Source organism: Artemia franciscana, chromosome 7 (assembly GCF_032884065.1).
Source record: "Artemia franciscana chromosome 7, ASM3288406v1, whole genome shotgun sequence".
Classification (NCBI taxonomy): domain Eukaryota; kingdom Metazoa; phylum Arthropoda; class Branchiopoda; order Anostraca; family Artemiidae; genus Artemia; species Artemia franciscana.
In genome coordinates, this window is record NC_088869.1 from 62286906 (window position 1) to 62358989 (window position 72084).

The 72084-nt window shown below is 35.1% G+C and overlaps 1 protein-coding gene across 2 annotated transcripts; it reads right to left on the reverse strand.

The window, feature by feature from the left end:
- Window positions 1–5014: 5014 nt before the first annotated feature.
- Window positions 5015–60617, reverse strand: LOC136028646 (opsin-VA-like). Of its 2 annotated transcripts, none has more exons than XR_010617857.1 (4): window positions 46552–46651; window positions 29083–29215; window positions 7851–8081; window positions 5015–6610 (listed from the first exon to the last, which is right to left on the reverse strand). XR_010617857.1 is itself a non-coding variant. In XM_065706471.1 (4 exons), the coding sequence occupies exons 1-4, from the start codon at window positions 60590–60592 to the stop codon at window positions 6419–6421; spliced, it is 672 nt and encodes a 223-aa protein (XP_065562543.1). In that variant the 5' UTR covers window positions 60593–60617; the 3' UTR covers window positions 5015–6418. The 2 variants fall into 2 exon arrangements, 1 of the variants encoding a protein (XP_065562543.1); XM_065706471.1 differs by lacking the exon at window positions 46552–46651 and adding an exon at window positions 60477–60617.
- Window positions 60618–72084: the final 11467 nt, after the last annotated feature.

Here is a 72084-nt window from a genome sequence, read left to right on the forward strand (position 1 = left end):
AATTTCAAATAGTTCCAACAACTCCTTTGATTCTGCTTTAGGTTGGCATATATTTAATAATCCGTCCCACATGATACATTTTGAAAACTCTTCACTCATTAGTAATGATTTGGGAATAAAACAGGTGGTTCGAGAATCAATCGAAATTAATCTCAAAATAAATAATAATATTTCTTTGAACAGGGACTTGGGGGAATACTCACTAAATTCTTTATACTCAAATTTAATTAAAAATGATCTAACAAAATATTTTACTAAACCGATTTATAATAGTACTGAACCAACTACGAAAAGGCCTTTGAGACAGGCTGCTAAACAAGCAAGATTAGCTTTAAGAAATTGCATCTAATCATTTTATTCTCTTCAGTTTGAATGAGCTTATGTTCTCATTTCATTCTTTTCGCCAGTCCTGGTTGAACTTCGTTGAAGTAAGGATGCTAGGGCTATTTTTAAAAAAAATTTTAAAAAGTGTTTTTAATTATTCAGTTTTTAATCCTCACAATTTGATGTAAGTTCTTTTATATATATGTATAGTTTCTCTCTTATTCTTGTATTGTGCTGAAGACGGCCCTTGGACATAGGGCCGAAATATCTACAGAAATAATTTCCACTGTCTTGAAATTTTCCCTATTGTCTCTACGTTGTATTTGTTTGTTATGGAAAGGCAGTGTGGTCTTCGTCGCTATTTTTTACTCTAGCTTTAATACACCAGGTGATCATCTGGATTGTTTCTATTTGTTGACAACTTTATACCACCTTCCCTTACCCCCCAAAAATTCCAAATTTCAAAAGTCATACTGGGACTAACAGTTGCAGTAGGTTTGTAGTTCTAGACGACCTATTAAAATGTGTAGGCTACGCTGGTTCACTAAGATTCATAGTTTTTCTGTTGTTGTTTTTATCTTTCAAATTTAAGATTTTCCCTCAAACTTGTTCTGGTTCACATGGATTCATAGTTTTGCTGTTTTTTTTTGTTTTTTTTCTTTCAAGTTTAATTTTTTACATCAAATTATGCACCAAAAAATCCTTTAATTGTGTCTAGGTGATCTTTGGATAACTTCAATGGTAAAATTGCTCATAATGCCACTGGTAACTCAAATTAACGCAATACTAGAATGTAAATACAAGATATGCTTTGTTTCCTCAACTTTCATTTTGAGTAGAGTTCGAATTTACTCAGGCTTAGCAAATAATACAAAGAAGGGAAAAAGCTTTCACATTTAACTTTTTAAAATGTGATCTAAACTATTGGCTTAGGAAATTTTGCGTTTTCAAAATAACCACACCTTGTCCATTCCATCCCTTCGCCTTCTCTTCCTAAACTTGGGCTTGGGTATATTTATTTCTGTAGAAGACGGTTGAGGAGAACTCTTAAATACTGGTAGGGGAACCATAAACCCGATAAAGTTGATGATTACAGCGCTATGTTCAAGAGCATTTTGTATGTGAGAGGTTGCAATAGCCACCAAAAAGGATATCTAATCTGGACCAAAGATAAATATTTCATTTTTAGATGAGAGATTAGTTCGGAGATGGGTTAAAATAACTATTCAATAATAAGTTCAAATAATTATTGACAGATATAAAATATTAGCAAGGAGCCATAAGGGCTTAAGGGCCTGGTCTCCTCAGATACATGCAAGTTTAATTTTCTAATGATTGTATGTTTCTCGCTGAAGCTTCTAAAGATCGTACTGTCAGTGTCTGATTGAATGTGAGGATTTCTGAAATTCTCCTACATAGTTAATATAATAATAATCTAAATATCCTTTTAGATATCTATCTAAGAATTATCCCAATGATACATTTTTACCAGTCAAAAATTCAGAAAATTAATTTTTTTTTTCTGTTTACGTCTTTCGCCTTCGGTATACTAACATTTTAAAATCTGGTCAGAAATCCATTTATTCCAAAGCACCCTGAGATCCGGCTGCCAGTGTAAAATTTGACCCCTTCCAGAACCTAGATTTAGCATTTTTGGAAAAAGAAAGATATTATATTTTCATAGTTAGTCCCCTTTAGCTTTTTAGAATTAGATTCCATGAGACAGTTCCTGGTATCGAACTGTAATTAAGGCGTGAGCCGGCTCAATAGTAACAGAAACTCTAAAAAACGGAATTTTGACACAAACAGATACATCAAAAGAATCGGATTGTTATGTCAATTTTAGATATATCAGTTTCATCCAGTTTAGTCATACCCATCAAAAGTTAGGAGCATGAGAAAATATGCCTTATTTTTGAAAAAGGGAAACCCCTCCCCCTAAAAGTCATAGAATCTTTATAAAAATCCCACTATCAGATTTAGCGTGTCAGAGAACCCTACTGTAGAGGTTTCTAGCTCTTATCTGCAAAAATGTGGAATTCTGCATTTTTTACCAGAAGAAAGGTCACGGATGCGTCTTTATTTTTTTCCCCCACCGGTGATCATATCGACCCAGTGGTCATAGGGTGTCACTACAGGGCTCATTGGAATGGAAGTTAAAATTTCTAGGGCCATTTTTAAGCGATTTAAAAATTGGAGGGCAACTACGCTTCCTCCTGAGCTAAGTTTTCTCCCAAAGTCACCGGATAAAAATTTTGAGATAGCCGTTTTGTTCAGCATAGTCGAAAAATATATTAACTATGTCTCTGAGGACGACTCAATCCCCAAGAGTTCCTAGGAAAGGGCTGCGAGTTAGGAAATTTGCCCACTGTTTACATTTAGTATTGGTTATTAGGAAATTTACAGATGTTTTCAGGGGGATTTTTCTAAGGAGGGCAGTCTGGGGGGAGTACGTGGGAAGATCTTTCCATGGAGGAATTTTTATGGGGAAGAAAATTTTTATGTAAAGTAGGTGCCGGTTTTCCCGAATTATTTAAAAAACGATCAGAAATTAAATTAAAACAAGTTTTTTCAACTGAAAATAAGGAGCAACATTAAAACTTAAAACGAACAGAAATCATTGCATAAATGACGGGTTTTCTCCCTCGTCAATACCTCGCTCTTTACGCTAAAGTTAAAATTTTTGTTTCAATTCTTTAAGAATGACCCCTGAATCACAAAAGCCAATTAATTAGAATAAATAGCTCTCTTGAAAATATTAAAATACTTTAGCGCAAAGGGCGAGGTATTGACGAGGGAGGAACTCCCCCATATACGTACTAATTTCTGTTCGTTAAGTTTTAATGTTGCTCCTTACTTTTAGTTGAAAAAAGGGTTTTTTTCTTTTAATTTAACTAGGAAAAGTGATCATGTAGTTGCTTAGAATATGATTGACTAAAAAGAAAACTCCCATAACAAGAGACAAAGTTAAAAGCTAAGTTGTAAATATAATAAAATGCTCTTGGTTCTCTTGATCCTTAAGCCTTCTATGCTATACATGCAATCCACTAAGAGGAATTGCAATCAGTGGGAGGGGATGGACGATTGAAAGGCAAATATTCAATTAATAATGGTCTTTATGGGTCTAAAAGGCTTATAATAGTTTAAAGAATAACATGAGCACACAAATAGTATGCCAATGGTCAGGGCTGTTCAAAGAAGGGGGGGTGACCGGGGAAAACCGCCTTGGGTGTCCCGGTGGGGGGTACAGCTGGGGCTCCTGGATTATTATTTGGGCTTAGGTCAGGAGGGGTGCCTTAACTAATTTTGCTCCGTCTGCTACTAGCCCTAGGAACGGCCCTGCCAATGGTACATTTTTACATATCCAAAAAAACGGAAAAAAACGTTTATTCACTCTATCTAGTTATTTTGCTGCCAAATAGCAAAAATTTTCAAATCTAGCCCGAAAAAGAAGCAAAACAGATGCTAATAGATTAACTCAAATCAAGATATTTCTGTCCGACGCGACCCTGGAATCTGACCGTTGAAGCAAATCTAGACTCCTGTCAGAACCTAGATTTAGGAGCAATCATATAGCTGCTTAGAATATAACAAACTAAACTGAAAAGTCCCACACAAGAGATAACGTAATAAGCCTATAAATTGCTATTCTGCAACAGAGTTAACCTAAAACTTAAAAAAGGAGAAGATGAAACTTTGTTTGTGAACTGTGGAATTAGGAAATCTCAATGGGAAAATTTAAAAATAATTCTTCTAAAAATGTACACTTTGATTCTTATTTTTCTTAATTTGGTTCCATGAAGTTTTTTTTCCATGGCTATCTTGGAGAGAAAACAATTAGATGACGTGTACATTGGTACCCTTCTCTAAGTTGTTTGAGAAATCGAAAAATAGTAGTATGTACGAGATGTTCGATCCGCTAAGCCCCTCGATCTCAACCCTGTTTGATGATTTTTAATCTAACGAATCTAATAAGTGTGTGAACTAAGTCAGATAAAACTATTTGGCTTCAATGATTTAAAATCTGAGTAGAATATAACCACTGATCTTTTATTATTCTTGAATATTTTTGATTCGAGACGTGCACGATATTTTATTGTTGCAAAATGGTACTTAAAATACAAAACGCGAATAGTTAATCTACATGAGGTGTATGTTAATGTGTCCTGATTTTCTAGTAATCTAGAGCACAATCTGTCTGTTAATCCCAAAGGATTTCGATTTGCAATTAGAAAACAAACGCTGCTAATTTCAGATAAACACAGATTGACAGGCAAAGTTCAACTGAGTTATTTGGACATATACAGCATAGTTAAAAAAATAATAATAATTGTTACCCATTAAGCTTAGTGAAGGAGAGTAAGCTTATTATATTTTTTTTTATGGCCTTACTGGGGTATGTCAGGGTGAACCGTTCAAGGGATGTGTACTAGAGTGTTGTAGTGAGACAAAGTACGGTCATTTTTCAGCTGTTTGTCAGCAAAAATTAGATGATGCTCATCAAAATTAATGCCTATAAGAAAATACCTTGATTATAAATAATATATTCATAAAAAAAATAGGGGAAAATCAAATAGCATTTTTCTTCAGATAGAGCTAATGCAAAAATTTTGTCAAGGTATCGGTTATCCAAAACACATTCTGTGAAAATTTTCGATTGAATTGTACCCTTTCACGATGCTTGGTTTAATTGGAATAAAACGAGCAGACAATCTTATTTTTCAGGAATGAATAAATCTCAGATGGAGCCAGAGGTTACAAAAATGTTTTCATTTTGATGTCTCTGTAACTTCAAATATTGTTTGTAGTAATGCAAACGTTTTATGTGACATTTTTGGCAAACTTAGATTCATGGGAAAAAATAAATTAAATTTAACATACTTTATCAATTGGTTTTGTTTGTTATCTACTTCTTACTTGGTTGAGAATATGCATATCAATTTGATTTTTTTTTTTCAAAATGCATTGTATCTAGATTGCTATTTCATGCAATTATTGAGAAGGTTGAGCTTTCGATAGCTGATTTGTTTGTGCTGTATTTTAACTCCTAAAACATCCTTAATTGTTCAAACAAATACTCGCTAAATTAAGTCCGAAAACAGAAAAAAATTCTTGTTAATTTCACTGCAAAATTTATGCTTTGCAAAATAATATTTTTTAATTTACCAAAATTAAAGCTTAAATTCTATCTAAAATAGTCGGTCTTGCTAGTCCTATGCCATCTCTAACGTTAAGCTTAGAACTTGACTTAAAATATGAAAGACTCAATTCAATGCAGCATTGTTATAAAATAATAGTTCTCCGGCGGATAGATGAACCCATGATTGTCAGGTGTAATGAACATAAGAACCAACTCTTCAATACGAACAAAAAAGTAAGTACATAAATTTACTATTTATTACATAGAATTATTTACGAAATAATTTCTCATGAATAAAATTAAAATTTTAACTACAAATCTAAACAAATTTCTATGCTGGCGCTTAAGCAATTGAGTTACCAGATTTTATAATTGAGTTAAAATTGTAGAAACGATTGACTATAATAAGAATGATCATGTTTAGTGAAAATTGAAAGGAATAATAAAAGAAGTATTTTTATTAGGTCTTTTGTTATTATTGCTGCTTCAAGAAACTGCTAAGAAGCTTTTAGGGTCACTTAGATGCTCCTTGCCGAATAATAAAAGTTCCACTGAACAAGGGTTCAGAACAAGGGAACAAGGGTACAGATACGGAGATACCATCCTTTCCGGAAAAGAGGGGCGGGCGCAGAGTCTTAACAGGACTAAAATCAACAAGTTATATGGGAATATGAGGAATTGTAGGTTGAATCATATAAAACTTGAACATTTCAGTCGAGAGGTAGGGGGCACTTTCACAAAGGCCCCCTTACGTAAATACCTATATTCGTATAACGAAAATATAGTACAATGATGTCAATTCACTTGAATACTAAAATTTCTATATTATATATACAACGCAGTAAGAGATAAATTGCAAGTGGTGGGAGGGGGTGAAAATATTCATTTAATAAGAAAAGTCAATCAGATTCTTACTAGCAAATTGCACTAATATTCTATTTTGTACTTCGAAGATTACAAGATGTTAACTTCACGAAATACAATCATATCTAAGTTCACATTCGTGCTTTCATCCAGTTTTCCGTCGACGGAACTGATTTGCTGAGAGTTCGCTTCCCGGCAATTGGGTATACTCATATCTATCTTGCTAGTGACTGCCTGGTGAATTTGCTCGAGTCCTAGTATTTTCCTCCAAGCCATCTGAAACTGCATAAATTCAAATGAATACATCTCTGCATATATGCCAATACATTCCATGCATGGAGGTTGTGATTGACATTATATTATCCTGAGAAAAATAATTTCTGGAACCACAATGACTAAGCATAAGTAAACGAAAAAACGCAACGAAGAAAGGAAGTGACCTTTAGTATTTTTCGCAAAATCACATTTTACTATCAAATTGAATCTCTGAGAGTACCTTGCCTGGAAAGTGATCAGCATTAAAAAAAAATCCTTATACAAAATAAACTCCGAATTAAGAATCTAATTTTTCATTCAATATCGGATTTTTTTTTTATTCAGCCACCTTTTCATCATGGCTTGAGGAGGGGTCTTTTTTATCTCAGTGTTTATTTTTAAGGTTTATCTTTTTATACTGCAGCCTTGATAGGGAAAAACTGTTAGATAAATGTAGTATTTATAAAATTAAATTATAGAATAAAATGAACAATTAAAAACAATGTCAGATAATCTCCGTTCAACGAGCATAGATAAACAAACAAAATGCTTAAATCTTAGCAAGGGACAACATTTTACCAAAACTCACATGCAAAACTCACCCAATGCCTAACTGAATCACAAATACCTAAAACCCATAGGCAAAACAATAAAAACCTAATCTAATCCTCAGTTTTTGGACGTTTAAAATTTTTATAATGTTGGAAAATTAAAAGAAAGAACTATGAATTCATCCAAACGTGAAACTGCCAAATAACACAAAATGGAAGAACAATCCGAAACAGCTTTGAATAGAAATAATAAACATTGTCATACATGGGAACAAAGACTATAAATGATTCGAAGTGTAACAGAAGGCACTTAAGGAAAAATACTTAGTTATGCTTGAAGAAAACAGATGTAACCAGAATATCCAAAATTGACTTGTAATAGACGCAAGTAAAGAAAAAAAAACAATTTTTATTTCCTATTAATCGATTTATATGTGTTTTTTTAAGGATTGGGTATCGAAATGCAAGCAATAAAATACAAAAAAACATTATAATATCAAAAAGGGCATGGTAACAAAGATGAGCACGCAAGGACCATAAAAGATTGCCATGGAATCTGGGACCACATAAAAAGGTACCTTTCACTGGGTCTTTGCAGTAAACCTTCTTCCTTCTTTTTTTACAGATGAAGATTTTAGTGTAAATTTCAATATCTCTCCTCCTATCTATAAAAAAACACAAGACAAAAGAAATTGAAAAATCAAAATTGTCCCTACCTGTGTATTTAAACATCCATAAATGAACGGGTTAAGCAAACCAGAACTCTTAGCAAAAAGTGACGGGACAGTAACTAAAGATGGATAAAGCTGTAGGTGGCTTCCATTACCGAACGTCTCCAATAGAGCTACAATGGCGTAGGGAGACCACGTGAAAAGAAATGAAGCCACCATAAGTCCTATCATCACTGTTATTCTTGTTTGCAATTTTGAGCGGTGAAGATTTGTTTTCTAAAATGATAAACTCATATAATTTAAAGTTTCGCTGCATTATTAGCTACAGTTTAGCTACATTAATTTTCTTACATAAAATGGCTGACGATGACAAATACATTGATGAGAAAAAAGGGTGAAACCACTTTTTTAAGTCAGTCCCTAATAGTTATGGCAATCAAACTAGTAAGTTTTCAAATGAAGCATGTATCTTCCCCTTCTTTTACAAGCTTTTGAGGCTTTTTGGGGATTAGTGCTATTTGATTTTTTCCTGCTTAGTGCCTTATGAATAAATCTTATATTTAATAAGTTAAATTAATTTTTCATTTCCAGACATAATTTTCCTTTGTATCTATGGCAATATCACGAGCAATTGCTTAAATGAGGCACATGTCTTCCCCTTTCTTTACAAGGTTTTGAGACTTTGTGGATTCCTATATCATTTAGTGCCATGTATTTATTTTCTGCGTAGGCATTTATGAATAATTCTTATTTTAACAAATTAAATTATTTCTTCAATTTTATTTTCCTGATCGTAGTTTAAAATATCCTGTATGTGGAATTTTTAAACGGATGTGTATTTAAACTACTCGGATATTAAAATACTCTGTTTCAGCAAGTTAATTTGTGTTTAAATAACATATATTATGTGCAAGTGTTTAATTTAAGTATGTGTCTTCCCCTTTCTTTACTAGCTTTTGAGCCTTTGTGAGAATTAGTGTCATGCGTTTATTTCCTCTTTGTCTTTTATTAATGAATCTGATTTTATTTAAGAGATTAAATTAATGTTTCATTTTTAAAACTTCGTTTTCCTAGTCGGCCTGAAAAAACCTGTTTCGGTATTTTGAATGTTTCGGTAGTATGTTTCGGTATTATGTGCAAGTGTTTAATTTAAGTATGTGTCTTCCTTTTTCTTTACTAGCTTTTGAGCCTTTGTGAGAATTAGTGTCATGTGTTTATTTCCTCTTTGTCTTTTATTAATGAATCTGATTTTATTTAAGAGATTAAATTAATGTTCCTGTTTTTGATTTTTTTTTTCTTCAAAAAGTTTTATTTCGATTATATTCTAGGTTTCTAATGCCATGAAAAATAAGCAAGAAGACATGAATTATTCTATATCCGAAAATGAATAATAAACTGAGAAATACAAGTTTATACAGTGAGCATCTTCGTTGATGCTTTAGCCGCAGTAAATAGTACACAATCTTAAAATACGTATATACAATGCGGATACAGAGTTTGACGATTAAGTTACTTCCTACACACACCACTTATTTCAGAACTCATAAGTTCTCAAATAACAAGTTTACCTTAAGAATAAAAACCTACAAAAATCATAGCACATTTGCAAACGTGATTCGTGAGCGTCACCTACAACTCTACTACCTGTGAAATTTAGTTGCATGTGTTGCTCCGTAACTATAAACCATTTGTCAGAGTTACTACAAAACTCCACAGGTTCTTGAAACCGGAGGTCTAATATTTAAGTAGGGGACGGTAGCCGGGAAACGCGCAAAAGAAACATGCAAGAGAGGCTGCTATGTCCCAAGGGCCGATGGAGAACAGGAATACCTGTATGTTACCTATTGCTTTCATAAGGTAATCTTATATTCTGATACAGTTGGGTACCTACAATTTCTCGGCCGGAATACTAAAAACTTAACGACATAGTGAACCGTCATTTTCTAATGCACGGGATATTTGATCACATTTGCTTGAAAAATTTGTTGTGTGTTCTAAAATACTATTTTAGTGTCTTGGGTTGATTATTTTAAATTAGTACAACTTTTCATCTGTATTAATTTGGCGGAGAGATAAATTCCTCAGAGCAAAATCGGCTAGCTTATCTCTGATGATATTTGCTGGAAACCAACAATTCAATGAAAAATATTGCTAATTAAAATATTAGCTATCATGGAGATTATCTATTATTGTTTCGGGCGTAGAAACAAATTATCCTGCTTGGCCGCATTATCAGCTTTTGAACATTACGTTTGAAATGTTCCTACGACGACTTTTCTAACACGAATTCCAACTTTGTTTTTTTTTTTTTTAGAAAAGAAAAATGCAATTGAGTGCGAAATTGTTGCTTAACAATTTTTATTAGGATTGGGGAAAAAGATAGAACTAGTAGACCATTTATTAGATAGTAAAACCCCGCGTGTCCCCTAGGTGATAAAGTAAAGTAGGCTAGACATAGATTTCCTCCAGGGATGAGAATCTAGACACAATCTCGATATAACGGGCGCTAACTGTTGCTGGAGCAAACAATCTGAGAAGAAGGACAGAAGTCATCCTACATATTTTGGAAAAATGGTGGTAAGTATAGCCAAAATTAGTTGACAAGGTGTCACAGTACTTTATTTAGAAATGTAGCCAAGCTTCAATGGCCTCCAGCACGTGTTCCAAAGAATATCAAATTCAAATCATCCTGATTTCTAAAGTATAAGCTTTATTGTTGTGGATAGGATCATCAATCTTGTAGTAGAGTTAAACAGTTATGCTACAATATTGCTAGTTCAGAAAATGGCATCCCAGGTATCCTTGGACACAAGTTGGGGACAAGTCTGGTCGGAAGACCAGAAACTAATTTGCGCTTTACTGAAAACAATCCTTATGTCTATCTATGTAATTTTATTCTCATGGTATCGAAACAAAGGAAAAAATCCCATCATAACCAAAATTACGGAAAAAAAAACAATTCATTGTAGAAAGTCTTAATAATTTTGGATTTATTAAATTTAAAAAGAACACAAACATTTGAATGTAGTTTTTTTCAATAAAAGTGCAAATTATGTTCTGGACTTTAGAGTGCACGGGAAGTATCAGCCTTATTCCTCTTAGTTTCTTTTCGTTTCAAGTTTTACTCGATTATTTATTCTAATTTTTGTTTGTTTTGGGATTTACTTATTTATTGATGTTGATTTACGGCAGATTTACTCTTGAAAATCATTTGACTTTAGTTCTGTCCATTTTTGGCCTAATATAGCTCTTTAAATTTCTTTGAAGAACATCTATCCTGATTTTTTTTTAAATTAATTATTTTTTTTCAATCGACGTAATCTTTTTCATTAGTTAAAAAAGAATATCTTGGATATTTTCTTTTTTTTCTATAAGAACCCAGATTTCGACTTACTGCCCATATGTTGGATAAATATTCCAGCAATTTTTAATAGTACACCCCTTTCGGGTTATATCAGTATACCCCTTTTGACAATCTAGATTTATATAGAATATTTTGATTTAGTTTAACACCTCCTCAGCCTTTCCTGAAACATAAAACTTAATATACCTTTATGTTCTAACACTTTTCATTTACACTTTCTTTCTATGTATATTTTGACAGCCTGGATGTGGCTGAACTATTTTGAATTAGTTCAATAGTAGCAGTAATAGCACCAGCAGTAGAAGTAGAAGTAGTAGCAATATAGTTAGCTCTGAAAGTTTCGGCCTTAAACCCTAAGGTGTTGCTGTTACATTACTAATACACCCCTTTGACAACCAGCATGTACATAATGTGTTTTGATTCAGTTCTCCGCCGCCCTCACCATTCCATAACTATTTCAATATTACCTTAGTATTGACAATAGTAGTAGTCTTAGCAGCAAAAGTGATAGTAGAAGCAGTGGGAAAATTATTAGTGGTAGCAGTAGTATGATTAGTAGTAGCAGTAACATTATCCACATTGGTCCTTTTCGGTCTTATTCAACATTCCCCTCCTCATACCATGATAGTCTCATCTTAATATTTTAAGTCGTTCCTGATATATTGCTGATATGCCCTTTTGATAGCCTGCATGCATATGGTGTGTTTTGATTCAGTCCAACATCCCCCTCAACAGTCTGGAAAATTCCATACTAAAACCATTAGCTTTAGTAATAAGGCTAATTAAGATAATGCTGATACGCCTATTTGACAGCATGCATACACATAGTGTGTTTCAGTTTAATTCACGATCTCCCTTGTAAGTTCTACACTACATTTCTATATTTGTCTACATTTGCAGTAGTAGATTGTCTAAATATACGTAGTAGTAGTAGAATGTCTTTCTACCTTTTTGATAGTTCAATATCTCCCTCAACACACACTGACAGATTCAATTTAATACTTTAAGCTATTCCTGGGTTATAGTTGTTACACTTTTTTAATAACTTGCATCGACATGGTGTGTGTAAATTTAGTTCAACATCCTCCTCAACATTCCATGGAAACTTTGCCGTAATATCCCTAGATCCAGTTGCTGTAGTAGTAAAAACTAGTAGTAGTAGTAGTAGTAGTGGTAGTAGTAGTAGTAGTAGTAGTAGTAGTAGTAGTAGTAGTAGTAGTAGTAGTAGCAGTAGTAGTAGCAGTGGCAGCTGTACTAGTAGTAGCAGTAGTAGTAGTATGCACATAGAGCCTTTTGTTGCTTCAACATCCCCTTAGAATAGCCTGAAAATTTAAACTTAATACCCTAGTCCATTCCTTGGATATCGCTGATACGCTCCTTTGACCACCTGTATACAAAGAGTATGTTTTGATTTAGTTCAATTTCTCTCCCAACATTCCTTGAGAGTTTCAACTTCATACTCTTAGCTTTAGTACTAGTTGTAGCAGTAGCTGTAGCCTTAGTAACAGTAGTAGTAGTACTAGCAATAAAAAGTAGCATGCGAATGTTGCCTTTGATTAGTTCAGCATCCCCACACAACATACCCTGTAAATTTCAACTTAATAGTCGAATCCATTCCTAAGATATTTCTGATATGCTCTTTTAACAAGCTTCTTGCACATAGCGTGTTTCAATTTCATTTAAATGTCCCCTCAATATCCATTATAATTTTCGCCTCCATACCTTTAACAGCTTTAATGCTCTAAAAGATATTCCTAAGATGTTGCTTGCATGCCCTTTATGACACCCTGCATGCACATAATGTGTTTTAATTTAATTCTAAATCCCGCTTAACATTCCCCAAAAGTTTTACTTTGATACCATTAACCTCAGTAGTAGATTTAGTCATAAGGGCAGTAGAAGTAACTATATCCACAGAGTGTCTTTGGCTATGTTAACATTTGGTCAGTTTCATCTTAATGCTCTAGCCGTTGCTTAGATTTTACTGATACACCCTTTTGACGGCTTGCACATACATAATGCGTTTTATTGTAGTCCAACATCCCCTGAACATTCCCTGAAAGCTCAGCCAGAACCAAAGTAGTTCTACTTAATACCATCAGCCACAGTAGTAGTCATAACAGTAGTAGCATTAGTAGCAGTATGCATATACCGCCTTATGTTTCACCTCTCTCAACATACCCTCCCTCATACGATCCAAAGCAGTTTCTGGGACATTGCTGATACGTCCTTTTGACAACCTGCATCCAAATAGTTTATTTGATTTAGTTCAACACCCTCTCAAAATTCACTAAAATTTTCGTCTTAATACCCATCCTGCAGTAGCAGCAGCAGCAGTGGTAACAGTAATAGTAGTAGCAGTATCAACTCTACTATTAGTAGTAGCAGTAGTAGTAGTTCTAGTAGTGGCAGTTGTAGTAGTAGTGAGCGATGTAGGCACAATGTATCATTTATTCATATACTTTTTTTTAGACCAGGGCATTTCGTATCGAAGGTGTTGTCGTAGAAACTTCGAAAAGGGCTCATTCGATTGGAAATTGAAAGCGCTAGTGACCTTTTTCATAGTCAAAAGTGGTTGGAGGGCAACTAATCCCCCTCCCAAGCTGAGTATTACCCCAAAACAATTCAATCGAAATTTTAAGATAGCCATTTTGTTCAACATAATATAAACATTCGGAAATTATGTCTTAAAGGATGATAACGCCCCACAGCCCTCAGGGCAAGGGTTGTAAGTTATGCCCTAGGGCGTTTATGGTTTATATGGAGAGGGTGACCGGATAAATTTTGGAGAGGACTAATTGGATTGCCAATCAGAAGTTTTAGGGCCATTTTTGGTATTCAGAGTGTTTGAAGGGTAGATACCCCCCACACCTCGTATTTTCCTGAAATGCTTCTGATGGAAATTTTGAGATGGAAATTTGTTGTCGTAGAAATTTCAAAAAGAGCTCATTCGATTGAAAACTGAAAGGGCTAGTGCTCTTTTTAATAGTCAAAAGTGATTGGAGGGCAACTAACCCCCTCCCACGTCCACAATTTCCCCAAACACATCAAATCAAAATTTTGAGATAGCCATTTTGTTCAACAGAATTGAAAGGTCTGGAAAGTTTGTCTTTGAGGACGACCCCTCTCCCCTTTCACAAACCTCAGGGCAAGGGTTATAAATTATGCCTTGGGGGCATGTAAGGTATATATAAAAAGGGTGATCGTAAAAACTCCAGAATGGGCTCATTTGACTGGACATCAGATATTCTACTGCCTTTTAAAATATTCACAATGATCAGAAGGTGGATACCCTCTCCCCCCCCCGCACCTCGTATTTTCCCAAAATGCATCTGATTGAAATTTTGAGATGGCCATTTTTTGTCGTAGAAACTTCAAAAATGGCTCATTCGATTGGAAATTGAAAGGCTACTGCTCTTTTTAATGGATGAAAAGGATTAGAATGCAACTAACCCTCCTCAAACGCCCACCAATTCCTCAAACACATCCAGTCAAAATTTTGAGATAGCCATTTTGTTGAAAGACCCCCAAAATTATTTCTTAGAGGATGAACCAACCCCGTCCCCCCTACAGCCCTCAGGGCCGGGGTTCAAGCTATAGGGGCATATGATATATATATATATATATATATATATATATATATATATATATATATATATATATATATATATATATATATATATATATATATAGAAAGGGTAATCGTATAAATTTTGGAGGTGGCTCGTTTAGGTTGTTAATCATAAGTTCTAGCGCCCTTTTTAAGATTCAGAGTGATTGGAGGGTGGATACCCCCCCAGCCCCATATTTTTCCAAAATTTATCTGATAAAAATTTTGAAATGGCCATTGGTTGTCTTAGAAAGTTTCAAAAGAGCTCATTCAATTTGATATACTAACACTCCTCCCACGCCCACCATTTTCCAAAACACGTCTAATCCAAATTTTTAGATATCCATTTTGTTCAACGTAATTGAAAGGTCTGGAAATTATGTCTTTGAGACGACAACCCTCCGCCCCCCCCCCAAGTCCTCAGGGCAAGGATTGTAAGTTATGCCCTTGGAGGATATAAGGTACATATAGAAAGGGTGATCGTATAAACTTCGGAGGGGGCTCATTGGATTGGTAATCATAATTTTTCGTGCCCTTTTTAGGATTCAAAGTGATCAGAGGGTGGATACCCCCCCACATTTCGTATATTTTTGAAATGTAACTGATAAAAATTTATCTGAAATCTGATTTTAAATGCAATCTGATTCTAATTTTGAGATGTCCATTTTTTGTCGTAAAAACTTCGAAAACAGCTCATTCTATGGAAATTGAAAGGGCCAGTGCCCTTTTTAATAGTCGAAAGAGATTGTAAGGCAACTAAACCCGCTTCTTACCCATCGTTTCCCCAAACACATCCAATCAAAATTTTGGGACAGCCATTTTGTTCAACGTAATTGAACGGCTCGGAAATTAGATCTTTGAGGATGACAACCTCCCTCCCACAGCCCTCAGAGCAAGATAAGTTATGCCCAGGGGCATATAAGGTATATATAGAAAGGGTGATCGTATAAACTTCGGAGGGACCTCCTTGAATTGGTAATCCGAAGTTCTAGTGGCCTTTTTAAGATTTTGAGTGATTGGGGGTGGATATTACCCACCCCTAAACCTCGTATTTTCCTGTAATACATCTGATAGAAATTTTGAGATGGCTATTTGTTGTCGTAAAAACTTCGAAAAAGTGTCATTTGATTTGAAATTGAAAGGGCTAGTGCCCTTTTTATTAGTCAAAAGTAATTGGAGGGCAAAGCCCCATCCCCCCCTACGCCCATCAATTCGCAAAAAAAACTAATCAAAATTTTGAAATAGTCATTTTGTTCAGTATAGTGGAAAGGCGGGGAAATTATATCTTTGACAACCCCCATACCTTCTCAAGACCAGAACATAATTTGCACTCTACTAAAAAAAAAGAAAAGACTGTTGACTATCAGTTTAGTATACATATACTGATATATGTTCCTTTAAGTTTTAATAATTTTTAACTTATTAAAGTTAAAACATTTGAAACGTATTTTGTTTATTTAAGTTTTTTTGTTTCACTTTGTTTTTACTTGTTTAAAATGTTTTACTAGAAATACAAAGAGGGAATTCCTCCCCTTGCACTTCAATTATAGCGCGAGTGTCTAGTGCCCTTTTTCAGAGATTGGAGGGCAAGAAGCCATTCTCTCGAACCCATTCATTTTCCAAACGCATCCAGTCAAAATTTAGAGACGGTCATTTTCTTCAGCATAGTAGAACAGTCCAGCTACTATGTCTTTAGGGACATTTGGCATGTCAATATCCCCATAATTATGCAATTGGCTCATTATGTTTTAAAACTAAATATTGCTTTAAAATAAATAAAAAGGCATTGTGTTAAATGGAGGCCAATAAGACACCTCAGCAATATATCGAAACCGACTGGGGGTATTAAGTTGAAACTTTTGGGGATACTAGTATTACTACTGCTCTTACAATTTAGATAAACAAAAAGAGCGCAAGTGTATCCAGGTTATCAAAGAGCATATATAGAATCTTCTGGGAATGATATTAACTTTTATTTTTCAGGTCAACTTAAAAAGTTATAAAATAAAATTAAAAATATTGTTGATGTCGAGATTAAAAATTGTTGAGAAAACTTCTCCAACATATACCAGCTTTATCAAGTATTTAAGTTTTGGCTGATATTAACCCAACTTCCTGAGGACCGATTGGCTAAACAAGCTTATAATGATTTGCTTTGAATTAATAGGAAGACTACTTGGACTCAACAAATCAAGAAATGACTTGACAAATTAGGCCTTTCTTATTTGTGGATGGAAGAAAACGGACCAGGAAACACACCGTGCCTTCCAGAAATTATGCAGAGATAGAAAGACCAAGAGATACAAGAGTGGGGTTGTTTAGTACGTTCGTCGGAAACACTGAAAGAATATAGTAAAGTAAAAGACATTTTTGGGGAAGAATATTACTTTAAGTTAAATTTACCTTTTAAATATTTAAAATCATGGATCCAGTTGAGGAGAAACTATCTTCCAGTACATAAAGAACAGAGATTAAAAAAAAATAAGGGTACAAATGGTAAGTGTGGGTATTGCGGAATTGAGGATAATAAATTGGCCCATTTCCTCATGGAGTGCCAGGAACTTGAAAGTCTTAGGGATGAAATTTGGGGGGACCATCGGTTGGTGCTACTTTCTGATATCCTGAGGTTTTTGAAGCCTGGAACCGTATGCAAAATGGCACGATATTTGGAAAAGGCGGGAGAGGTTCAGTCGAGCGCGAGTGAATGAAAATAAGTATTGTTTTATATTGAGTGTGTGTTCTATGCAGTATTGTATCATTAAATCATGTTGTGTATGACCGTAGGGCTCAAATAAACTTTTTCTTTCTTCTTCTCATACAAATAGCAACCCATACTATGGATTCTTATAGAAGCGAACTGAAAATATATACAACGTTTTTTTCCATGAAACTATGCCAATAAAAAACGAATAAAAGTTAATTTAAAATTTTTCCACAAGACCAATTTTTCAAAGAAGAGTAAAGAACTCCATTAAGCCAAGAATGACCAAAAATAAAGTCAAATAATCTTCCAAGCGTAAAACTACCACAAATCACTATGAATAAATAAATGAAACTCAAAATGAACAGAAATTACAATAAATAGCCGAGTCGAACTCAAAACGAGCAAGAATTAACATGAGTAGGGCCAATAACCCCTTTGCCTTCTCAAGACCAGAACACAATTTGTGCTTTACTGAAAACAAAATACGTTTGAAATGTTTTCACCTTTCTTACTGAAATAAATGAAAAATTATCAAAACGTTTACCAAGGAATGTCAGTATATGTAAATTTAACTGACAATCCACGATCATTTGTTTGTTTTTTTTTTGTTTTTTTCGCTCTTTACGCTAAAGTTTTATTATTTTAAAAATTAGAGTTGTGACAAAGAGTCAAAATTTATCGTAAACAGTAAAGTGTTGAGGAGGGAACAGCCCCTTTCATATATGGAATAATTTCTGTTCGTTTTCAGTTTTAATGTCACTCCTTACTTTCAGTTAAAAACACTTGTTTTTTTTTAATTTAATAGCTACTAAGGCTTACTAGTTTCGTACATCAGATTATATAGTAATATGTTGGGCGTTCACTTTTCGAAGACATAGCTGAATATACGAGGCATAGAGTATTAGAAGATAGATAGAATATACTAGACGACCACAAGATAAACTATATAAGGAGATATAGAAAATATAGCCTGACCCAAAATATGTATCAATACTAAAAAAATGTGCTATTATGTTTTAATCTCTGAAATTCGAACTCAATAATCGACTTTTAAAGATTTTCAGGTGTAACAAAATATTGAAGGATTTTCATGTTGTAATTTGCAAAGTATCAAACGCTAACGTTAATTTCTAAACTAGTGAAAAATATACAGCACTGTCTGAAATCAAACTTTTGTTGAAACTCTTTTGAAAACTTTTGTTCTGTTATTGTAGTTCAGAGAGAGGATTGAAAAGAGGAAACAATTCTTGAGAAATGGTTTTCTTAAAATAAGTATTTTTTTTTTTAATCAATCAAGTACTAAAAATGAATTATTTTTCCAGTCTTCTTAGAAAGAACAATATATATGGGATAAGAAAATTATTCCGATCAGACCCATCTCAAAAGATCTACAACTTATCCTGCTTCCTTACACATTGAACAAGAGCTAAGGGCTCATATGGCACTTGTGACGAGGCCAGAAGAGCTAAGATCAAAGAGCTCATATGGTATGAGCTCTAACAAAATTCTAAGAAACAATAGATTGATTTAAAAGGAAAATCAGAGGCTTAATGCCGGTCGGGATTTAAAATAAGAGCTTTGAGTCACGATGTCCTTCTAAATATCAAAATTCATTAAGATCCGATCACCCACTCGTAAGTTATAAATACCTCTATATTTTCCCGTCACTAGATGTTTTAGATAATTTGGTGCTGGTTAGTGATATTTCTGATCATTTTCCTGCTATTTCCCGATATAAGAGTGCTGATCAAGCGCAGCGTATAGCATCACCATCTAATCTTCCATTTTTCCGTCATGGTGATACCGAGCTAAGTCTACTTAATTCTCGTCTGGCTGATGTACCATGGGGTAGTTTGGTTTCTGATTTAGATTTTAACGACTCTTTTGATTCCTTTTATGATTTAGTTAAAGAAGGAATCCTGGAAATTTGCAATTGGGGTCCAGCGCCCCATACTTCGAAAAGGATAGCACCACTGAATCCATGGATGACTCTAGGTCTCCATTAAAGCTGGAAAAGGAAAAATTATTTGTGGAAGCTTTACAAGGATTCACCATCTTTAGCTCATCACGAACGGTTCAAGGCCTTTAGGAATATATTTAATTCTCTGTGTCGGAAGGCCAAGTCTCAGTATTATCATAGGAAATTTTCTGAATGTGGGAAGGATGTAAGGAAGACATGGTATTTAATTAATTCAGTTCTTAGACCTACTCCCCCTCTGCCTTCAGTTCCATCAATGCTGAAAATCGATGGTAAAACCGTCCAAGGAGATGTAGATGTTCAGCTAGAGCTTCATTAACTTCTGAGCTCAGCAACTTCTCGTTGCGATTTCAGAGCCTTTCTTGGACCCTCATGTTTGAAGTCGATGGTCTTGAATTCTGTTTCTGAATTTGAGCTAGCTCGTATCGTGAATACTCTTAAAGGATCATCCTCTTCAGGACCAGACAAAATTCCTACAAGGATTATCCGTGCCATTCTGCCTGCTATTCTGTCACCACTGACTAAGCTCGTCAATCTGTCTTTCGAGAAAGGTATTTTCCCTGAATCTCTCAAGCGAGCTAAGGTTATAGTACTCTATAAAGGTGGTTCTCGGAGTGATCATGCTAATTATAGGCCAATTTCTCTCCTATCTATTTTCAGCAAAATTTTTGAGAAGGCTATGCTATCCAGGCTTCTTAGGTTTCTGGATGCAAAGGATTTTTTGCATGATTTCTAGTTTGGATTCCGAGCGAGTCACTCTACGGATCATGCTTGCGCAGCCTTATCGAATTTCATTCATTTGGCAATAGATTCTGGTCATATCCCGGCAGCTTTATTTTTGGATGTTCGTAAAGCTTTTGATTCCTTGACTCATCGGATTCTTCTTTGGAAACTATCACATATTGGTATAAGATCTAACGCTTATTCTTGGTTTTATTCATACCTTTCTGGTAGGCTTATTTCAATTGATCCGCTTTTCCGGAGCCCTTCTGAAGTATATTATGGCGTCCCGCAGGGATCTGTTCTTGGACCCATTTTATTTTTGATTTATGTTAATGATCTGATTTCAGCTGTAAAAAACACTGGGCTTCTGGCATGTTGCAAGCTGTGTCAGCCTAATTCTCGGTCGTGTTCCAATACTTTTTTTAATGAATATTTTCTTGTTGCTTTTGCTGATGATACCACTCTTGGGACCCTTGGGAAGACGGAATGTGATATCAAGTCTAACCTTGTGGCATTATTTGAGAGAGTTATGTCATGGTTTAATACCAATTACTTGGTATTGAATGTTGGTAAATCACATTTTCTTATTTTTTCTCGAATTGGTGTAGCTTTCCCTCAGCTTACACACCTTCAGGTGTCACAAGGCTCCTTGTGTAGACCAGAGAATCGGGTGGTCCGGTTTCTTGGTATCCTGCTTGATGAGAACCTTTCATTCAGAGACCATGTAGCCATGATTAGGGTTAAGGTCTCACGGAGTTTGGGTATCATTAGAAAACTTAGATATACATTTCCTGGATCTATTCTGAAACTTCTTTTTTTCTGTCTTGTCCAGTCATATGTTTCTTATTTCCCCATTGTATGGATGTCTACTTTTCCGTCTACGCTGCGGTCACTTTCCGTCATGTATAATAAAGCACGGCGTCTTCACCAACACAGCTCTTAAGTCTACGGTCTATTTACACTATTTCTTGTGCTTCTTTTGTCTTTGATCAGCTTCACGGCAATCTTCCAAAATCTCTTCGGAAAACTCCTATGTTTATTTCTGATTCAGCTCCATATAGCCTTCGTTCTTCAAATAATATCCACATTCCACCTACCCTTACTGTTCGATCAGATTTCAATCCCCACATTGCTTGTCAACAGGTCTGGAATTCACTACCTTCTTCAGTGCAGAAATGCCACTCGTTTTGGACTTTTAAAGGAATTCTTAAGGATCATTTAATAAAGAATCAAATAGATTAATTTTTTTCTCTCTTCTGAGGAGTTGATGGCCCCTGTGTTTTGTTAGTGGTGTGTTATTTTCCTCTCTGCACTTTGCTCCCAGGCCTCAGGTATGTTCTGTATATTTTTTTTTTTTTTTTTTTTTTTTTTTTTTTTTTTTTTTTTTTTCTTTTTTTTCTCCTTCTAGTTGTTGCTTATATTGTATCCCCCATAAATATGTTGCCTGTAAACTGCTATATGTGATTGCCTACATTGAATTTATTGCTTGTATAATATTTTTTTTTCTTATCCCCCTTGTATCCCTGGCCATGGAGCCTTTCGAGGGGAATTATGTGTATTGTAATTCGATTTTGAATTGTATTTTGTATTGTCTTCTATTTAATATTAATAAACTTCTCTCTCTCTCTCTCATTTTTTTCTAAATTTTCCTATCCCTTTAGCCCCCCACATGGTCGAATCTGGGAAAACGACTTTATCAAGTCACATTGTGCAGCTCCTTGACAGGCCTACCAATTTTCATCGTCCTAGCACGTCCAGAAGCACCAAACTAGCCAAAGCACTGAACCGCTCCCCCAACTCCTCCAAAGAGAGCGAATCCTGTACGGTTACGCCAATCATGTATCTACGACATTTGCTTATTCTATTCACCAAGCTTCATCCCAATTCCTCCACTCTAAGCGTTCTCCAAGATTTTCCATTTCCCCCTCCAATTCCTCCAAATGTCAAAAGATCTGGTCGGGATTTCAAATAAGAGCTCTGAGACATGAATTCCTTCTAAATATCAAATTTCATCAAGATCCGGTCGCCCGTTCTTAATGAAATACCTCAATTTTTCTAATTTTTCCAAATTAACACCCCCCTCCCAGCTCCTCCAAAGAGAACGTATTCATTCCAATAATGTCAATCGCGTATCTAGAACTTGTGCTTATTCTTCCCATCAAGTTTCATCCCAGTCTCTCCGCTCTAAGCGTTTTCCAAGATTTCTGTTTCCCTCCTCCAACCCCCTATGTCCCCGGATCAAATTCGAGTCAAAAATGGAGCATCTGAGACATAAGATCCTTCTATAAATCCAGTTTCATTAAGATCCGATCACCTATTCGTAGGATAAAAATACCGCAATTTTCACGTTTTCCAAGAATTCCGGTTTCCCCCTCCAACTCCCCCCTCCAGTGTCACAAGATCTGGTCGGAATTTAAAATAGGAGCTTTAAAGCACAAGATCTTTCTAAATATCAAATTTCATTAAGATCTGATCACCTGTTCGTAAGTTACAAATACCTCATTTTTCCGAATTACCCCCCACCCCCCACCAACTCAACCAAAGAGAGCATATCTGGTCCGGTTATGTTTGTCACGCATCTTAGACTTTTTTTTATTCTTCCCATCTAGTTTCATCCTGATCTCTTCGCTTTAGGTATTTTTTAAGATTTCCGGCCCCCCAATGACACTGGATCCGGTTGGGATTTAATATAAGAGATCTGAGTTACGAGGTCCTTCTAAATATGAAGTTTCATGAAGATCTGATCATTCCTTCATAAGTGAAAAATACATCATTTTTTCTAATTTTTCAGAATCAACCCCCCCCCCCCCCTCAATTCCTCCAAATAGAGCGGATCCATTCCAATTATGTCAATCACGCATCTAAGATTTCTGCCTATTTTTCCCAGCAAGTTTCATCCCGATCCCTTCACTATAAGCGTTTTCCATGATTTTAGGCCCCCCCAAACTCCCCCAATATCATCAGATCCAGTCGGGATTTAAAATAAGAGCTTTGAGACACAATATCCTTCTAAATATCAAATTTCATTGAGATCCGATCGCCCGTTCGTAAGTTAAAAATACCTCATTTTTTCTAATTTTCAGAATTAACCCCCACCTATCCCAAAGAGAGCGGATCCGTTCCGGTTATGTCAATCATGTATCTAGGACTTGTGCTTATTTTTCCCACCAAGTTTCATCCCGATCTCTCCACTCTAAGTGTTTTCCAAGATTTTAGGTTTCCCCCTCCCAAATCCTCCTCAATGTCACCAGATCCGGTCAGGATTTAAAATAAGAGCTCTGAGACACGATATCCTTCTCAAAATCAAATTTCATTAAGATCTGATCAACCGTTCGTAAGTTAAGAATACTTAATTTTTTCTACTTTGTTCGAATTAACCGGCTCCCTACTCCCCCCAGATGATAAAATCGAGAAAACGACTATTTCTAATTTAATTTGGTGCGGTTCCTGATACGCCTGCCAAATTTCATCGTCCTAGCTTACCTGGAAGTGCCTAAAGTAGCAAAACCGAGACCGACAGACAGACAGACCGACAGAATTTGCGATAGCTATATGTCACTTGGTTAATACCAAGTGCCATAAAAAGTCGTACAAAGTTGTAGCTATCAAGTTAATTTGCTAACTCGTTCGGAAAAGTTTTAAAATAATATGTCAGCCCAATTAGTTATACTTGAAAACAATAATAAAAATAAAGATCTTTATAACTAAAGACCCGGGCTGGCTCATGAGTTTTTGGCGCCCTGTACATAAATATTACTTACGCCCCATCGCTCCATATAATTCAGAAACTAAAGTACACAGTATTTAAAACTAAAAGACAAATTCGTTGATACTTTATATTTACTATTTACTAGACTTTTTGACTTTTACTGTATTAATATTTTTGAAAAATAATGGTAGATATTTTGAGTTTTAAGATATTACTATTTCTTGTAGTTGAAGTTCTTGAATTTCAATTCTTGAAAACGTACTCAATTTTTGAAAACGTACCTAAATCATAAATTAAGTAAATCGTATAATTTAAACAGTTGCACATCAAACACTTCAAGGTAAGGAACTGTAAGTAAGGAGCTACGCGGCTCAATAGTAACCGATATTCTGAAAAACAGAATTTCTAAATTAATAGGTATATAAAAAACAAATCGGCTTATTTTATTGATTCCAAATATGTAAGATTCATTAAGTTTAGTTTTACACGTCAAAGACAACTAGCTTGAGAAAATTTGCCTGATTTTCAAGAAAGGGGGAAACACACCCGAGAATTAAAGGGATCCTATTGAAATCAGCACCTTCAGATTCAGCGTATCAGAGAACCCTATTGTAAAGGTTTTCAAGCTCCCATATTCAAAAATGTGGAAACTTTCTTTTTTTCAAAAAGAAATATCACGGATGCGTGTTTATCTGTTTTTTTTCCAGGGATGATCGATTCGAACCAATGGTCCTGGAGTATCTGTAGAGGGCTTATCCGAACAGAAATTAGAAGTTCTTGTGCCCTCTTCAAGTGAACCAAAAGATTGGAACGGATCTAGCCCGTATTCCACGTCCCTTTTTCTCCAAAGTCGTTCAATCGAAACATTGAGACGGCCATATCGTTCAGCATACCCGAAAAGTTAAATAGCTTTGCTTTAAGACATGACCCCCATCCCCGCCCCCAAAGCCCCTTGGGGAAAGGTCTTTAAGTTCTGGAATTTGCCAATTATTGACGCATAGTATTTGTCATTGGGAAGCGTGGATACGTTTCTCTGATGAGGGGTGTTTTCCACGAATACAATTTACCATAGGGATGGAAATTTCAGGAGAGTAAGCTTTTCGGGGGAAGTTTTACATTGAGGGAATTCACCAGAATTCCTATACACAATTTATTTTATCTGTCTTACTTCCTCTTTGCCAACTCCATTTTACGCCTGGAGATGTTAATGGTAATTGTCCCGAGTAAATTTTCACCGGGATTGAATTGTTTAGAAAACCGTTTCGCGGAGGGGGAGCCAGATATCCCGGCATTATCTAAAACACGATCAGGATTTAAATTTTAAAAAAAGTCTTATCAAATACAAGTAAGGAGAAAACATTAAATCTGAAAACCAACAGAAATTATAATGCATGTGAGGGGGGTTTTCCCTCTCCTCAATATTTCGCTTTTTACCTTAAGAAATATTTTGTCCCAACTCTTTAAGAACTACTCATGAAACACAAAGGTTGCTGAATTCACACAATAAGAAGCCTTTTTAAAAGTACTAAAAAAGTTTAGCGTGGAGAGCGAGGTATTGAGGAGGGTGGGATACCCGTCATATATGTAATAATTTCTGTTGGTTTTAAGTTTTAATGTTGCTCCTTACTTTCGGTCGATTTTCTTATGTAATCCGATTTGGCGCAATCCTTTTACTATTTGAGTTAAACTTGAACAAGCCCAAAACCAAGGGACATAGAATTCCGCACGCAGATGAAACCTTGAATTTAAATACGAAGCAATGTTTAGCATAACTTGTTTGTAGATGTTGATTAAATGGCCATTTGCCAATTTCATTCTCGTTAAAAAAAATAATAGTAATAAAATCTACTGCCCACTAATAAAATTAAAAGCAAAAGTTTTGAGTTATTTTGACTGATTTTGCTGAAAAAACGTTACAGATTGCTTTGACATATTTCGGTAATGAGCAGAGAAGACGAACCAATCAGTGTTGTGCCGAAACAGGCAAGGGATAAAAAAAAAAAAAAAAACTTGTGCTGACCCTGAGGTACGGATGAAAATAAAAACCCCAGTATCATAAGGGTGTGAGGGGAGTGTAGATCAGTCAGTGTAGCCAAGAAGTGATAATTGAGTGGTGAGCCCAAGTGCAGCAGAAAGTTTTGAGCTGTAGTGATTAGGAATTTAGTTTAGGTTTCTTACACAAAAAGAAAAAAAAACGAACAGGGCAGGTCAGTATCGACAGTCCATATGCAGCGTAAGTTATAAAGCTATTATATAAAAATAGTATAAGTTTATTATTAACCAATATGGACTATTTATTATTAATCAGTGCCCTAATCAATTAGACCCATGACAAGATAAATAACACAAACATTAGTTTTCGTCTGCAGCATCCCAAGAAACTCAAGGGTATGAGCCTCAAAGAAATTGCTTTTTAAACAAGAAAGATAATGACACTATGGAATGATTTGGCCTATGCCCTTGTATTCTAAATTACATCTGGGGCAAGTATAGTTTGCGTCTACCACCATCCTTATTTTATAAGACCCTTTTCTATTTATTTTACTGGCAGACAATTCGATTGAATACGAATCAAATCCCTAACGTCTCGCCCGATGAATTGAGCTTAAATTATATTTTAAACCCGAAATCTCTTTAATATTGGTGTAAAACTTCCGAGTCTCTAAGCTTCTTACTACCTTGATGCAAATATCCATTTCGTGTTTCTTCAGTCTGCTCCTAAAGTGATTCATCTTTTTTGGATGTTTTATTCTCTCATTTCAAGTATAAATGGTATTCCTGTTCCACTTAATGCAGCTTCATTTTGATTCCGATTGGTTCTTTTTGTTTCGGTCGTAGCGTCTCCAATTAAGCTGTATTTCTGGTTTATTTACGCTCGTCTACTTCATCCAAACGAAAATAACCGAAGTCACGTTTTTCAGCCAGGTTCTGTGTCATTATTTGGAGGCCAGCTGATTTTTTAAACTGGTATAGTCTTAAGGGTTCCTATTAAGCTAAAGGGCAGTGCCACGAAGGGCTCAATCACGTAGTGTGCTGAGGTAGTGCCTTGGAATAAAAAAAAAATTGCATCTTTAAATATTTTGTAGTTGAAAAACTTGAATTCCGTAAAGCTATGGATTACACTTCTTTCTTTCTCTGGGTCATTAATTTTAGAAGCTTCCGTCAGCCACCTTTTCTCCGAAACCTTTCTCTCTTTTAAAGTGTCACTTCTATGATATGTTTCATTTTCTGTTCTCCTTCCGTCTCATATATATATATATATATATATATATATATATATATATATATATATATATATATATATATATATAAATATATATATATATATATATATATATATATATATATATATATATATATATATATATATATACACATATATATATATATATATATATATACATATATATATATATATATATATATATATATATATATGTATATATATATATATATATATATATATATATATATATATATATATATATATATATATATATATATATATATATATATATACACATATATATATATATACACATATATATATATATATATATATATATATATATATATATATATATATATATATATATATATATATATATATATATATATATATATATATATATATATATATATATATATATATATATATATATATATATATATATATATATATATATATATATTTACATATACTCAGCACACGGCAGGATTCTACCAATGGTTTTTCACTGTCGCTTGTCTACTAAACACAGACAATCTGAGCCTTTTCTTGATGGGCCTTAAATTAGAATTAGTACCTTTGTAAAATTATTTATTTTTTAATTGGACCTTTAACTTTTGTCTCGGCTTCTCTTTTGTCATTATGAAAGACATATCGCCAAATCTTTGTTTCTTTTAGTTGTCCAGGTGGTGGACAAAAACTTCTTTTTCTTCCAACGTTTTATCTTGTCCAGGATTTTGTTTTCAAAGGTATGGTAGGCATTGATGACTCTATTTACATCAAAATTCAAAGCCCAATCATCATCGCTATCATTTCCAATTTCTTTGGTTCGTTTTACCTCGGATTGTCTTTCGTCATTATCAAATTAATGTTGCCAAAGCTTTCTTCTTTTTAACAAAGATATGGTAGGCATTTATGACCTTATCCATATCGAAATCCCAAAGCCAATCATCATCGTTATCATTTTCAATTTTAATACGTTATGGTTCTCACTGTCCAGGTTGATATTCATTCACTCGCTTACATGTTCGGTGTCGCATGTCTTCTAGCCATGTCTGTCTTTTTTCTTTATTTTCATTTATGACCTGCTCACATGCTCGGTGTTGCATGCCTTCTATCTGCGTGTGTCTTTGCTCTTCATTTTAATTTTTGGCACGCCGTAATTGTTCTTCTAACTGCGTGCGTATATGCTCTTCATTTTCATTTTGACTTGCTTACATGTTTTGTGTCGCATTTCTTCTAACCACATTTGTCTTTGCTCGTTATTTTTATTTCTAACACGCTCTAATTGTTGTTTTCGCATGTCTTCTAACCGCCCGTGTCTCTGCTCTTCATTTTCAGTTTTGAGACGTTTTTGGATTTTGATTACTTCAGAGAATTTAACAATGACCTTTGCTGATGCTGCCCGTATTGGTGTTGTTGCAATCGATTGTTCAGGTTGTAGATTTTCACATCTTATCACGTTTGATAGTTCCGGTGTTGGTTGCAAAGAATCATCATTTATAGTAACTAACACTGCAAATTTTCGTTTTTTTAGCCTTCCAACAGACATTATCCGCAGCAACGCGTGGCAGGGGTCATTCCGCGTGCCAACTGACTAGCTGCCACCCCACGTGTTGTTTGGTTAATCCTATACCAGAGGGTCCTTATTACCAAAAACAAAGAGAATAAGGAGAAGACGGAACAATACAAAAAAAAACAAAAAAAGCGGTACAACAATGGGATACAATTTTTTCCAAATATTCCGTATAAAAATTCAATTGGTATAAATAAACTATCACCTTTATCAGCACCAATAATTGGAATTAGGGTTGAAATATTAAACTTTTTTTTATATAAAAGTCTTAGATTTCAAGTTGAAGGGTTGCGATTTCACACGTCTCAAAAACCCAAATAGTAGCTGCTGCATTATACTGTTGTTGTTTTTTTCAAACCATTATTCACAGTAGATGCAACTTACCTTATTAACAGCCGTCAATATAATTGAATACGACAAGACAATGACAGCCAGTGGTAGGAGAAGTCCAAAGGAAAATAGATAAATAACATAGTATTGTGAAAATGAATTCTTTTCTTTCCAGATTACCGAACAACTGAAAAAGAAAACAATAAATATACCTTCCGAACAAACCAATCAGCTGTAAACTATATAAAAACAGTCACTCAATTATGTTTTATATTACTATCAATAAAAACATAAGGACTGTGGTAGCTACAAGAGGATTTGTAATCCTGTCTGTTGATCTTGAGTAATTTTAGTGAGTCAAGTTACCAATAATAGACCTTTTTGAGAATTACAACAATTTTTTCTGTGAATAGATAAAAGGGTATCAACCTTTCTTACTAAACTAACAATGTTTTAAATTAACTTTGTATAGATTTTATACAATGTCCAAATAAAAAAAATAGTAAGCTCAAAAGCAAATCTTTGTCCAAGGCAAGCATATCACAGGACAGACTCTAGTGGTCTGGAGACTAAAAAATTGAGCTATCGCATACAGTATTACATATTTTACAGGGATAAGCTCCAAGCAGCAGCTTTACCAATACAATACGATTGCACTGTTTTTGGTATAATTTAGAGGTCCTGGTGGAAAGTAGTACACTTGAGAATTTAATGGTAAAACTAAAATATTCCGGTACATTTTGGTACACATTCTTTTTGTTTGCTCGTTTTTAACTTTGATACCTGATTTAGTTTTAGTTTTTTTTATGCCCCCCTCCCATTGTTTTTTGCAACATATTTACACAAGAAAGGGAATCAAGCACCCATTGAAACCCATGAGTTTAAAACTGTTATTCCCATAAGAGAGCAGTGTATCCAATTCGTAAGGGAGGATGAAATTATGATCCAAAAGAAAGGATGATTTCTGTCAAGTTTACATTAGTTCTTTTTATTTATTAAATAAAAAACAAGTTTTTTTTTACGGAAATTAAGGAGCGACATTAAAACTTAAAACGAACAGAAATTACTTCGTATATGAAAGGGGCTGCTTCCTCATCAACGCCCGCTCTTTACGCTAAAGTTTGACTCTTTCTCTTAACTCCACTTTTTAAAACGGTAAAAAACTTTAGCGTAAAGAGCGGGTGTTGATGAAGAAGCAGCCCCTTTCATGTACGAAATAATTTCTGTTCGTTTTAAGTTTTAATGTCACTCCTTACTTTCCGTTAAAAAAACTTTTTTTTTATTTATTTAATTTCTGAACGTTTTTGAATCAATGCATGTTTTGATTTTGGCTCTCCGCAGATGAATAATTAAAAAGAAATTTGCATATTAATTTTCTTTAGCTAAATGGCTTTCTCATAGTTTTGATCGAATGATTTGGAGAAAAAAGGAGCGGAGTGTGAGGCCTAGTATGCCTCCAATTTGTTGGTTACTTAAAAAGGCAACTAGAACTTTTAATTTCTCACGAATGTTTTTATTAGTAAAAGATATACGTAACTTACAAATTAGCTTACGTAACGAACTTCTGTATGCTCATGTTTTTATTACGTATATGAACGGGTTCACCCCATCGTCAGTACCTCACTCTTTAAACTAAAGCTTTAATTTTGTCCCAATTTCTGAAGAATGACCCCTGAATCACAAAAGCCGTAGAATAAATAGTTGAAGATACTAAAAATACTTTAGCGTAAAGAGCGAAGTATTAGGAGGAGGTGAGCCCATCATATGCATAATAGTTTCTGTTCGTTTTATTTTTTAATGCTTCTCCTTTATTTCAGTTGAAAAAACTTTTTCATATTTATTTTTGCATTGTTTTTTTTTAAGTAGTGCTAGAAAACCCTGGGCTCCCTTCATGAAAATTTTCTTCCCCCATGACAAATTCCTCCAAGGGCAGTTCCTCCAACATATCCTCCTCTTCTCACCCCCCAACCTAAAAATCCCCCTGAAAACGTCTGTACACTTCCAAATAACCATTGCTATATGTAAGCACTGGTCAAAGTTTGTAACTTGTGGCCCCTCCCACGGGGACTGTGGGGGAGTAAGTTGTCCCAAAAAGACATGGTTATAAGGTTTTTAGGCTACGGTGAATAAAATGTATCTCAGAATTTTGGTTTGGTGACTTTGGGAAAATAATTAGCGTGGGAGGGGGCCTAGGCGCCCTCCAATTTTTTTGGTCACTTAAAAAGGGCACTAGAGCTTTTCATTTCCGTTAGAATGAGTCCTTTCGCAAGATTCTAGGACCACTGGGTCGATACGATCACCCCTGGGAAAAAACAAACCAAAAAGCAAATAAACAAGTAAACACGCATCCGTGATCTGCCTTCTGGCAAAAAATACAGAATTCCACGTTTTTGTAGATAGGAGCTTGAAACGTCTACAATACATTTACAGAGACATGACCGGTATATCAGGCAAATATTCAACGTTAGAGGTCATATAGATATGTTAAGGAACGTTTGACATTCTCCACCTAAACATTTCCATGTTTGATGCACTAATAATATGAATGGATAAAATATTATACTCTTTAAGTATTTTGACATGTTGACAAAATGTTGGTCTTTGTGAGTATATATTTCGTTATTGTCTCCTTGACGGAGCCTTGTTTCTTTATTATTCTGTTTTGATTTGAAAGTATATTAACCTTCTGAGTACACTTTTAATCCTCTAACATCTTTAGCTTACACAAAGTCAAATATTATTCTCTTGTTTTTTATTTGGCTGGTCTCTTCTCTATACTCAACATCAGCCATCGGAGTAAAATTTGTCCTTATTTGCCGTTCAATTTAAAGAAATGAATGTTCTGACAAAATTAGGAGGACATCTTTTTTTTTAGTATTTAGTGATTTGATAACTGCATAAGAGAAGTTAAGAAAGTGAAATAATGCGACAAAATGAATCAAGTGTGACAAATTCAAGTTTGCAGCAAAAAGTAATTTAAAGGAATAATAGGCTATTATTAATGCATATATAACACTCTGAAAGCATTATTTGGGAAGTTTGTTAGAGTGTGTGTGCGTTTAGGAAGCTTTGACTACTAGTGTGTGTGCGTTTGTCTACTTTGACTACTACTACTACTCCTACCACTACTACAAATAAAACTAATACTTCTGTACCGAGTACTACCAAAGCTACGGATATTGAAATGAACATATGAGGAAATACTTGGGGGAAAGTTGAACTAAATCAATACATACTATATGCATACAGATTTTCAAAAGGGTATATCAGCAATATTTTTGGAACGGCATATTATGTCAAGATGAACCTTCCGGGGCATCACGGGGAGGATGTTTAATTGAACAAAAGGCAACATGTATATGCAGATACTGCTTTTAATACTGCTGCGACTGCTGTTGCTATTACTTCTAATATAACACCGCTAATGCTATTACTCCTCCTAGTACTTCCACTACTATTATGATGCCAGTAAAATACTATGTGCTTGCAGATTCTCTAAAGGGTGTAGCTCAAGGGTGGATTTGGGTGTTAAGTTGGAACTTTCAGAGAATGCTTAAAGGGGAAGATCAATGGACCATAGGATAATATGAGCACTCTACTACTAATGCTACTACCCCTGTTACTACTACTACTACTACTACTACTACTACTACTACTGCTACCACTACTACTGATGCTACTACTCCTACTAATATTCAAACTACTACGTCTATCGCAACTACTTGTAAGGCTAAAAATATTAAGCCGAAAATTTCAAGAGATGTTGAGGGAGCAGTTGAACTAAATTAAAACTATGAATATACATATTACCAAAAGAGTGTACCCTCAATGTCATAGCAACGGTTGGTATTTAGGTTGATGCTTCCAGGGCTTGATGAGAGGGATATCTAACTGACCAGAACGCAATGTGTTAATACTACAGTTGCTACTAGTACTGGTGCTATTATTGCTACCAGTACTAGTCCTACAACTAGAGCCACTAGTACCTAATACTACTACTACTGTGACTACTATTACTTCTATGCCTAAAGATATGAAGGTAAAATCTTAGGAAATATTGCGGGAGAAAGTTGATTCTGAATCACAGTATGCCGTCTGCGTGCCGGTTATCAAAAGAGCGTATTAGTAATAGATTAGGAATGGTTTGGTGTGTGAAGTTGAAAACTTCCAAAGTATGTTTTCAGGGATGTTGAACTAACTAAAAGACAATATATGTATCCTTATAATACGGCTCCTACTACTACTACTGCTACTACCGGTAATCTTTTAAAGCTTAAGGCCACTAGTATTGATTCTACTGCCACTACCATTAATACTGATACTACTATTTTTGTTAATAAAGCTAACGGTGTTAAAGTGAAAACTAAGGGGGATATTGAAATAGTACTGAAGTAAATCAAAACACACTATGCACATACATGTTGTCAAGAGGACGTATCAGCAGTGCTTCAGGAACGGTTTATGGTAATAAGTTGAAACTATGGGGGTATTTTGAGGGGGATGTTGATGAAAACCAAAGCTACCATAAGCCTACTAATACTAATGCTACTACTGCTACTACGTAAGTTAGGGTATTAAGGCGAATTTTTCAAGGAAGATTTAGGCTGATGTTGAACTAAACTAAAACAAACTATGAGCATGTAGGTTCTCAAAAGGGGTTACACAGCAATATCCCTAGAACGGCTTACTTTTAAATTGGACCTTGCAAGGTTACAACAAATAACCGAGTCAAACCCAAAACGAGCAGAAGCTAGCATGAATAGAACTAACTCTCATATAATGCTCTATAACATAGTACTCAATAATGCTCTGAAGAGTTTGCATTTTACTGAAAAAAAATCATTTAATTTTTTTTACTTTTTAAAATTTAATAAATAAAAAATATTAAGAATTTAAGGGGTAAAAATATTAAGAATTTAAGGGGTAAATTTCAGTATTCTTATATGAAATTGTCGATCCAAATAAAATTTTTGCCGTTCAGTGTAAATTATGGTGTTTGCAGATAAGGTGACCCAATACAGCCCCTGGGAATAAGTCTTTAAGTTAAAAAAATTGACCATTATTTACATACAATACTTGTTATCGGAAAGTATGCAGACATTTGGGAGGGTATTTTTTGATTAGGGTGGGTTTCCATGGGGAGTGAAATTTCAGGGTTGAACTTTCCAGGGGAAATTTTACATTGGGATGAATTTCATTTTAGGGAAAAATTCAATTTATTTGTGTTATTTTCTCCTTCCTAACAAAATTTTGCATGTGAAAATTTTCCAGGAGAAACTTTCAGCGGGTTTAAATTTTCGGAAAAACATTTCCACGCAAGGTGAACTTCCGGAGTGATCTGAAAAACGATTAGAAATTACAGTTTTTTCAAATCAAAGTATGCAAAGGAGAATTTTTTAGGCAGGAGGGGGGAGATTTCCAGCGAGGATAGAATTGTTCTGAGGGAATTTTATGGGGGAGGGGTACATTTTACGTGGGAGGAACTTTCTACGATGGAGTTTGCCGTGATAGAAGGGAAATTTTCATGGAGGGGAGACAGATTTACCGTCATTATTTGAAAAACGATCAAAGATTAAATAAGAAACAAGTTCATCAACTGAAAGAAAGGAGCAACCTTAAAAATCAAAACGGACGATAAGACTTTGTAAATAAAGAGTTTGTCCCCCTCGTCAGTACCTTTCTCTTTACGCTAAAATTTGACTGTTTGTCCCTATTTTTTAAGAACGACTCCAAAAACAAAAGAGCCGTTTAATTACAATAGGGAGCTTTTTTTAGAAGTGCTAAAAATGTTAGCTTGAAGAGCAAGATGTTGAGGAGGTGGGCAACCCTGTCATATACAGAATAATTTCTGTTCGTTTTACGTTTTAATGTTGCTCCTAAATTTCCGCTGAAAAACTTGTTTTTTTATTTAATCTAATAATCAGGGCCAAGGGCCCAACAGCTCCCTCCTAAGATAAATGGTCACTACTACGCCATAATGGTCAGAGCATAAATTACAAGCTATATGGCTGTATCGCCCTCTACATCAAGTTTGTTATTTTGAAGAAGGAAATCCATGAGACTTGTGGAACATGATCGTAATAATTTTGTCTGATAATTCTCAGGCATAGCCTAAGGGAAATTCCTATATCCACCAGCCAACCAACATAATAGAAACATCCAAAAAGGATAATCACATTGGTTTGGATCAACCTTAAACAGGAGTTTGCAGCACGATTAACAAGAATTTTCCTTCTTTCAAAAAAACTTTCATTCAAGAGAAGCGAAGAATCTGGTTTTGGCATATCCATCGGGGTCAGACGTCAAAAGGGATTGGCTAAACTAGCCTATTAATCTCCAACGATAAAAACAACTCCGCATCTCAATTAAAACACGAATTGACCCTTGGGATAATTTGAAATTGCGTATGGTGCAAGATGAAAAGGTTCGCGGTAACGGTTGGCTTACTGGGGAATGGGGTAAATCCAAGCAAAACGTGATTGTGTTTCGTGTGAAGAATAACCTTTGATATCAAATGAAGATGATTCTTGGATATATAGCTCAACGAATAAGGTTTGGAGGACATAACAATCGATTCCAACTCAGGATAAGAACAGCAAATGGGGCTACTGAATAAGGATTTGGAAGGGGTATATAGCGACTGGTAATGGGAGAGAGCATCTCTCAGAGACTGAAGATTGGATAGGCAGAGGCTCAATTAAGGGATTGCAACTAGCCTATCAGTTGTGCGTTGATGGCCGGCTATCATTCATGGCTCCCTGAAGGTGCTCATCCCCCTCAGAAGGGAAAATACCCCTTAGAGTTGCCAGAACCAATCTTAAATTTCTTCCCAAGTTTTCCCAATTCCACCCAAAATTCAATACCTTCTAGCTCTTCCAATACCCGTTCTAATTAATTAAATTCTGCCTTTTTGATCATTCTTGGTTATTTCTGCCCCAATCGGTTCAAGGCCTCTTCGTTCTCCCTAAGCTCTTTTGTCCTCCCACTGTTTTGTATTTCTTCCAATATTTTACTTTTACTTTCCACCATCACAGACTGAATCTGCAAATTTTGTCTCCTTTTTCATTTCTGTTTTCTTTTCTATTGTTCTCCAAGTCCCCAGTCACACTACATGAATCGTTTTCAAAATCTGTTTCGACTCAAGTGACCTTTTCCTTAGACTGAAATTATTTGCTTTACTCTAGTTTTATATTTCTTTTCTCTCTCTTAGTTTTCTTTTCTTTTGCCGTAGTATTACGTAAATCGTCGTTAACTGAATACTGAAGTCTTAAATTTTAATTTGGCTTTGCATCTTTTTTTCTCTTTTATTTCTCTTTATTTTTATAAAAGAACAAAATGAATCTTCTTCCAATGGGAATTGAATTTGGTTTTTCAAATTGAACCAAAATTCCTCGAATTTTTCGCGGGAACGTGCGCAAGATAAATTTATTTTCGTTTTTCTTTGTCGCACTGAGTGTCTTATCTTGGTACTGACTTGTCGGCAACTCATGTTTGATATATGTTTTGAAACTTTTTTGTTCTAAGAAGTTTCCTGAAAAATTAATTTTACGCCTCTTATTTTCAATGAAGTGGCCTAGCCACTTCCGCGTCACATTTTACCGGATTATCAGCACCGTAAACTGGAACAGCAAGCATTTCGTTTTTTAGAAAAGTGCCTTCGCTTCCTGATTTGGCTTATGGGTTGCTCCACCAACCCTCCTAGTCCACGAAATTACATATCTTTCTGCCTTAGAATGTAATTTTTCATGCGTCTTATTCTCTCAAAATCAATCGTAAGCCATTGTAGGCCATCGGACCATCTGATGGCCTACAAGTTGTTTGTTTTAAAATATCACTCTCCGGAATTCCCCAGCGAGCTTCTATTAGACCTTCAATGGTTTTTCTAAATTATTGGTGATTTTTTTCTTCCTCCGCCTCTCTAAGTTCCCTTCGGGCTTCTCTTGCCCTTTCTTCAGCTTGAATTTTTTCCTTATCTCCCGATGCTCTCTTTCGTCCACCTCTCTTTTTTTCCATTTCTGTACAAACTTTTTGAATGCAGATTTTAGTTTACCATAGCCTGAGTTAAAGCTACTACCACCAGAGCCGGTTGGTTTCTGTCAGTACGAAATACGGACATATTCTTGCTCAATTAGCATTATCTCTCTTGAGAGAGAGATAGAATTTATAAAAAAAAATACAAAAGAAGAAAATTTGCCAAAAAGCCTTATGGATTGTGCGGCCATTCTCGAAACTACAAAACAAATCACTTGTCAATTGATTCCCCTAAAAAGTAAAAAAAAAGTCACCACTTGAGACCCTGTAGTACACTAACCTAATATAACAACAATATTATGCACTATTTCCCTTCTTTATCTATGTAAAAAAAAATCATGAATCATAAATACCAAAACAAAGGCCCCTAAGCAATTCGTTCCGTGAACATCTCAGCATTCTGAACGAAAAAATAACTTTTTTCTGGATATTAAACAAAGCTGTTTGGCAAGTTTTTATGAACTTATTTTGAAATCACTCGACAAATGAAGATCGCTTATGAAACCTGTGACTAGTTTTCAGCAAGGAATTGGACACTTGGCTCTGAACTTGAATTGATTACTGAATTTTCTTTTGATTAGCGTGATGCCGGATAATGAACTAATTTTAAACCCCGTACTGAACTTCTGTACATACAGAGCTGAAACCGCAGTGGTGATATAGTGAAAATAGCATCCGAATTTTTTGACGACGCTTCAATTAGTGTTGCTAAAAAAACACTGTGGACTGTCACTGGAACTTCTCGCGGGAATCCCAGCACTAAGAAGTAAGAAAACGTGCTAGATTTACTGCAAGTTTTCAAGCTAAGTGATGAAAGAAAGGTGTGGCTCCCCCAATTTGTCATCTTTCAGCCCGATGACGTTCCAATGATCCCTGGAGAAATAACAGCGTCTCTATCTAGAAAGGTTAATGATCTTTGTGCCAACTTTGATAACTTTGTCGCTTCTGGTCGCCCATCAACTCCCATCAGTCCAAGGGAAGTTCCTTTTCCTAGCCCCCAGACAACGAGGCCTTCTTATGCGGTCATCCTGAAAAACCCTCCTAAGGAATAGCTGGACGCTTCATCCCGCAAGGGTTTCCTTGATACCGTCTATGGTAGCTATGCGTCTAGTATACTTGAATTAAAGCCCCGTACGAATGATTGGAAAGTAGTGGTTAATGATAAGCATACTGTAAACTCACTTGTTCAGGCTATGAAAAATAATCATCAACTTGTCGAAGCCTCCGTGAAATGCTCTTCATTCTTTGGGATTGTACGCCACGTCCCTCCCGAGACTACTGAAGAAAAGGTCCGTAGTACGGTTACAGGTTGTCTAGCAGCGGCCCGTATAGGACCAACCCGGTCACTTAAGTTAGAGTTTGAGTCAAAGGAGAGTCTAATGGAGCCAATTCAGTCGCCCCCCTGTTTTGGTTATGAAAAATCGTCATTGTCGGAGTACAAGTTCCTGCGTGTGCGTTACTGTAATTGACAGTCCTCGGGCCATGCATCTAAGTCGTGCAGAAACCCTGCGAAAGGCTCCAGATGTGCCGGTGCTCACTTGAGTACCAAAACCACCCCATGCCAGAATACTATAAAACACGCCCTCTGTGGGTCTCCAAATCACCCATTCTAAAGTTTTAAGTGTCCTGAAGCGCAGAAGCTACTACTGAAATTAATGCTTCCACTCTCAACTTACTATTTTCGAACCTTAATGGTGGTGCTGTTGATAAAATGCCCCTATTAGAACGTTTCATGTCTTGTAGTGATATATATGGTTTTTTCGCGTTTAACTTACCAGTGCTGATTATTTGTTTATTTCTTAGTTTTTATTTGTTTCGTTTTCCTTCTCTTTCCCTGCCATTTCTTATTTATCCTTACCTTGATTATATTACTTTTTACTTTTTTTTTCTTACATTTTTTCCTTATACCTGTGGTCTGGTGGGTCTGGTCATGGAGCAGAACTGCCATCCACCATGAGTAAATCGACGATTTCTCTTGGTGGCCAGGTTGGTATCAACCCTTTAGGGGAACGTTTACTTGAATTACAAAATAATCCTTTAGATATTGAAAATATAATTCATAATTCATAATTAAAGAATAATGATTCTTTTTCGGCTTATAAAAGTAAGTATGTTTCGCAATTAAATGGTTCTGTCTCGTCTAACGAGATGATATTTTCTCTGTGTTTCATCTTAACATTCAGGGACTTTGCTCGTCTTTTGGTGAGCTGAAACGGATCATTAATGGTGGAACTCCTGATTTTATAAGATTATGTGAAACTTTCCTGGATTCAAAAAAGGATATCCTTTAAGGGCGGAAACAGATGGCGAGAGGTGACCTTGTCCTTTATATTGCTGATCGTCTTGCATATAATTTCCGAAGTGATTTGAGTAGAAATGAAGAAGGAATCTCTGGATCCCTTTTTATTGAGATTAAATCAATGTGAAAGTATTTGACTGTAGGTTTGGTTTATAGGTCCCCCAATGTGTCTATTCCTTCGTTAATGGATATTCTTGAAGAAGTTTTGGACTCAGTCCAAAAACATCCCTATGAACTAATCCTTATGGGTGATTTTAACCTCACCGTGCTGTATCTGAATTCTGCTTCAGCTATTGATTTTTTTTCGATGATACTCTCTTCGGGTACTCTACCTTCAGTTGGTATACCAACCCGAGTTATTGACACACATGCGTTTCTCATTGATAATATTTTTTTCGTCAATAGATGTCTTAGACAATTTGGTACTGGTTAGTCATATTTCTGATCATTTTCTCAGTATTTCCCTATATAAGAGAGCTGATCAAGCGCAGTGTATAGCATCACCATCTATTCACCCATTTTTCTGTTGAGGTGATACTGAGCTATATCTACTTAATTTTCGTCTGGCTGATCTACCATGGGATAGTTTGGTTTCTGATACAGATTTTAACCGCTCTTTTGATTCTTTTTACGATTTAGTAAAAGAAAGAATCCCGGAAATTTGCAATCAGGGTCCAGCGCCCCATACTTTGGAAAGGATAGCACCACTGAATCCATGGATGTTCCCAGGTCTCCATAAAAGCTGGAGAAGGAAAAATTATTTGTGGAAGCTTTAAAAGGCTTCATAATCTGTAGCTCATCTTGAACAATTCAAGTCCTATAAGAGTATGTTTAATTCTCTGTGTCGGAAGGCAAATCTCAGTATTATCATAGGAAATTTTTTGAATGTGGGAAGGATGCTCTGCCTTCAGTTCCATCAGTGCTGATGCTCGTTGGTAAAACCGTCCCAGGAGATGCAGATGTTCAGCTAGAGCTTACCTCTTATTTTGCTAATATATAGGGAAGGCAACTGCTTCCTCTACAAGCTCTGCAACTTCTCGCTGCGATTTCAGAGCCTATCTTGGACCCTCATGTTTAAAGTTGATGGTCTTGAATTCTGTTTCTGAATTTGAGGTAGCTCGTATCGCGAATGCTCTTAAGGGATCATCCTCTTGAGGACCAGACAACATTCTTTCAAGGGTTATCAATGCCATTCAGCCTGCTATTCTGTCACCATTGACAAAGCTTGTCAATCTGTCTTTCGAGAAATGAATTTTCCCTGAATCTATCAAGTGAGCTAAGGTTATAGTGCTGTATAAAGGTTGTTCTCGGAGTGATCCTGCTAATTATAGGCCGATTTCTCTCCTATCTGTTTTCAGCTAAATTTTTGAGAAGGCTATGCTATCCAGGCTTTTTAGTTTTCTAGATACAAAAGGATTTTTGCATGATTTCCAGTTTGGATTCCGAGCGAGTCACTCTACGGAGCGTGCTTGGGCAGCTTTCTCGAATTTCATTCATTCGGCAATGGATTCTGGTCATATCCCGGCCGCTTTATTTTTAGATGTTCGTAAAGCTTTCGATTCATTGACTCATCGGATTCTTCTTTGTAAACTATCGCATATTGGTATAAGATCAAACTCTTTTTCTTGATCTGATTCATATCTTTCTGGTAGGCTTATTTCAATTGATCCGCTTTTCCGGAGCCCTTCTGAAGTATATTATGGCGTCCCTCAGGGTCCCCATTTTATTTCTGAGTTCTTTCTCCCAATTTAGTTCTTGGTCCCATTTCATTTCTGATTTATGTTAATCATCGAAAAAGATTGACTGCTGGGGATTTTTTTTCCCTATATAACCCATAGATCAGCCTATATTCCAGGATTTTCAGAATTGAAAATCCTGAGAGTCCATGAGAGGACTCTTTATCTCAACGTGATCATCTGCACCTTAGCAACAATGATGGGTGCATATTTCACGCCATCTATGGTAATAACTGATCAGCAGTGTTTTCTCAAAAGAGGGAACAATCCCACCTTCGCCAACAGAAACCAGCCCTGGTTCGCCACTCCTGGGAATGGCGAACCAGGGCCAGGTGAACCTGGACGGTCGAATTCTCGTAACAAACCGACTAAGCCTATCTTCTTTTTTTTACCTAACCGGGAAGTAAATGTTGTGATTTTTGTTCACATGATCTTGTGAACTTCTTATTGAACTTCGTGAACTTTTTGTTCTTCTTATACTTTGTGACCAACAGTCGGTACGATCAACCCCAAGAAAAAACACAATAGTTGATATTTCTGAATGAGCTTCAGATGACGATTCCTCCTCCCTTGGCAGCTTTTTTCCCAAACATGTTTTAAATTTTTGGCAGCTATGGTGGTTGTGGCGGAAGCACCAACCATGAAAAAAACTGATCGTTCCAAGTTGTGTTTTTCCTTTTCGTTCAATGTGTGGGATTGTAAGTCCTCAATCGAGGATTTTCAAGAATTTCGATTTCTATGGTGTGCTTTTTATTTCGATTTGACATAAATTTTGACGTGTTTCTGGCTTCTTTTGAAATTCTCAAAAATTTGTCGCAATAACGACAATTTATTGTTCTTTTAAATCAAATCATAGCTACTATTTTATATCAGCGTTTATTCGGAAATATTTATCACAATACGGTTCTTACAACATGCGTTTTAAGATTACGCTGAAAATAAGTCGTGTTTCACTCTTTACTAAGCTGTAACTAGTGCTGCACTGATGATTAGAGAAACACTAACCACCAGTATTCTGCTCAAACTTATCTGTTTGTAAAACTAGACGTGATTCATGCACCAAGAAGACTCCTTACGTACGTAAAAACGCGATTCCTCACGTATTAGTGAGCAAGGAGACAAAAGAAAATAGCGTTTCTTCTCCATCTTTTACCGATTTTAGTCTAAATAAGAGATTCATTGCTTCTTTCTCTTGCTTCCGCTATGGGATATAAAGCCAAAATTCAACCCAAATTAAACTATTTATATATCACATTAGCTGTTGGTCTTGCGCTTCGCGCCACACCAACACCTAGTTGGTGGGGCGCTTCGCACCCCCCAAGCCCCACACACGCGTAAGTCGTTGCGCACCATTGTGGTTGTGTAATAGATTGTCAGGTTTACCGACTCTTGAACATGCAACATATAATTGTCCATGGGAAAAACAATCCGTATTCAGATCTATACCACATTTTTCTAATGATTGCCCTTGAGCTTTGTTGATGGTGATTGCTAAGCGAATATTCCCTGTGTCCCCGTCTTCATTTATATATCCCCCTGTGCCCCCCCCGGCGTTCCCGCTGTAGTTGTGTCCCTGTGTCCCGGTCGTCATTTATATTCTCTTTGTCCCGGTCTGTAATTTCTCTTTGAGTGTCCCGGTCGTCATTTATATTCCCTGTGTCCCGGTGTCCCGGTGCCCCAGTCTGTGACGCCATCTTATAAAGACGTCATATACAAAGCCATATATATTTATAATGACGTCATATGCAAACCCTCTTTTTACAAATAAAACATACAAAAAACAAACATGCATACAGCTTATATATAGATATATATATATATATATATATATATATATATATATATATATATATATATATATATATATATATATATATATATATATATATAGCCTAGTTCTTCGTGTCATTCAGCCTGGAGTTCTCTCCCTTAGTTCTTGGGAAAATGAAATAGTTTGGTGGGAAAAAAGAAAAATTCTATAATTCAGCTTACTTTTTTCAGGAAAAATAGTGCGAAAAACTAAGCCAGTTAAAGAAAAGAAAAAGGGTGCTGTGGATCCTGAACTGGTTCAAGCAGGTGTCATTGAAGTGTTGGTAAAAAAAAAACAAATAACGCTTACATCTGCGAAAAAGTATGGAATACCACGGGGAACTCTAAGGGGGTATATCACAAAATCTGAGAAACAGAATACGGAAATTCAGCTTCTACCTCCCTCATTTTTTCCCCTGTTTACGCCACAAGAAAAATTTTGACAGAAGAACAGGAAAACGCCCTTGCCATGTACCTGAAACTTGTTTGTCATATGCATTATGGTTTAACGCCACTTGAAGTGCGGCAACCTGCCTGCAGATACTCTCTCGTAAAAAATAGCTATTCTAGAGTCGTGGTCTTGCAACGAAAATCGAAATGCCGCCGGGGAAGACTGGTATCGGTGTTTTATGGCACAACACCTGCACCTAGCTGTCAGAGCGCCTGAAGCAACAAGTCTTGGCCGTGCAACTGCTTTCAATCGTTTGACAGTTGGGAAATTTTTCGAGAAACTTGGTGAAGTGTACGGGCGCTACAGATTTACTGCCCAAAATATTTGGAATGTCGATGAAACTGGACTATCAACTGTCCACAAGCCGGGAAAATTGTTGCGGCAAAAGGACAGAGACAGGTTGGGTAGGTGACTTCTTCAGAAAAAGGACAGAATGTTACTATGTGTGTTTATGTCAGTGCCAAGGGGTAATAGCGTCCCTCCAATACTCAATTTTCCTCGCAATAAATGTCCTGAAATTCTACTGAAAGGAGCGCCACCAGGTGCCATTGCTCACGGCTCAGAAACAGCTTCGGGTTGGATGTGCAACGAACTCTTTCTTGTTTGGATGAACCATTTTATCAGTCAGACAAGACCGAGCAAAGAATTAAAATTAAATCCTGTGCTTCTAATTCTTGACAATCACATTAGTCGTCACAGTAGTAATTTGCTTGAGTTAGCGAAAGAGAATGGAGTAGTCATGCTGACAGTGCCTCCGCACACAAAGCATAAGTTGCAACCACTTAACAGGTCAGTTATGTATCCATTGAAGGCATTCTACAACAGGGAATCTGCGACTTTAATGACCCAGCACAAATGCAAGACGATTTCCATGTACAATGTATCCGAGCTTTGCGGAAAGGCCTATCCCAAAGCACTGACTCCAGAAAACATAATAAGCGGTTTTCGTTGCACTCGGATTTTTCCTTTCGATCCCAATTTTTTCAAAGATCACGAATATCTCAGCTCATCTGTCTCTGATCGGCCATATCCATTGGACCAGGATGTCTTAGTACCTCCATCACCAGTTTCTGGTTCCCGTAAAGATGCTGCGGCTAGTCAGTCTACCGACTGTGACAACGCTACCCCATCTCTATCGGGCTTACCTTCAGATGTAGAACTATTGGCTGACAAAAGCTCCTCTGAACTAGTTGACATCTTTCCATTCCCAAAAGGTTCTTCGCGAAAACAAATCAGACGTGCGGTGAAAAAAAAAATCTACCGAAATCTTGACTGATGCCCCAGTAAAGGAAATAATCCGCCAGGAAGAAGAACTGAAAGCTGCAAGGAAGAAGAAGAAAAAACAGAAAAAGGGCCAGGGGAAGGAGAATGCAAAAAAAGGACAAATTACAAGAAGCAAGCAAGCAGCTATGTCTCGAGATTGAAAGTGAATCCAGTCATGTTGAGATGGAGCTTGATGATGATAGCGACAACAGTCTGAATCTAGGAGAAGATGAAGAGGGTTTGGGAAGCAGGCCAATAGAAGTGGGCGACTTTATCTTAGTTGGTCTTGCGGGCAAAAAGAGTGGCAAGCATTTCTATGCTGCGAAAGTTTTAAAGGAATATTCAGATGAGCTTGGTGTTAACTTCTTGAAGTGTATAGAAATGAGCAAGTTCGTGCTGACTGAAGAGGAATCGTGCGTCTTGAAGTCCGAGGTTGTAACAAGATTAGAAAAACCCTCAATCTCAGGTGGAACTTCAAGACTTGCTGAACGGCTGAAGTTTGGTGTGGACCTTTCAGTATACAAGATGGGTTAAGTGAATTATCTTATACCTAATTCCTTTTCTAGCTGCATGAGAAATAAATATCTGAAATAACTATCCATAAATACCTATTCTAGCGCCACATTTAGAGCAATAGATGCTGTAATAACCATGATGCAAGATGGTGGCGAACGTGGGCTAATGTTTGGCGAACGTGAACCAGGTTGGCCAAGGTTAGCCATCTTTGGAGAATCTCACTGTGGCTCTTTTTTTGCTGCATCGAAAGAGATTGATTGCTGGGTATCTTTTTCCTAGGTACCGCATAGATACGCCTATATTCCAGGATTTTCAGAATTATTTTAAGTCGAAAACTGTGTTTACAATAAATAAAGAACGAAAAAAGTGGCGAATGTAGGCCGGTCTCCCCTACCGCAATTTCTAGTGAAATAAAGCGCAATTTTCTGATGATACCACACTGCAATTATACCGTGGAATGACTTTGATCGCCGCATATATACCGCAAAACAGCAACAGTAATATTATCGTACAGGAAAAGGGTCAAATATTTGTTCACAATTTGTAACAATAGATGACAGACTAGATCCCTGTGGAAGTGGCATGGAATCCAAACTAGTAAGAAATTTGTGTCGAAAAAAAAATAGCAAATATTTTACTTATAAAAAATCAGGAATGAAGATATTAAGGCCTTTAGCCTGAACAAAATTAATTGCCAATCGTTATTTCGGTAAAGGTGTAGAGCTACTGCCAAGCAGAGCAAATGGTATACTGGAATGGAAAAAATAAGTTGCCTTGAGCAATCTATATTTCTTCTTTGGGAAGCTACTCTCCACTTTTACAGCCGAATAGATTGAAAACTATAGAGCAAAAGAAAGCTGTTATAAATATGTTTGAAATTTGAAATTCAGGATCAAAATAAGAAATACACATGCTGTTTGAATTTGAATTTAATGTTGTATTCAAATATAGGTTATCAATCATTTTCTCTAGAACATATTTTCTAAAATTTGAGAAACCGTCTCTTATTTAATTGTTATCTTTTTCTTTCATATCATTCAGTAAATTGGGCTGCTAATGTAAAGCTACAGATATGCTGCCCAAAAGAAGCAGGCCATTATTTATCACTATAACATTGGTTGTATCTTATGGTTTATTTATACTATAACATTACATTATACTATAACATTGGCTGTATCTTGGCTTTATTGCAAGTGGTCCTTAATCTGAAACTTGGGCTATTTTTGGTCTTTCTCTTTTTCTTTTTTTATTTATTTTGGCTACTGTACTTAGTTTCAATTTCGATATCTGACGATTAAGTTGTACATTCGCACTAGATATACTGCCTTTGTACTGCCTTTTATACAACCATATTGGTGCGGACTTATCAAAGGTGCAGTTTGTTTTAACAGAGAGTGGAAAATAAAAGCCTCAACTACCTTTGCTAAGCTGGGTGTTATTGATATGGGTCTCAATTAATCATGTCCGTGGTATGACACGGACATGCACAGCTCTTCACATCTTTGAAAATGCTTGTTCAGTGAAACACTGGTTTATTACTGATGCAATTGGTTTGCCAAGAAAATTTGAATATTCTTTCAGTAATTTAACCGGGAGTTCACCTGGGTATGAGGCACAGTTCTTACGTAACCGTCCGATTGAATTGAAAACTGTCATTTCTGATGTCTTTGCGATTCCACTGATACGACATGTTTATGATGTAACTGATTTGTTCGTCACTTATGGTTGGGTAAGGGGTAAAAATTTGGTTTAAAATTTGTCAACTTCAGAGGCTTTGATGAAACTACCAGTTGGGTTGCTGATTCTTTCTTCAGTTCCTTTCTTTTTTCCACTAAGTTGTTTAACTGCGTCATGCCACTTGTGCGACTCTGACCTTAGGAGTGGGGCTACTCCCGTACGTACCTTTTCCAGGAAGCTCGAAGGGCCGAGAAGACTTTATTACTCTCACTTAATGTGTCTCCTGCGACATGGAGTTTACATCGTTCTTTGATCGTGGTTTTTATCTTGGTATCTAACCACGGCTTATCCGTTTGACAAGTCCTGTGCCTTTAACTGGAAAATTTTAATCGATATATTTTTCTTAGTCCTTCAAAGGTAAATCAACGTATTATGTCAGATAAAGAGTTTTGATCGGACTAGTTTTGACTCTGAATTCGACTTTCCTTTGTATTCTATTTTTACTCAGATTTCTTGCTTCTGCTTTTGATCCTCAAATGTGAAAATTTTTGTTTGAATACCATAGTAAACTTTGACTTAATCGCATGATTAAATTGATACATCCTGTTTGTCTTACTGACCGATTTCAAATCAAATCTTTTAAATAAATCTCACATTCAGGCAATCCACATGGTATTTTGCGCGATTTGTTTTTCTCATAAACTGGATACACTTAACCTTTTTTCTTATCACAAAAACCTGAACAAAAGTATAATGTTAAACAATGAGAAAACTTTGGCCGGCAGAAATGAACAGAAATTAATTTCAGATAGATATTAAAAAAAAAAAAACTTTCAAGGCAGAGCAGCGTCATATTAAAACCTCAGGCGATCAGAAAATAATGTCCTATAATATTTTAAACTTTTAAAGTGGCCAGAAATTAAAAAAAAAAAGTTACAGAAATAATCACATCAAACGCAAAGATAAAAGATAAATGAATAAGTCTTGCAACGAATAAAAATTAAACAGAAAACATCAAATAAAACTCAAAACGAACGTAAATTACTACAAAAGAGAATATGGCTACATCCCCCCTAACCCTTCTAATGGCTATTACATCATCTGAATTTTATTTATGGTATTTGGGTCATTTACGGTGCGAGTTTTAACAGCGTCATTTGATTTGTAAAAGAAAGTCGACAAAAAAAAATTAAAGTAAGGTAAAATCCCCTACTAATAATACAGGTGACTAAAAAGAACTAAGAAAATCAAACTGAATATTTAACACAAAATGCTGTGTTAATTCCTGTAAATTTCAGCAACTCAAGATTCAAGGTTTTATTTAACAGAAATTCTTTATTTTTCAATGTTATTATTACAAGAGAATTTTAATAATAATAATTATTGGAGACTTTCATTTATTCGTTAGTTTTCACCTGTTTTCGTTTTACTGTTGTGTTATCTCTTAGTGGTACTTTCGTTAGTTGAGTTATGGTTGTGTTGTATGTTTTATCTCTCGTATAGTTATGCTATTTTTCTTTCATTATCTTCTTTTTGTTTACTCCACTTGTCTTGTATTTTAGTGGGTTAAAAATAAATTATTGTTAACTATTGTCGTTTTTTGAGTCAAAGTTTTATTATTGGTTAATGATTTTCATAGTTTTCTCAGTTTTTGTTGTTGTTGAAGAATTAGAAAATGGGACTCAAGTTTAAATCGTTAAATTGTATAAGGTAATCTGAGCGCCGACCTTGGTTGTATTCAACATAGTTATTGCATAAATTTTGTTCATTCAGGTACCAAGGCGTAGGACGCTTCTTGAATTAAGCTTTCGATTCAACAGCAATCTAGACAATACACTAGAAAGAATCCTTTAAAGAGAATCAAACAGTTCGTGGTAACGAACTGTAGTAAGGAGCGACCCGGCTCAATAGTAATTAAAACTCTAAAAAATGGAATCTTGATGCCAATAGTTACATCAAAAGAATTGCATTTTAATACTGATTTTAAATATATAAATTTCATCAAGGTTAGTCTTACCCATCAAAAGTTACGAGCCTGAGAAAATTTGCCTCATTTTAGAAAATAGGGGGAAATACCCCTAAGAGTCATACGATCTTAACGACAATCACACCATCAGATTCAGCGCATCAGAGAACCTTATTGTAGAAGTTTCAAGCCCTTATCGACAAAAATGTGGAATTTCGCATTTTTTGCCAGAAGACAAATCACGGATGCGTGTTTATTTGTTTTTTTGTTGTTTTTTTCCCCAGGGGTGATCGTATCGACTCAGTGGTCCTAGATTGTCGCGAAAGGGCTCACTCTAACGGAAATTAAAAGTTCTAGTGCCCTTTTTAAGTGACCGAAAAATTGAAGGGCACCTAGGCCCCCTCCCACGCTCATTTTTTTTTCCCAAAGTCACCGGGTCAAAATTCTGAGATAGCCATTTTATTCACCATAATCGAAAAACCTAATAACTATGTCTTTGGGGACGACTTACTCCCCCGCAGTCCCCGTGGGAGAGGCTGCAAGTTACAAACTTTGACCTGTGATTACATATAGTAATGGTTACTGGGAAGTGTACAGACGTTTTCAGGGGGATTTTTTGGTTGGGGGGGGGGAGAGTTGAGGGGGGGTTACGTGGGAGGATCTTTCCATGGAGGAACTTCTCATGGGGGAAGAGACTTTCAATGGAGGGGGCGCAGGATTTTCTAGCATTATTTAAAAAAACAATGCAAAGATAAATATAAAAAGTTTTTTTCTACTGAAAGTGAGGAGCAGCATTAATACTTAAAACGAACAGAAATTATTACGCATATGAGGGGTTTACCTCCTCGTAATACCTCGCTCTTTACGCTACATCATTTTTAGTAATTTCAACTATTTATTCTACGGCCTTTGTGATTCAGGGGGTCATTCTTAGGGAATTGGGACAAAATTTAAGCTTTAGTGTAAAGAGCGAGGTATTGACGAGGGGTGAGCCCCCTCATATACACAATAAAACATACGAATATAGAAGTTCGCTACGTAAGTTAATTCGTAAGTTGCGTATATTTTTTACTTATGAAAACGTTAGTTAAAAATTAAAAGTTATAGTTGCCTTTTTATGTAATCAAAAATTGGAGGGCAACTAGGCCTCCTCTCTCGCTCCTTTTTTCTCAAAATCTTCCAATTATAACTATGAAAAACCCATTTAGCCCAAAAAAATTAATATGCAAATTTTGTTTTAATTATTTATGCGCGAAGAGCCAAGATAAAAAAATGCATTAATTTAAAAACGCCCAGAAATTAAACAAAAAAAAACAAGTTTTTTTAAATGAAAGTAAGGAGCGACATTAAAACTTAAAACGAACAGAAATTACTCCGTATATGAAAGAGGCTTTTCGTCCTCAACGCCTCGCTCTTTACGCCAAAGTTTTTTTTTTAATTTTTAAGAAGTCAAGTTAAGAGAAAGAGTAAAACTACAGCGTAAAGAGCGAGGCGTTGAGGACGAAAAGCCCCTTTCATATACGGAGTAATTTCTGTTCGTTTTAAGTTTTAATGTCACTCCTTGCTTTCATTTGAAAAAAAAACTTGTTTTTTTTAATATTCAAAAGATTGCATATGAATGAGAATGGAATAAAAAAATAAATGCATCCACAAGGCATCAGTCAGCTCTCTTTATTTTTGGCTCTTTAAACTCTTTTTTATTTGTTACTTTGACGTGAGCATATCCTCAGTATGATATCTAAGAGGCTATTTTGACAGTGGGTACCTGCATACAGTCTTTGATTTAATTCAAGATCCCGATCAAAATTCCATTAAAGATTTAACTCACTACCCTTAGACGTTCGTGAAATATTTTGAATACACCAAAATTGGCAACTTGGATGCACACAGTATCATTTGACTTAGTTCAGTATACCCCATAGTATTTACCGAGAAATACTATTTCTCGGTCAAATTCACACCGTACTCAATATTAATACTAATACTAATTCTCTAATGTCAGGAATTTCCTTATGTCAGAGGGATACTCTGTAATGTCAGGAATGCATTCCTGGCATGTTGTAGATACGCCCTTTTGAGAACCAGGATGCACGCAGTGTCTTTTGATCTTGTTCAACATCCCGTGGTGACTCTAGACATGGGCAGAAGATCACCCCCCCTAGTTTCTCTGACCCCTGATATGAAATTCCTTTTATTTTATGTTTTCACACTTCTATGGTATGCCTCCAAATCCAAAAGATTATGAGGCCTAAAACTGCTAATGTTAACCCACTCCTCAATATTCCATGAAAGTTTCAAATTAATACCCTTAGCCCTTCCTTAGATACTAGAGATATGTCTTTTTGAGAATTAGGATTCCTCTAGTGTCTTTTGATTTTGTTTAGCAACTCTATAATTATTTAAAAAAAAAAATTCAGAGGGCCTGTGGGGATCATGTAATCCTGGGAGATATATTTTATTAGACATTCCGACTGTTTTGAACAAAATGGCTATCACAAAAGTTGTATCGAACACTTTTGGAGGCTATGGATGGAGGATGGCAAAAATAGGAGAAGGGGGGATCTGGTTGCCCTCTAATAAATGATACGGGACTAGACCGTTAAAGTCCATCCGGTGGTGCTGATCTCCGTTTCGAAGCCCTTTAGCCAGGAAGTGCAATGGGGGGCTGGTGGTCAGCCAGCCTGTGCTTTCACACACCCTTGCTGCTTACATTTCCCAGATTTTTCCCGGTACCTATTTAGACCTGGGTTCACTCTGGCTGAGCTTACTGAGTCATGTCTTTGACCCCCATCCCACACTAAATAACCAGCCACGCCAGGAATCGAATCCCCGTCCTTCGGACAAAGGAGATTCCGAATCCAGCGCGCCAACCACTCGTCTAGTACGACACCCAATTAACCATTTGTTCAATTACCCTCCAGTAACCATCGACTCTTAAGAAGAATTCAGAATTTTTAATTTCCAATGAGAATGGCTTATTCCAAAGTTTCTACATATATTGTTTCTGAAGTGACTCTGTAAACCTACGTGACTCTACGTGACTCTGTGTTCTTCTTACCACGAATATCCTAGTCTTACTTGACTATGTATTCTTCTTACCATGCGCCACTCTCAGCTTGAAGCCATCGTTTGGTTTAATTTGCATTGTACTATTACAACCTGGGTTGAAGGGATTGCTGATTTCCTGGCCCCAAATTCCCCTGTTTCAAGTTCCTCATCCTCAAAAACTAGTGTCACCAAGATTTGTATTCAAAAATGAATTTTAGGAATATCTTATGAATAAATTTCAAATTCAATTAATTCACCTAGTACTTCATATCAATTATTCTCTTCTAGAAAAGATACACTTAATCCTAGCTAATTTTCTCCATGACCTGCTATCTCTATGACAAGTTCATTCCTAGCGAGCTCTCTGGGAGACGAATTTTCTTGCCACCAGTTGCCACAGGCTCTGAACGTGGAGGTGTCGTTTTGGGTTAATTTGCATTGAAGTATTTGTAGTGGGGATTGTGACAATGGCTGATTCCCTTCTATGCCCCCTTCATTGACCTTCTTATTTTTAAAAGTTGTACCTTATTTATATCATAGTTGAAATTGGGTGTCCACATACAAAACACACTTCCTGTAAATAACAAGTTTTGGAAAATTTCAAAAAAATAAAGCTTGGAGACAACCGCTAGTCTTACGGAAGTAACACCAAGTCTTACACTCATTGGTTTCTCTTTTTTTTACAGAAATTACTAAACTAAAAAAAAAAGTAATTTTAGTCTTTTTAAATAGAAATTACTAAACTAAAAAAGCAGTAGTTTTAGCTGTATTGAAATACGGCTGAAAAAGAAAAAAAAAATAACATTTCGACACCTCAATAAAGAAAATGCAAAATTAATTTTTTCAGACGGCACGTTATTTATAAAAAAAACTTATTATATAATTTGAATAAGAAATGCCAACATATTCAAAATATCTCAGGGATTTCCGGGGAGAGCACCGTCTTCCTCTTAGCTCATCGCAATTTTTTGTTTTGCCAGAACTTTCAGAAAAAATCAGGAGGAGCTTGCTCACAAAATACAAATGGAAAACAAATTTTCAACCAAATTTTGCAAAAGCAATAATAAAATATATATTTTGATTTTGACAAACTTTTTTTTCAACAGGAGAAAAATAGAAAGCAGCCAGTGTTTTGAACAAGACTAAATCAGAAAGAATAAACATCAAGAATTTTGTAAATGCTCTTCATTGGTATACCTGGTCAAATAACTATGCATATACACAGACTCAATGTCTCTTTAAAATGAGCTCATTTTAAATCTGTCTGCTGGGTAAGACATATATAGGTGAGCTTGATAATGCTCAAGAGTACGTGTCAAAGGTAAGAGCCTACCTTGCCAGTAAAATTAAGCTGTTTTTTTTTTAAACATACAGCACAAATGTGTCAAAGTCCACTCAGCATGAGTAAAACTCAGGAAGAGTGTAAATAGGGAGCAGCTTGGGCTTGAAACAAGAATAAATCAGAATAGAGAGACATCAAGTAATTTGCAAATGCTCTTCAATGATATACTAGGTCCAATAACCATTCATCTACATAAACGCAAAACTATTTGCAATATGCGAAACTGAAGATCTGTTTGATGGGTATGATTTATATATAAATGGGTATAGTGATGCTCAAGATCACTTGTTAGGAAGAACACCTATCTTCCAAGTAAAATTGAGTTGTTTTTTCCGTTTATGTCTAGCACAAAGGTGTCAACTTCCTCCCACTTTGAGTAAAACTCAGAAAGATCGTAAATAGAAAACAGCGTGTGCTTTAAACAAGAATAAACCAGAATAGAGAGATGTCAAGAATTACGCAAATGTTACTCATTCATACACCTGATTATATCTGGTATTTTGTGTAGACAGGAAATGTGTATGGATTTCGGAAGGTTGATACAGTTCAGCTACATAAATTTTTAGTTTATCTGGAATAAATAAATACGTGGCAGGGGGTTTACTTTTATGTCATTTTTTAGGGGGGGGGGGTATTTTCAAAAGGGCATTAAAATGTATAATGAAGGATAAATACCAAAGTGAATCAAAGGATTTTTGTAAACTTTTGGCTTATGATTTGTTATTTACTTCACGTTTACTTTTACCAAAAAAAAAAAAAAAAAAGGAATAACTAAAACCTACACGAACAATATCTGAGCTGTAATTCCCTAACTATAAACGAAAATTAGTTTAGTCTTGACGAATTATGCAAATGTTGTTCATTCATACACTTGGTCATATCTTGTATGAGCCCGGTATATATCTTGTAGGAGCCAGGTCCTTAAACAAAATTTGGATTACGGAGTCAAATTTCTAAAGCAAAAGGATTAATAGAAATAAGTATCATCAACTTTTATGGTTTTGATTTTGAAAACTGAAACTGTTCAGCTGCTTAAATTTTTAGTTTAGGTTATCTGCAATAAATAAATATATAGGGGGGGGTAGGCTTATATTTTTTTGATGTATTTTTGAAAGGGTGTTGAAGTATTAGTTCGAACATGGGGGGGGGGGATTAAAGAGAATAATGCATGCATTATTCCTATCTTCCTAATGCAGGAAGATTTCACTATATCAGATTTTGAAAAAAAATGTCTTCAATCTATACGGGTCTAATATCCTAATACCAGCTGTGCTCCAGAATCTTATTAACTATACATTCTTTGTGCATTATATTCCCCTTGAGTAATTTTGACAGTAATTCCCAGGAGATTTTACACTTAGTCTTGCGAAATCTGAACATAAACCGTCTCTCTAGATGGTTTAATCTTCTCAAAGAATTTCTAGAATAGAAAGAAACTTGGAAATTGCACAATGAAATAGAAGCAAATAACCTTACTTTTGGATATGCGTCCCCTTTTTCGTCGCCCTTACAAGATTGAACAAATTCTACTATTGATTAATTCAAAAAGTGTTTTTGGTAAAAAAAAGAAGTTCTTCAGATAAAATAAAAAGGAATAATGAAATTTAAGACAAGTAGAAATACAGTGCTACAATTGTTCTAACCTAAAACAAAAATAAATTACTATTAATGGATAGATAAAACCCAAAATGAACAGAAATTAAAATAAATACCCGTATCAAAAATAGAGATAACAGATTTTGTTCTGGATGAATACAAAAATAAAAAATTAAGTCAAACATGCAACAAATATAAATTACCGATAACATTCATAGAACTACTGCTTTCTAATCCTTCTAAAGGGCTGAGTGTCATATGCGCTTTACTGAAAACCTTCTGTATTTCGAGTAATCTGTTTTTGATTTGTCATACAATCAACAACGAAAAATGTTATCACAAGTCTAATCAAGGTTTATTAATAAGAGTAGTGCTTCTCGCCATCCTTATCAAATCCTTTAAATGGCCTGTGTAGCATTTGCGTTTTATTTTAAACTGGTATGTACTTTGGACACAGTGTTTTTAATTTGCCAAATTTTCAACTACAAAAAATCAATAGATTAAAATAAAATCATCTTAATAATCAAGGCGACTGAAAAGAACTAATGAAATATCAATTTTTGGAAATATTTCCATTTTTTTCAAAAGCACGATTATAGAAGAAAAAATGTTTAAAATTTAATTTGTTTTCAGCAAACCACAAATGAGGCTCTGGCCTTTAAAGAGTTTAGGGGGCGCTATCCCTACTACTATTTGTATTAATTCCTGTTTATTTGAAGTTTTACCAGATTATTCATTTTCAATTTCTACTTATTTTATGATTCAATCTTCCGTCGCTATGAGTAGCTGTTATCTTTATGTTTTAGACTAACTACGTATCTTAATTTATGTTCGTTTTGGGTTTAATTTATTTATTAATACTAATTTCTGCTTGTTATCAGTTTTATCTAACATAGAACAATAATCTCGCTTTTCTTAGATTATTATTTTCTGTTCCGATTTAGTTCAACACTCACTGAAATTTTCATTATTAATACTCAGCTAGTTCAAGTAGTTCTCGAAGCAGTAGTAGAAGTAACAATAGTGTTAACATGAACATAGTGCCTTTCGGTTAATTCAACATGCCCTGACAGTTTAAACTTAATATTCTAAGCTGTCCCTAGGATATTGCTTATATGCCCTTTTGAAAACCTGTTTGTGAAAAGTGATGTGTATTTAGTTCAACTTCCCCCTAAGCAATCCCTGGAAGTGTAACCTTAATACCCATTCCTCGGTGATAACAGTAGCGGTAGAAGCAGTAGTAACAGCAGTAGCATGTACTGAGTGTCTTTTGGCTAGTTCAACATTCCCCTCAACATGCCCTGAAAGTTTCAAGTTAATGCTCTAATTCGTTCCTTAGACCTTGCTGTTGTACCATTTTTGCAACCTGCATGCACATAGCGTGTTTTTTGGTTCAATATCTCCCTCAGAACACCATGAAAGTTTCAACTTAATACCCTAAGCAGTTCCTGGGACGTTGCTGAAATGTCTTTTAGGCAACCTGCTTGCCCATACTGGATTTTGATTTAGTTTAATATCCTTCAAAAAGCTACATGGAATTTCTAACTGAATGCTCTTAGCTTCTGCTTTAGTAGTAGTAGCAGTAGTAGTACTATCAAGGTAAAAGTGGTCGTAGTAGTAGCAGTAGTAGAATACAAACATTGCATTTTAGTAAGTTCAACATCTCCAACAACACACAAGTAGGTTTGAACGTAATTACATAAAAAAACTAGTTTTTTTAACTGCAAGTAAGGAGCGACATTAAAACTTAAAACGAACAGAAATTACTCCGTATACGAAATGGGTTGTCCCCTCCGCAATCCCTCGCTCTTTACGCTAAAGCTTTTAGTTGTTTTAAAAAGCAGAATTGTGGCAAAGAGTCAAACTTTAGCGTAAAGAGCGAGGGATTGCGGAGGGGACAACCCATTTCGTATACGGAGTAATTTCTGTTCGTTTTAAGTTTGAATGTCGCTCCTTACTTTCAGTTAAAAAACTAGTTTTTTTATGTAATTTCTGAACGTTTTTGAATTAATGCATGTTTGATTTTGGCTCTCCACACATAAATTATTAAAATGAAATTTGCATATTAATTCCTTTTTTGGCTAAATGGCTTTCTCTTAGTTTTGATCAGAAAATTTTGAGATATAAGGGATGGGGAAGGAGGCCTAGTTGCCATGCAATTTTTCGGTTACATAAAAAGGCAACTATAAATTTTTATTTTTAACGAATTTTTTTATTAGTAAAAAATATACGTAACTTAAGAATTAACTTACGTAACAAACTTTTATATTCTTTAACTTTTATTATGTAAATGAGGGGGTTTGTACCCTCGTTAATATCTCGTTCTTTACACTAAATAGTAAGTTTTGTCCCAATTCTTTAAGAATGACCCCTGAATCAGAAAGGCCGTAGAATAAATAGTTGAAATTACTAAAAATACTATAGCATAAAGAGCGAGGTATTTATCTCCTCCTAAATACCTCGCTCTTTATGCTAAAGTATTTTTAGAACCCCTCATATGCGTAATAATCTCTGTTCGTTTTAAGTTTCAATGCTACTCTTTACTTTTAATTGAAAAAAACTTTTCCATGTTTATTTTTTCATTGTTTTTTTATAGTAATTTTAAAAAATCATGCGCCCTTTTCATTGAATTTCTGTTCCCTCATGACATATTTCTCCAAGGAAAGATCCTCCCACATAGCCCCCTCCCCTCAACCCCACCCCCAAAACCCCCAAAAAATCCCCTGAAAACGACTGTACACTTCCCAATAACCATTATTATATGTAAACACTGGTCGAAGTTTGTAACTTGCAGCCCCTCCCCCAGGGACTGTGGGGGAGTAAGTCATTCCCAAAGACATAGTTATTATGGTTTTTGACTATGCGGAACAAAATGGTTATCTCAAAATTTTGATCTGTTGAATTTGGAGAAAAAATGAGCGTGGGAGGGGGCCTAGGTGCCCTCCAATTTTGGTCATTTAAAAAGGTCACTAGAACTTTTCATTTCCGTTAGAATGAGCCCTCTTGCGACATTCTAGGACCACTCGGTCGATACGATGACACCTGGGGAAAAGAAAAAAAACAAAAAAAACAAACGAACAAATAAACACGCACCCGTGATTTGTCTTCTGGCAAAAAATACTAAATTCCACATTTTTATAGATAGGAGCTTGGAAATTTTGCTATAGTGTTCTCTGATACGCCGAATGCGATGGTGTGATTTCCGTTAAGATTCTGTGTTAGGGGGTGTTTTCCACTATTTTCTAAAATAAGGCAAATTTTTTCAGGCTCGTAACTTTTGTTGACAAAGACTAACTTTGATGAAACTTATATATTTAAAATCAGCATGAAAATCTGATTCTTTTGATGTATATTTTAGCATCAAAATTCCGTTTTTTAGAGTTTCGTTTACTATTGAGCCGGGTCGCTCCTTACTACAGTTTGTTACCACGAACTGTTTGATAACCTAAGATGTTTCTAAGATATTGCTGATTTGTCCTTTTGACATCCTAAACAAAAGCTTTTGATACCACCTAGTATTAGCAGTAGTATTAGTAGTAGTTGTAGTTGTAGTAGTAGTAGCGGTAGTAGTGGTAGTAGTAGTAGTAGTACAGTAGTAGTAGTAGTAGTAGTAGTAGTAGTAGTAGTAGTAGTAGTAGTAGTAGTAGTAGTAGTAGTAGTAGTAGTAGTAGTAGCAGCAGTAGTAGTAGTAGTAGTAGTAGTAGTAGTGGTAGTGGTAGTAGTAGTCGTAATAGTACTAGTATTAGTTGTATTAGTAGTAGAAGTAGTAGTAGTAGTAGCAGTAGTAGTAGTAGCAGTGGTACGATAAGATAAGATACTCTATTGTTCAACACAATTATAGCTATTCACTTTATGCATCTACTCCACTGATGGAAAAACATACGTTTTTGTTGGAAACATACATTTTTTAGGTAGTAGTAGTAGTACTCGTGCTACTTGGTAGTAGTAATAGTAGTGGTAGTAGTAGTACTCCCACTATTAATAGTAGCAGTAGCAGTAACAGTAGTAGTAGTAGTAGTAGTAGCACTGGTAGTAGCAGTAGCAGTAATAGCAGTAGCAGTAATAGCAGTAGCAGTAGTACTTTCTAAATGGTTCCTAATTTTTTTTACTTCTGGTGATGAAATACATAACTATCCTGCACGATATGCTAATAATGTGCAGAAACCTCAAGTTGCAAGAACTAGATCTAGATGTTCAAAACGTCGATTTCGGGCAAGTCTTTGGAATAATTTGCCCGAATTAAAAAAAAGTATGTATGTGTGTTATTTCTGTAGAGATCTTTAAACAGTTTGCCTCCCGTTGTATGATTTTTAAAGAATATTGAAACTGAATTTCATTCGCTTTCAAGTTCCCACTGAAAAAAAAATGAAATAAACAAATGGAAATACATTGTTCAATTTTTTGTTGGATAGAAAAAGTGGTTTTTTGAAAGTGTTGGCAGGCAGAATGAGTTGTTGTTTCGAAAGGTTACTCCCACCAGGAGTATGGCTAGAGCAGATTTTTTTTCTTTCTTTCTTTTCTTTTCTTCTCCTTTTTAAATTTTATTCCTGTGTTTAAGGGGTTACTCCAAGCAAGTAAAAGCTTAAGGAGGATTAATTTCTCCGTTGTATTACTTTTTTTTTGTTCTTTCTTTGTGTGTTTTTTGTTGTTGTTTGTTTTCTTGACTAAACCTCGATGTTCAATTGAAATTGAATTTAATAGTAGTAGTAGTAGCGTGCGCACGTTGCCTTCTGGTCAATTGATCACCCCCCCTGACACAATCCCTGAGAGTTCCGATTTAATACCATATGGCATCCCTTAGATATATCCTTTTGACAACCTGCTCACACATCGTGTATTTTTATTTAGCTCAGGACTCTCCTCAACATTCCCTGAAAGCTTCACCTGAATGCTGTTGACTTTTTTGTTTACCAAGAATTAAACCTACTCCCTTTTTGCCGCTAGCAAATGCTAAATGCAAGTAGCAGGTGAATTGCATAACCTACATCCCTTGTCCCAATGAATGGTTTGGGGTTTGCGCGTACATCCTGCATGCGCACAGTACGTTTTGATTCAGTTCATCTTCCACTCAATATACCCTGAAATTTTTACCCAATTACATTTTGCCGTATCAGTAGCCGCAGTAGAAGCACTAGTAGAAGAAGAAGCAGTAGTAATAGTAGCAGCATTTGATTTAGTTCAGCTTCCGCTCAATATACCCTGAAAATGTTACCCAATTACATTTTGCCGTATCAGTAGCCGCAGTAGAAGCACTAGTAGAAGAAGAAGCAGTAGTAATAGTAGCAGCAAAATTAGTAGTAGTAGTAGTAGCAGTAGTAATTATCATAGTAGTGGTGTTTGCATATTGACTTTCTGTCAACTGATCATTCTCCTCATCATTTCTTGAAAGTTCCAGCTTAATACCCTATGTCATATCTGAGATACACTCTTTCGACAGCCCGCATGCATATAGTGGCATAGATTGTAATCCCCGGGGAAAGAGTTATTGGACTTTTCCACTATGCTAAACAAAATATATTTCTTATCGTTGAGGTGCAGGTGAATTTTTCATGTTTCTTGGTGCTAGCGCCGTTGTTCGTGGTTTGTTCTTTTTGTAGTAATACACACTGTGTGTTTTCCGCCTTTGGGGAATATTAGTTGGTAAATAGAACGAAAAAGTTTTGAGTCGGAATATTTTTTACGAGAAAACTCAGTGGGATAATAATTACTCTTACCTTAATCCACCATATTCTTCACCGAACTTTCCCCATCCAAATACGGGAGGAACAGTCACTCCTGTAGAATAGACCCAAATAAAAATGATCGTTCCTGAAGATTGACGAAATGACATACTCCATTTTTTACCCAGTGTCAATGCAACAACGATTGCTCTCCAAAGAGCCAAGACAGCCAAAGTGGTTATCGAAGATATTCCTAAAAAAAAATTCAATTACATAAAAGTCAAATAGGTCATAATATAATATTGTCCTCTTGTTTATTGTATGGTAGCGCTATACATAGGTATTTAATTTCCTTTGGAACGAACTGTGGGTAAAGAGTTACTCGTGTGGCTGTAATAAAAAACTATGAAAACGAAGCTCGAAAAAAAAATTGTATTCCCACAATTTACGATATTGGAAATTGATCAAGTTTAAAGCTATTTTTCTAAAAATTGGTTTATAGGAATTTAACCTGAGTACTACGTTTTATATTACTCGCCTCATTTAAATTAAAGTGTAGATCGTAATTACATCCTGAGTTTTATTTAAACACACAGAAACACTCTAATATACGCATTCATTTTTTTTATTGAAAATCGGGTAAAAATCGCTTAAAGTCGGTGGATTTCTTGCAGAATCAAAGAAAACATCCGTAGAAAAAATCATTTGATGTTTTTCTGTGATAGTTTTGGATGGTTTTCTAAGAACCATATAAAACCAACTAGATCGGGTATAATTAAGCTAATGTTTATATCTGTTCTATTAATGTTACTCTGAAATACTACTTGCATTAACCAACATTTCATTTGAATCTGTAGTAATTGAAATACTTATATTTAACAATAGATTGTGAGATCTGATTTTCAATCTCGAGATTTTCAACAAAAATTATATATCTCTAGAACATCTCTAGAAAACATCTCTAGAAAACTTAAAGTGGAAACCTTACAATGGAGGTATCAAGCTTTCATTCAGAAAAGTACAATATTTGTTGATCTTTTTGGAGAAGAACGGCTGGTCTTGTTTTTTGTATGTTTTTGTTTTTGCTTCTTTTTTAGGGTCGTCCTATAATTTCAGCCCCTATAATGCATCGGGAAAGGGCTGATTTGAACAAAAATTGACAGTTCCTTTATCTTTTAAATCCTAGGCAGCACAACAATGATGGCTAAGCAAAGAGCGGTGTGGGCACAACGCATTATTATTTTTTTCATTTTTTTTTTGGTGTTAGATAAGGGCACTTCGTATCGAAGGAGTTGTCGTAGAAACTTCGAAAAGGCCTCGTTTTATTGGAAATTGGAAGATTAGTACCCTTTAAAATAGTTGAAAGCCTATGGAGGGCAACTAATCCCCTTCCCACTCACCATTTTCAAAACAGAGCCAATCAAAATTTGAAATAGCCATTTTGCTCAACGTAGCTGAAAGGTCCAGAAAATTTTAATTTGAGAATGACAACTCTCCCAGAGTCCTCAGGGAAATGTTATAAGCTATGTCTGGGGGGCATATGACATTTATTTAGAAAGGCTAATCGTATAAACTTCTGGGAGAATCATTGGATAAGAAACAGCCGTGGAAGCTGCTCAAAGAGTTAATGCCAAAAGGCTTGCAGCTAAAAAAGAAAGTATGAAAAGAAAGCGTGCTGAGAAATCAAAAGAACAACGTGAAAACAGGCTTGCGTCTCAAAGAGAAACTACCAAAAAAAATCGTGCCGAGGAATCACAAGAACAACGTGAAAACAGGCTCGCGGCTCAAAGAGATAGTGCCAAAAGAAAGCGTGCCGAGGAATCACAAGAACAACGCGAAAAACAGGATTTAGGCTCAAAGAGATAATACCAAAAGAAAGCGTGCCGAGGCATCACAAGAGCAACGTGAAAATTATCACCTGGCATTCAGGTAAAGCCCAGTCGATGATTATAGCTTGAGTAAATGTGTTCAAATCGGGAATATGTCTAAAATTTGTCCCAATTGCAAGGCCTTGAAATTTAATGGTGAAACAATGGGAATTTGTTGCGCCTCAGGAAAAGTTAAACTTCCTCAACTGGCTGCACCACCAGAGCCATTGAAGACTTTGTACACCGGAACTACGTCAGAATCTAAGCATTTTTTTTTTCAAACATCAGAAAATATAACTCATGTTTCCAAGTGACGTCGTTTGGTCCCCATATCGAAAATTAAGATCAATTTATGCCTACTTTCAAATTAAAAGGGCAAATTTATAATAAAGCAGGGCCCCTTCTACCATTTTCAGGTGGAATCATAAATTTTTACAACTGTACTTCATCAGTGATAGCAATTCTGAACTGAATGCGCGTTGCGAAATTTCTCCCGACGTTGAAAGGACTATCGTTTCCCAATTGTAACATCGTTTCCACGAAAATAATGATTTAGTGTGCCTGTTCAAAACAGCAATCGATTTGATGCCTACTGATGCGCATAAAATTGTTATTTCCGCTGACAAAACGCCTACTGGCGAACATGTGCGTAGATACAATGCTCCAACTGACGACCGGGACACAGGTAATATAAATGACGACCGGGACACAGGGACACGACTACAAGGGGGACGCCGGGGGGCACAGGGGGATATATAAATGACGACGGCGACACAGGGAATGTTCGATTAGCAATCATCATCAACATAGCTCAAGGGCAATCATTAGAATAATGAGGTATAGATCTGAATACGGATTGTTTTTCCCATGGACAGTTATATGTTTCATGTTCAAGAGTCGGTAAACCTGACAATCTATTTATATGCACAGACAATGGGACAGCGAAGAATGTTGTATATTCGAAAGTTTTACGTAGTTAAAAACATGTATATATATATATATATATATATATATATATATATATATATATATATATATATATATATATATATATATATATATATATATATATATATATAAATATATATATATATATATATATATATATATATATATATATATATATATATATATATATATATATTCACAGGTGGGACACAGGGACACAACTACAATGGCAAGTAACTAATATGGCGCGTAACGATTTACGCGCGCGGGGGGGCCTGGAGGGGGGGGGGCGAAGTGCCCCTACCAACTAGGTGTTGGGGTGGCTTGAAGCGCCACCCCAACAGCTAGTATATAAATAAGTTGTAAGTTTGTTTGTTTGTACACATATGACGTCATTATAAGTATATAAGGGGGCGATTGAAAGATAAATTTTAGTATAAACCCTACAATGGCAGAAGTAACAGCAGAGGAAGCGGCTCAAAGAGTTAATGCCAAAAGGCTTGTGGCTAAAAGAGAAAGTAAGAAAAGAAAGCTTGCTGAGGAATCACAAGAACAACGTGAAAACAGGCTTGCGTCTCAAAGAGAAATTACCAAAAAGTCGTGCCGAGGAATTACAAGAACAACGTGAAAACAGGCTCGCGGCTCAAACAGATAATGCCAAAAGAAAGCGTGCCGAGGAATCACAAGAACAACGTGAAAACAGGCTTGATGCTCACAGAGAAATTACCAAAAAAATCATGCCGAGGAATCATAAGAACAACGTGAAGAAAGGCTTGCGGCTCAAAGAGATAATGTCAAAAGAAAGCGTGCCGAGGAATCACAAGAACAACGTGAAAACAGTCTTGCGGCTCAAAGAGATATTGCCAAAAGAAAGCGTGCCGAGGAATCACAAGAGCAACGTGAAAATTATCACCTGGCATCCAGGTACAGCCCAGTCGATGATTATAGCTTGATTAGATGTGTTAAAATCGGGACTATGTCTAAAACTTGTCACTATTGCAAGGCCTTGAAATTTAATGGTGAAACAATGGGAATGTGTTGCGCCTCAGGAATAGTTAAACGTCCTCAACTTGCTGAACCACCAGAGCCATTGAAGACTTTATGACGTTTCAGACCGGGACACCGGGACACAAGGAATATAAATGACGAGCGGGACACTCAAAGAGAAATTACAGACCGGGACAACGGGACACAAATGACGACAGTGAGAGCGGGAATATAAGTGGCGACCGGGACACTCAAAGAGAAATTACAGACCGGGACACAAATAACGACCGGGACACAGGGAAACAACTACAGTCAACGATAGTAGTTGGGTCACCAACTGCTATCTATCTTTATATATATATATATATATATATATATATATATATATATATATATATATAAATAAGTTGTATGGTTGTTTGTTTGTACACATATGACGTCATTATAAGTATATAAGGCTTTGTATATGACGTCGTTATAAGTATATAAGAGGGCAATTCAAAGAGAAATTTTAGTATAAATCCTACAATGGCAGAAGAAACAGCCGAGGAAGCGGCTCAAAGAGTTAATGCCAAAAGGCCTGTGGCTAAAAGAGAAAGTAAGAAAAGAAAGCATGCCGAGGAATCGCAAGAACAACGTTAAAACAGGCTTGAGGCTCAAAGAGAAATTACCAAAAAAATCATGCTGAGGAATCACAAGAACAACGTGAAAAAAGGCTTGCGGCTCAACGAAATAATGCCAAAAGAAAGCGTGCCGAGGAATCACAAGAGCTACGTCAGAATTATCGCCTGGCATTCAGGTACAGCCCAGTCGATATTTATAGCTTGATTAGATGTGTTCAAATCGAGACTATGTCTAAAATTTGTCCCTATTGCAAGGAATACAAGGAATACAAGACACAAGGAATATACATGACGACCGGAACACTCAAAGAGAAATTACAGAACAGGACACCGGAACACAAATGATGACCGGGACGCAGGGAATATTAGTGACGACCGGGACACTCAAAGAGAAATTACAGACCGAGACACCGGGACACAAATAACGACCAGGACCAGGGACACAACTACAACGGGGACGGCGGAAGGGCCGAGGGGGGATATATAAATGATGACGGGGACACAGGGAATATCGATTAGCAATCACCATCAACAAAGCTCAAGAGGAATCATTAGAAAAATGTGGTATTTATCTGAATACGGATTGTTTTCCCACGGACAATTATATGTTTCATGTTCAAGAGTCGGTAAACCTGACAATCTATTTATATACACAGACAATGGGACAGCGAAGAATGTTGTATATTCGCAAGTTTTACGTAGTTAAAAACATATATATATATATATATATATACTATATATATATATATATATATACTATATATATATACTATACTATATACTATATATATATACTATACTATACTATATATATACTATATATACTATACTATATATATATATATATATATATATATATATATACTATACTATATATATATACTATATATATATATATACTATATATACTATATATATATATACTATATATATATATATATATATATATATATATATATATATATATATATATATATATATATATATATATACTAGCTGTTGGGGTGGCGCTTCGCGCCACCCCAACACCTAGTTGGTGGGGGCGCTTCGCGCCCCCCCCCAAGCCCCCCCGCGCGCGTAAGTCGTTACGCGCCATATTAGTTACGCGCCATTGTAGTTGTGTATATATATATATATATATATGTTTTTAACTACGTAAAACTTGCGAATATACAACATTCTTTGCTGTCCCATTGTCTGTGCATATAAATAGATTTTCAGGTTTACCGACTCTTGAACATGCAACATATAATGGTCCATGGGAAAACAATCCGTATTCAGATCTATACCTCAGGATTCTAATGATTGCCCTTGAGCTTTGTTGATGGTGATTGCTAATCGACCATTCCCTGAGTCGCCATCGTCATTTATATATTCCCCTGTGCACCCCGGCGTCCCTTTTGCAGTTATGTCCCTGTGTCCCGGTCGTCATTTATATTCCCTGTGTCCCGGTCGTCATTTGTGTCCCGGTGTTCCAGTCTGTGATTTCTCTTTGAGTGTCCCGGGCGTCATTTATATTCCTTGTGTCCCGGTGTCCCGGTCGTCATTTATATCCCCCTGTGCCCCCCGGCGTCCCCATTGTAGTTGTGTCCCTGTGTCCCGGTCGTCATTTATATTCCCTGTGTCCCGGTCGTCATTTGTATCCCGGTGTCCCGGTCTGTATATACATTCGTTTTTTAGTTTTGTTTTTCTCCTTTATTTTTTTCCTTTTTTCTTTTTTTCTTTTTTAGTTTATTTAGATTTTTAGATTTTTTAGTTTTTTTATTAGTTTTTAGTTTTTTTGTAGTTTTTACCATTTTTTTAGTTTTTTTAGTTTTTTTTTTTATTTATGTCCTGGTCGTCATTTATACTCCCTGTGTCCCGGTCGTCATTTGTGTCTCGGTGCTTTGTTGATTGCTAATTTATATTATATTTATATTTATATTTTTATATTTATTAATATTTTTTTAGTTTTCTTTTTCTCTTATTTTTCAGTTTTTTCCTTTTTTTTAGTTTTTTCTTTTTTAGTTTTTAGTTTTTTTTAGTTTTTTACCTTTTTTTAGTTTTTTTAGTTTTTTTAGTTTTTTAGCTTTTTTAGTTTTTTTATTAGTTTTTAGTTTTTTTTTTCGTTTTTGCCTTTTTTTAGTTTTTTCAGTTTTTTTTAGTTTTTTGTTTTTTACCTTTTTTTAGTTTTTTTTAGTTTTTTAGCTTTTTTAGTTTTTTTCTTTTTAGTTTTTTTTGTAGTTTTTACCTTTTTTAGTTTTTTTTCTTCTTTTGTATTAGTGTGAAATAATTCAGACGTCATATGCGGACAAACACGACGTCACTCGACAGACAGACAGACAGACATAACCCAGAAAACAACTTATTTTTATATATATTTATTCATATTTTTTAGTTTTCTTTTTCTCTTTTATTTTTCAGTTTTTTCCTTTTTATTAGTTTTTTTCTTTTTTAGTTTTTAGTTTTTTTTAGTTTTTTACCTTTTTTTAGTTTTTTTTAGTTTTTTTAGTTTTTTAGCTTTTTTAGTTTTTTTATTAGTTTTTATTTTTTTCTAGTTTTTGCCTTTTTTTATTTTTTTCAGTTTTTTTTAGTTATTAGATTTTTACCTTTTTTTAGTTTTTTTTAGTTTTTTAGCTTTTTAGTTTTTTTTTTCTTTTTAGTTTTTTTTGTAGTTTTTACCTTTTTTAGTTTTTTTCTTCTTTTGTATTAGTGTGAAATAATTCAGACGTCATATGCGGACAAACATGAAGTCACCTGATCCATCCACAGATCCACACACAGACAACTTATTTTTATATATCTATCTATCTATATATATAAAAATAAGTTGTCTGTCTGTGGATGGATGGATGGATGGATGGATGGATGTGTCAGGTGACGTCACCTGAAAAAACTGGATTAGGTGACGTCAAAACTGAAAAAACTAAAAAAAGGCAAAAACTACAAAAAAAACTAAAAACTAATAAAAAAAATAAAAAAGCTAAAAAACTAAAAAAACTATAAAGGTAAAAACCAATAAAAAACTAAAAAAAAAACTGAAAAAACTAAAAAAAGGCAAAAACTACAAAAAAAAACTAAAAACTAATAAAAAAAGTAAAAAAGCTAAAAAACTAAAAAAACTATAAAAACTAAAAAAGGTAAAAAACTAAAAAAAATAAAAAATAAAAAAAAACTAAAAAAAAGGAAAAAACTGAAAAATAAGCTAAAATAAAGGTAAAAACCAATAAAAAACTAAAAAAAAAAGGAAAAAACTAATAAATGACGACACTCAAAGAGAAAGCGACCAGGACAAAAGGAATGTTCGATTAGCAATCAACAAAGCACCGGGACACAGGGAGTATAAATGACGACCAGGACACAAGTAAAAAAAAAAATTAACAAAACTAAAAAGAAGGTAAAAACTACAAAAAAACTAAAAAGAAAAAAAAACTAAAAACTAATAAAAAAACTAAAAAATCTAAAAATCTAAATAAACTAAAAAAGAAAAAAAAAGGAAAAAAATAAAGGAGAAAAACAAAACTAAAAACGAATGTATATACAGACCGGTACACCGGGATACAAATGACGACCGGGACACAGGGAATATAAATAACGACCGGGACACAGGGACACAACTACAACGGGGACACCGGGGGAAACAGGGGGATATAAATGACGACCGGGACAAAAAAACTAAAAAGAAATAAAAACTAAAAACTAATAAAAAAAACTAAAAAATCTAAAAATCTAAATAAGCTAAAAAAGAAAAAAAAAGGAAAAAAATAAAGGAGAAAAACAAAACTAAAAAACGAATGTATATACAGACCGGGACACCGGGATACAAATGATGACCGGGACCCGGGACACAGGGAATATAAATGACGACCGGGACACAGGGACACAACTACAACGGGGACACCGGGGGAAACAGGGGGATGTAAATGACGACCGGGACACCGGGACAGGGAATGGTCGATTAGCAATCACCATCAACAAAGCTCAAGGGCAATCATTAGAATCATGAGGTATAGATCTGAATACAGATTGTTTTCCCATGGACCATTATATGTTGCATGTTCAAGAGTCGGTAAACCTGACAATCTATTTATATGCAAAGACAATGGGACAGCAAAGAATGTTGTATATTCGCAAGTTTTACGTAGTTAAAACCATATATATATATATACTAGCTGTTGGGGTGGCGCTTCGCGCCACCCCAACACCTAGTTGGTGGGGGCGCTTCGCGCCCCCCCCCAAGCCCCCCCGCGCGCGTAAGTCGTTACGCGCCATAATAGTTACGCGCCATTGTAGTTGTGTCCCTATGTCCCACCTGTGAATATAGATATATATATATATATATGGTTTTAACTACGTAAAACTTGCGAATATACAACATTCTTTGCTGTCCCATTGTCTTTGCATATAAATAGATTGTCAGGTTATCCCCCTGTTTCCCCCGGTGTCCCCGTTGTAGTTGTGTCCCTGTGTCCCGGTCGTCATTTATATTCCCTGTGTCCCGCGTCCCGGTCATCATTTGTATCCCGGTGTCCCGGTCTGTATATACATTCGTTTTTTAGTTTTGTTTTTCTCCTTTATTTTTTTCCTTTTTTTTTCTTTTTTAGCTTATTTAGATTTTTAGATTTTTTAGTTTTTTTTATTAGTTTTTAGTTTTTATTTCTTTTTAGTTTTTTTGTCCCGGTCGTCATTTATATCCCCCTGTTTCCCCCGGTGTCCCCGTTGTAGTTGTGTCCCTGTGTCCCGGTCGTTATTTATATTCCCTGTGTCCCGGTCGTCATTTGTATCCCGGTGTACCGGTCTGTATATACATTCGTTTTTTAGTTTTGTTTTTCTCCTTTATTTTTTTCCTTTTTTTTTCTTTTTTAGTTTATTTAGATTTTTAGATTTTTTAGTTTTTTTATTAGTTTTTAGTTTTTTTTTCTTTTTAGTTTTTTTGTAGTTTTTACCTTCTTTTTAGTTTTGTTAATTTTTTTTTTTACTTGTGTCCTGGTCGTCATTTATACTCCCTGTGTCCCGGTGCTTTGTTGATTGCTAATCGAACATTCCTTTTGTCCTGGTCGCTTTCTCTTTGAGTGTCGTCATTTATTTTTTTCTTTTTAGTTCTTTTAGTTTTTACCTTTTTTAGTTTTTTTTTAGTTTTTAGTTTTTTTAGTTTTTTACCTTTTTTAGTTTTTTAGTTTTTTAGCTTTTTTATTTTTTTTATTAGTTTTTAGTTTTTTTGTAGTTTTTGCCTTTTTTTTAGTTTTTTGTCCTGGTCGCTTTCTCTTTGAGTGTCGTCATTTATTAGTTTTTTCCTTTTTTTTTTTAGTTTTTTATTGGTTTTTACCTTTATTTTAGCTTATTTTTCAGTTTTTTCCTTTTTTTTAGTTTTTTTTTATTTTTTATTTTTTTAGTTTTTTACCTTTTTTTAGTTTTTTTAGTTTTTTTAGTTTTTTAGCTTTTTTACTTTTTTTATTAGTTTTTAGTTTTTTTTTGTAGTTTTTGCCTTTTTTTAGTTTTTTCAGTTTTTTTTTTAGTTTTTTATTGGTTTTTACCTTTATAGTTTTTTTAGTTTTTTAGCTTTTTTATTTTTATTATTAGTTTTTAGTTTTTTTTTGTAGTTTTTGCCTTTTTTTAGTTTTTTCAGTTTTGACGTCACCTAATCCAGTTTTTTCAGGTGACGTCACCTGACACATCCATCCACACATCCATCCACACATCCACAGACAGACAACTTATTTTTATATATATAGATATCTATATTCACAGGTGGGACATAGGGACACAACTACAATGGCGCGTAACTATTATGGCGCGTAACGACTTACGCGCGCGGGGGGGCTTGGGGGGGGCGCGAAGCGCCCCCACCAACTAGGTGTTGGGGTGGCGCGAAGCGCCACCCCAACAGCTAGTATATATATAAAAATAAGTTGTCTGTGGATGGATGGATGGATGTGTCAGGTGACGTCACCTGAAAAAACTGGATCAGGTGACGTCAAAACTGAAAAAACTAAAAAAAGGCAAAAACTACAAAAAAAAACCAAAAACTAATAAAAAAAATAAAAAAGATAAAAAACTAAAAAACTATAAAGGTAAAAACCAATAAAAAACTAAAAAAAAAACTGAAAAAACTAAAAAAAGGCAAAAACTACAAAAAAAACTAAAAACTAATAAAAAAAGTAAAAAAGCTAAAAAACTAAAAAAACTAAAAAAAGGTAAAAAACTAAAAAAAATAAAAAATAAAAAAAACTAAAAAAAAGGAAAAAACTGAAAAATAAGCTAAAATAAAGGTAAAAACCAATAAAAAACTAAAAAAAAAAGGAAAAAACTAATAAATGACGACACTCAAAGAGAAAAAAAAGGCAAAAACTACAAAAAAAACTAAAAACTAATAAAAAAATATCTATATATATAAAAATAAGTTGTCTGTGGATGGATGGATGGATGTGTCAGGTGACGTCACCTGAAAAAACTGGATCAGGTGACGTCAAAACTGAAAAAACTAAAAAAAGGCAAAAACTACAAAAAAAACTAAAAACTAATAAAAAAAATAAAAAAGCTAAAAAACTAAAAAAACTATAAAGGTAAAAACCAATAAAAAACTAAAAAAAAAAACTGAAAAACTAAAAAAAGGCAAAAACTACAAAAAAAACTAAAAACTAATAAAAAAAGTAAAAAAGCTAAAAAACTAAAAAAACTAAAAAAAGGTAAAAAACTAAAAAAAATAAAAAATAAAAAAAACTAAAAAAAAGGAAAAAACTGAAAAATAAGCTAAAATAAAGGTAAAAACCAATAAAAAACTAAAAAAAAAGGAAAAAACTAATAAATGACGACACTCAAAGAGAAAAAAAAGGCAAAAACTACAAAAAAAACTAAAAACTAATAAAAAAAATAAAAAAGCTAAAAAACTAAAAAAACTAAAAAAAGGCAAAAACTACAAAAAAAACTAAACACTAATAAAAAAGCTAAAAAACTAAAAAAACTAAAAAAAGGCAAAAACTACAAAAAAACTAAAAACTAATAAAAAAAATAAAAAAGCTAAAAAACTAAAAAAAACTAAAAAAACTAAAAAAAGGTAAAAAACTAAAAAAACTAAAAACTAAAAAAAACTAAAAAAGGTAAAAACTAAAAGAACTAAAAAAGAAAAAAATAAATGACGACACTCAAAGAGAAAGCGACCAGGACAAAAGGAATGTTCGATTAGCAATCAACAAAGCACCGGGACACAGGGAGTATAAATGACGACCCGTGGGAAACAGGGGGATATAAATGACGACC

Excerpts from the sequence above, each read along its gene's own strand:
- LOC136028646 (XM_065706471.1), bottom strand. The coding sequence starts at position 60,592 with ATGTCATTTCGTCAATCTTCAGGAACGATCATTTTTATTTGGGTCTAT. Across the intron at positions 29,216-60,476 it reads GAAGAATATGGTGGATTAAG|TTGTTCGGTAATCTGGAAAG; the intron begins GTAAGAGTAATT and ends TTTCTTTTTCAG. Across the intron at positions 8,082-29,082 it reads TATTGACGGCTGTTAATAAG|AAAACAAATCTTCACCGCTC; the intron begins GTAAGTTGCATC and ends TTATCATTTTAG.